Source organism: Thermobia domestica, chromosome 18 (assembly GCF_964235325.1).
Source record: "Thermobia domestica chromosome 18, izTheDome1.hap1.1, whole genome shotgun sequence".
Taxonomy (NCBI): Eukaryota; Metazoa; Arthropoda; class Insecta; order Zygentoma; family Lepismatidae; genus Thermobia; species Thermobia domestica.
This window is the reverse complement of record NC_137471.1, coordinates 106,054,525-106,126,613: the sequence shown is the minus strand read 5'-3', so window position 1 is coordinate 106,126,613 and position 72,089 is coordinate 106,054,525.

Below are 72,089 nucleotides of genomic sequence, written 5' to 3'. Positions count from 1 at the left end.
TGATTATCATGGAATTGCTATACTTCCTGTTTATATGCAACTACAATACTATTTGAGAGTGCGCCCTGCTGAAGAAAACTACCTAGCACGCATAACGCTCTCACCTTCTTGATCGTTAGCCTAATTGAAACTAATTAATCCAAAGAGTTGTGTTCTTACGGATACAATATTTATAGAAATTCTCCTGTGTGTTAAAACTCGAGGCTATCAAGTATCCATTTAATTAGCGTCCTTGCTGCTTACTAGGGCTTACATACAGAGCTGTGTAGTATTCACTAGGCTTTGGTCTATCATTAATTATATTTTCACGATTGCATAATGATAAAAACTTGAATGGAACCCATTATATTCTAAATTCCGAAGCAGCCTTACTTTGGGAGTGAGACAGGTGATCTGATCGATGAGACAAATATAGAATCGATTTTAGCTTTTTTGAGATATTCCCTTAGACGGTTAGGTGGAAAATATTAACGGTAGTCCTGTGTTCGCTACCAAATTAGTAACACTGGTCATCACAAAGCAACCAAACTGTGGGCTAATCAAATAATCTTTTCATATAATCTCATTGTCTGCTTTGATAAGTACTCTCATTGTATGCTTTGATTAGTAATCTCATTGTATGCTTTGATTAGTACAACCAGGTGAGACAGTTATGTGTGCTAAGTAGATTTCTTCAGCAGGTATATCTCTCAAATAATATTGTAGTTGTATATAAACGGGAAGTATCGGAATTGATTGATTATCATTGATAAATTAATACTTGTTTTTTATATTTGGTATCCCAACACTTTTCAATTGCAAGGGCCCAACTAAAAAAAAACCGCTGTTAGTTCCCAAAGCTATACGTGTGTGATACCAAAGGGTGAAGTAAATCAACGATTTTTTTTACAAAGTACGCCATTGTATAATGTGAGTTAAAGAGGTCTAAAAGCACTATTGCATCGTCTTAGGACCTAGGTACACAACAGAAGATTTTACGGCTTCGGATTCATTGTTGAGTTCCTTTACTAGCTTTAAGCCCTTAGGAATTCAGGAATAGAAGCCGATGTCCACTCCTGACTTCTAATTTCACACCTTTGTAATAAGAACATAGTCCGGCCAAATCCGTTTACCCTTGCGCTAACCTCCATATGAAACCCTCGAATTATTGGCGTTCTTTTTGCGCTCTAAACCGCTAATAAAATGTCGAACTTTTCCTTGCATCCTAAAATTATATCTTTAATCACCGCATCAGTTAGAGATGGATATAATCTTTTATTAATATCTCTATTCAGACAATGTAGAATACTATTAGAATGAAGTCAACTGACGTATCTGCTAATGTTCTTATTTTAAGACGATTTCTGACTTGGTGTATGCATATTACAAAAGGCTTCACAAGCTCGGGGATTATTATCCTATCGCAAGTTACCCATCAACTTATAAATCATTTAACGCGCTTTTTCTTTACTATACCATATGCACACCATGATATTCAATCCTTCTTAGCTAAAGATTTGCTGTTCCGCTCGTCACTGGTTTTAAACTCGAATATTTTGAATTAGGAAGTCCCAAGGACAATATGTTCTGCTGTACTTTTCCCATTTCAACCCAGGCTCTCTGGTCGGTTGTACTGCATGCAAACTGATATCTTCATGTAGTAATACCATAATTTCTGCAGAAAGCCACATTCGGCAGCATTGTAGATATGCCATATGAAAGTAATTTTCAAGATTTTTTACTTTATTACAGGGTGTAAGTTGTAATTCAAAAATCCTAATCTTACTACGCTTCTTAAAAAATATTACAATGTCTGGTTAGTTGTAGTTAATGCTATTTGCTTGAATTCGTTTTGAAAGGAGAACAACACGTATTTCGACTTATCCTCAGTAAAATATCAGAATGTTTCTGTAACTTGGTAATACAATGCTCTTTGCAAACAGTCTAAGATCTAAGATCTAAGCTCATATCTGTGTGTTTCGACTTTCTTCGGCCAATGTTAACGGCTTATAGCTGGACTGTGCAAGGAATGTACTTTAGGCAGTTTGCCATGATATTCCGCTTTTTGCAACGATGATGTATGCAGAATACTACAGACGATATGGTGCCTCTATTTTTGTAAAGGAATATACTTGGTTTTCTAGGATGTTTCTGGTCAACGACCATACATATGCTCGCATACATACCAGACAAATGTACAGTCTGCTTCAGTGTTAGAGACGAGTAAACTTCGTAAGCCTCAACTGCTGTCGATTAATCGGTTACGTTTTGTACAGTTCCTTTCTGCTCTTGAGAAGGAATTTTTGAGTATGTGGAAAGACACGCAAGCTCTATTCACGTCAACGATATAAGGTAGTGTTGAATTTAATAAATAAGATTACAGAAATACTTCTTGTTGATCGTTCCGTCTCTGATATGAAACGTGTGAAAAAGCCAATACAGTTAGTGCACTCATATGCTACAGAGGGGATGCTTACCAGAACTTTACTCACCGGTGAGAAAACGTTTAGAAGATCGAGAAATTGAAATCCTCCAGTAAGCTTAATAAGAGTGTGCGATATGGCAGTCTGTAGTGCAAGTTGAACCGTGCGAGTCAAAGGGACTTTAGTTTGTATAGCCAGAAGATCAGTGTGATAGAAATGTAGCGTTATCAATATAGCATTTTAATGAATTGAGTCAAAGTTGCAAAAGACGCATCTGAATTTTTTTATAGACGCAAGTTTAACTCTCAGGCTCTTCGAAAGTTAATAGCTGTATCTATTTCTTTGTTTGGCCATCGGGACGAGCAAGTACTCGAACACTATTACTAAGGAAGAAAATTCAGAGCTTCTACTCCAAGATGTGCGAAGACAGCCTAGGAAGTATAATATCTTTCAGGTGTACTAAGTGAACATCTCCAAATGTTACTTGACTACAAAAAAAATTCTGCCAATTGATAAATTTGTTGATGTATGTGTTCTGCACCTGTTCTACCAGGCCTGTATAACTTTTGTATCGCGAATCACTGCTTTAAACCGCTAGCTTTATAAATTTATCGTCCGTCCGGGCCTGTGTCTACAAGGTAATCACGTTCCTAATAACCTAAAAATCTCCTAATCGAGTTTCAGGCCAATAATCTGCCTGTGAATCCTAATAAGCTTACGACCTAATAAGTGTAAAAACTTTTAGGGAAAATTGTTAAGCTTTCTAGGCCTTCTGTTTGAAAAGTAGCTTCTAATAGTCGCAAATGAACAAGGTGCTGTGCAGTAAGTATTGATTATCCTTGTGTCGTATTAAACCTAGGTCAATAAGTATAAACCAACTGGAATCGACGTGTCGTAGAACTTTCATTCTTACGCCCTCTAGGTTAAAAATGTACACGGAGTCTTTGCATGTATGGAATATCCAAACCTTCTTTATTAAGAGTGTTAAACTACTTCCTTGTAGGAGAGTCGAAAACTAAACGGCAGTTACACAATTTTAAGTGTCCTTGCAGATGGCAGAATCCTCGGAGTCAATCATCTGCTGTTGAACATCTTAACATATAAACAATCAAACAATAAACAATTGTTATTAACGTACAATTGAATGATAGTTTGGTACGCGAATGTGATATCTCAATGAATTGGTTTTTGGTCAATATCTTAAACGTGTGCTGCTACGGTTTCGTTTTCTCTTCGGGTACCAAAGCAGCTCGTGTTAAAGGATTTCAATAGGCTTAACAATAGGACACTAGAAGCAAAAAAACATCCCCCCAGAAAGCACTAACAATCAAACCTAGTGCAAGTCATAGTACATTTTTGCTGGTCCTACAAAACACTAATAGTTTCGTTAGTGCTTCATTATTAGTGACGAATGTTACGTAAGAAAAACATTGGGAATATTTCGTTGAGTTAAACTTCCGCCAAATTAAAAAGCACTAATGATCACTTCCTGTGCAATCGTTAACTACTTCTTAGAGCACCAAATCCGAACACTAATGCTTCATTAGTTTGGGTGCTATGGAAAAAAGGGAAAAAACGAGCTAACTTCACGTTAGTTCCCCAGAAAGCACTAACAACAAAATCTAGTGCAATCCATAGTGCATTGTTAGGATTTGTAGCAAACCGTAATTATTTCCTTTGTTTCCCTATTAGTTCTGTTTCGGGAGATGAATTTCATTATGTTTCTTATTTTTTCGTATCAAAATGTAATCTTTTTTCTTTGGTTCATATATAAACTTTCATTTTATTATTTTTTCTTCTGCATTGTTTTACTATACGATAAAAATTAACTACAATCTTTTGCTAACTTTAGTATGTTTAATTCTGTTTGTTGAGTATGTAAAATGGTGTTTACGGGTTTTGGAACAAGGTTAATTGACCTTTTACAATAGTATTATTTATTTGTGAACTTTAGGCTTCATGATTCAAAGTTGTATACGAAGATGAAAATGCTAAGAAGACTGTAATTAAAACAATGTAAGTGTCTTTACAGTTAACTAATGGGGAGTAATTAATTTATGTGAAGTGAAGTAACTGTTGCTGATTAACCTTTACCTTGAATCATTCTTCTATAGAGATTCCTTTTGTCCTCTAACCTAGCAGACATCTCCTACGTTAAATACAATTTGTTAACAGGGTTACCAGCAACATACGAAATTTAATACCATACGGTGTTCTACTAATTATTCAATATACACAAACCAAATAAAAACGAAGAAGGCATACTTCAATAATTATAAATGTATCAACTCAACGGTGATATGTATACACGACTCCAAAAGTGTATTACCACCCGCAATTCTCCTTTTCCTAAAAAATCAGGCAACCCAACAATTTGGCGGTTGTGTTGGTTGCAACTTCGAAAGGCGTTGAACTAAACCTCAATTTTGTCAGAAATTTATCAGTGTGGCAAACTGCAAATAAGAGAAAAATAAAAAAACTTTCTTATGATAAATTCTAGTTCAAAGTTAGTAACACTTGCTTTTGGACGTGGTGCTTTGTTTCTTATTTTCAGTGTACAGAAACGTTCTGGCGTCTAAGATATTATATCATATAATATTGCAAATTTGCAAGTGGATGTATTTACATTGCAATTTGTGGTAATCAAGATATAATGATTGTAAAAAATAACTTTAATTTCTTTATCCTGGGGGCTCCTTCATCAAGTCTTAGGGGCTCCTTATATCTCGTCGTCCCCCCGAATATAAATATAAAAAAAGGTAGAATGATATATCCATGTCTATATATTTGCGATATCGAATGTTAGTATATGACAATATAGATATCGACGATAGCGTTATCGACATAACACAGGCCTATGTCCGAGAAGTGATGCTTGAAATATATTGGAAACAACAATCAAGTTGTCCATTTCCGTATTCAATGTTAAGGGGGAAGAACGTGAACCCGAATAGAAATTTTAAGAAAGAAAATGTTAAGATAAAAGTAGGTTTTCCGTTTCCCCTTCAATACAAAACTATTAAGGGAAAACTATTACGGTAATTTACCTTTTACTTCTGTTTATGATTGTTATCACAAATCAGCGACAGTACACATACTTTACACAGTATACAAATACACTCTATAACTTTTCACAACCAAGCAAGCCGGAAGATGAATTTCCTGCGATATTAAAGTAGAATGCTCTACAAAATAGTCATAATTCATTGGCCATATTTCTATTAGTACTTTCATACGAACTAAGAGCTACAAGACTAAAAAACTTATGCGTTTACCTGATAATTTCATTTTCTTAATATAAGTCCCCTACCCTGGGCTAATTCTGGCTACCGCGGTTTCAGGTAATCAACCCTCGACAGTTTGTTGAAATATATTCCACAGTTCATGTTTTTTCTTCGTTACAAAAACACCTCTAGTTGATTCTATTCATGGTGAATTATTGAAAAATGAATAGTTATTTTTTAACATAAAAAGGCGTTAAAGTTTAGTATGATGCAGTAGTAGATGGAAATGAATGAAAATAATGTTTGTTTGTAGAGATGTGCAAACTGAATGGGAATAATGTGTTTATTCACGCATTCTCTTCTCGAGAGGCGGATCTACGATGGTTCTGGGGGCTCGGTGGTTATTAATACTCCTACTTAGAGCTAATTTTAAGAGCTCCAAACTCTGGAATGGGTTTTGGAGAAGAGTGGAAGAGAGAGTATGTGTGAATAAAAACTAATTGTTCACATTCTCTTCCACTCTTAGTGTTATCTAGGACCACCAACAATGTACTATCAATTGCACTAGGTTTGATTGTTAGTGCTTCCTGGGAACCAAACTTCACGTTTGTCCTTCAAAATTTTTATTTGCTTCTAGTATCCTAACTATTGCAACACTAGTGTTAAGTGTCACTGCTCTAGGAAGCACTAACGAAGCACTAACGATTGTATTAAAGATATGATTAGCTGTTTTGAATTTGACTCCTCCACTTAAAACCAACCGCTGTTCGCTCCCAAAGGTACAGGTATGTGTCTTATTAAAGGCAGAAGTAAATCCATGATTTTTTATATTATACGCCATTGTATAATCTGACTTAAGAAGCTCTAAAAGCACTACTGCTTCGTTTTTAGTACCTTGGTACACATCACAATATCCTACGGCTTCTGATTCATTGTTGAATTTTTTTACTAGCTGTAAGCCAATATGAATACAGTAATAGATGCCGTTGTCCACTGCTTACTTCTACATTACTGCATTGTAAGAAGAACAATAGCCGGCCTAAGCCGTTTAGAAATACCGGACAACGCAAAATGGAACTCTCGAATTATTTACGCGCCTGTTGCACTCTAAACCACTAATTAAAAATCAAACTTCCCCGTCCATCCTCAAAATTACTTCTTTAATCACCGCATCACTTAGAAATCAATTTAATCTCCTATTAATATCTTTTTTCAGAAATTGTAGAACACTATTACAATGAAGTCAAGAGCTCTGGTAATGTTCTCATTTTAAGGCAATTTCTGACGTAGTGGATGCATATTAAAAGAGGTCCACAAGCTCGGGGATGCTTGTCTTATCGTAAGTGACCCATCAACTAGTCCATCTTTATAAAACGTGTTCTCTTTACTATACCTTATGAGCTCACCGTGATATTCATTTTTTCTCATTCTTGTTTCCCACGTCACTGGGTTTAACTCGAATATTTCGATTTTGCAAGTCCTAAGAACAATACGATCTGCCGTACTTTTCCCATTTCAATCCGCCCGCTCTCGTCGGTTGTACTGCATGCAAGCTAAATTCGAAACATTGTAATGAAATTATTATGACCAATCTCTACATTTACTGTTATTATCTTTTTCTCTAAATGCATCATGATATCTACAATTAGTAATACCATTGTTTCTGCTGAAAATCACAGCAAGCAGGCTTGTAGATAAATCTTAAATCTTTTGCCATATGAAATCAATTTTACAACAAATTTTAGATTATTACACCGTGTAAGATGAAAATGACAAATTATGATCTCACTACTCTTTTATCAAATATTACTATGTCTGGTTGGTTGTAGTGCATGCTAACTGCTTGCATTCGTTTTGATAAAACAACAACACGAATCTCGATATCTTCTTATAGCTAAATATCTGAATGTTTCTGCAGCTTCGTAAAACAATGCTCTCTGAAAACTGTCTGAAGTATAGATCTAAGAACACGTCTGTGTGTTTCATATTACTTCTTGCCAATGTTAATGGCTCTTAACTGGACTGTGCTAGGAATGTACGTCTCTTGAAAATTCTCCATATCTAAGTTCTTGAATGAGTTCACTGTAGCTTTGTCTTCATAAGAATATCGTATCACATTTCGTCATTCTGACATCCTCCTTGCCTCTAACGATATACAGTCATGTTCTTGGTGTGTCAATGCTGTCTTACTCGGAAGATTTAATCAAATCTTCACTCGCGTCTCGTGTCTCGATTTTCTATTCTTAAACAACCCTTGGATAGCTATTCATCTTGTGAAAGTTTCGCCTAAACGATTGTGTAATGGTGAGGTACACGCCTCTCCTTTTCATATAAGCAGTGTAGTGCCTCTTTATTTTTTCAATATTTGAACATCAAGTATAATACTATATATTCTACTCTTTCGCATGCAGTAAATATGTGCAAGAAAAGTGAACAAACAACTTGTGTAATCACATTAGATAAGCCATTATAGTGCAAAGGTGTCAGATCGTACCTGCAGCTAAAGAAATTTTTGAAGTGTCCAAAGTTGTACCGCCCTTAGGAGGTTTCCACTTCAGTAATTTCTAGGCATGATTGGATACATTACGTCAGGATATGGTATAGAACTTTCTGGTATGCTGCACGCAATGACAACATTAGTGAAAATTCTGTATGTCCATGCCTACTCAACATCTTTGAGAACTCACTTCTAGACTTAGCTTGGCTACGCTTACATGTGTTTATGGAAAAATTTACAATCCTCGGAGGAGATGCCTAAATCTACGATCTTGGATCTTATTAAACAATGTCTGGATGAGGAAATCAATATTTGACATTTACAAGAAAATGAAACTGCATGACAAAAACCATACTAGGGAACCTAAAAATTAAGACGGTGACTATCCGAACCGGCAAACTTTGGCAGGTGTATATAGAGAAGGTCATAATCGTATTGCAATTCATCCAAAGGGACTAGATTGAACAGGAAACTGAAACTTTATATGAATGCTATTAAATTAATGGTTCCGTTTTCTCAAGCAGCTTGTCATCTTTTCTATGAAAAATTTGCACATCACTATACTCAACAGATAAAAGCCCTGGAGGCAATTACGGTGTCAGATGATTGCTAGAAATTAACAACTCAAGGAACCTTCATAATTCGCTGAACAAGATGTCTTTTTGAGCGAAGTTCCAATTGATATGACAATCGATCAGTGCTTAATGAAGGCCACGAAATTTTCTGAAGGATTAACTCAACGTCAGATATAACGTTAGCAAGATAAATAAATCATTCCGAACTACTGTCACGATAACAAAAGTTCTAAAGTACTTTTGAGGAGACACTTTGTTCTCTCAGCGGCACGTTGAGCTAGTGCCACCTTCCATGTGTGATAATATCTCATTGCACAAGAATGTCAGTTCGACTGCGCTCAATGTAAACGAGTCTTTGTTGTACTGAGAATTAAAACTCACACGTAGAAAGAAGAGTTCTTCTACACGCAGTGGTGTAGACGAAAAATGTCAAGTAAAATCTGCTTTAACTACAGTACGTATATAAATAATGTTAAGGGCTATTTTCAACTTATATCTTAAGGATATATATTACAATTAGACACGGAAAGTGACGAAAGATTAAAAAAGACATTCGGGAAGTATTCCAACGATCAAATTTAAGTCTGTCATTGAAGAACGACAATTAAATCACGGTTCTTGAGAAACTTGGAGATTAATATTATAGGTCTTCAAATAATGCAAGAAGTTTTCGAAGGATAAAGGTAGCAGTATATGGACAGGAATAATGGAAGAAATTTCAGACGGGATATAGATCATTAGTATGATATGGAAAGATTATTTGATTAGCCCACAGTTTGGTTGCCTTGTGATGATTAGTGTTATTAAGTTGGTAGCGAACACAGGATCTCAAAAGAACCTAAAATCGATTCTTTATTTGTCTCATCGATCAGATCACCGGTCTCAGATCCAAAGTGAGTTTGCTTCGGAGGTTAGAATATAAATGAGTTTCATAGCAAGTTTTTTCATTATAGTCTTGGGGCCATACATTCATCCTGTTGGAAAAGTTGCGGATACGGCATTTCTCTTTTGGAATAGTTTGTATGGTAGTAGTGGACTATTTATGGGTTGGTCACGAGATCGGGATAGTGCGCAATTGCTTCCAATATGGCCGCCAATATGGCCGACCAGCCAAAGTACAACGTTTGTAAAAAAAAAAGCACATATCTCCTAAACTAATAGTCCAATCTTCATGAGTTAAAAACCAAATGACGTAGAAGGTAACAGATTATAACAAAGTATCTAAATTGCTTGACTAATCATTGAAGTAAACACCTATAAAAATAATTGTATATTATAATTTTCATTTTTTATAATGGGTATAACTCATATTTATTAAACATGACAAGTAAATAGCTGGAATGGTCGAGGAACACGTTTTGTAACCTAAAACGGTGTAAAAATATCTTTCATTTGACATATAAATCATTAAGATCGGTTAAGAAACAAAGAAGATACCACGAATAACTTGTGAGCATACATGGGATCTGTTGGAGAAAGTTGCGTATACGGCTTTTCTATTTTCGGATAATTTGTGTGGTGTTGATATACTAATTATGGGTTTGTCACGTGATCGAGATGATATGCGTTCTCTTTTGGTGTTGGCTCAAATTTTAACCTTTTGCGGATAGATTTTGTTTGGAGTTACGTCACTTGCTTGCATATGTATTATTGAATTATAGTGAATTGGTTGTTTATAATACCTTTTTTCTGTTTTGTATCATTTCAGATATTTCTTTTCTACATCATTTGGAATGGAGGGAAGTGTGTGTTCCTTCTTGCAGTGCTTTCAATTCGCTGCTCAGCGTTAAAGTACTTCATATGACTAAGGCAGCCCCGGTGGCTCTATTACTTTATTCATCGACAGATGTATTAGCTGTGTATACTACCATGGTTAATTTCCAGGATGTTCTTTCTCAAGTTGGTCAAACTTCAGGCTCACTTTGGTGTGATGAGGGAGTATATCGATTGGCAAAGGAAATTCAATTGTGGTCCAGAACGGTTTTAAAATATATTTCTAGGTCTAGGATCTTTTCATATTTCCAAAGTCATCATGTCATGTTTTGAAAACTATTTGCGTGGAAGTGGGATCAAGGAGACTCTCATTGAGGTTGATATATTTGGTCCAAATGTTGCAGAAATTGCTCTTAGTGGTTCTCATTATGCTCGGGGAGTGCATGACTAGACCTGTGACTAGACCTGTGACTCCAGGAAATACACAGACTTGATTGATCGTTTTCACGTATTGCAGAAAGTGTTGAAAGAAGGAAAGGTTGATACAATTCAGTTTGAAGTTGGGCAACTTCACTTTCTCATTCAACAACTTAATACAGACTTTAATTTATTTCTTAACGAAGGATGTGGGAGATCAAAAATGTTCAAGTATTGGAACGAATTCGTTCAAAACTTGTTTCCTATTTTACGAGACTTGATTCGTAGCGACAGGAAAGCTAATTGGGAACTGCATGTGTCCGCTTTCCGCAGAGCGCTACCATTATTATTATTATTATTATTATTATTATTATTATTATTATTATTATTATAATATTATTTTTTGCTTTGGAAAGATGAATTATATGAGGTGGGGAAGTACTCACTTTGAACACAGTCTTAAATTTGCTGAAGAGCATCCAAACTTGTATGAAGACTTTTTACGAGGGTATTTCGTTGTTCAGCAAACTAAAAGACATTTCTGTAGTGTCGCTATGGATCAGGCATTAGAGCAGGTGTAGAACAAAGCTGCAAAAGGCCCCAGTGGAATCATTGGAATAACCCGCAGAAAAGAATCTGTAGCGCAAAGAAATCTCATTCAACATGAAAAGATTGCAATGAAACATCTTTTTCTTACTTTATGTCGGATGCAATTCTATGATGAATGCGTGACTCACCATGGGTATTCAAAAACACAAACAGTTCATAATGAAAAACAGGTGACAAGACTTGTGAAATTCATCGCTGAAAGGGGCAACCAATTTGCCTTATCCGATGATGGAATTCAGAACATCATTACAGGTCCTCGTTTCACTGAAGAAGAAAAGAAATTTAAGCTAGAATGTGCTGATATAGTAGAGAAAAATACCAGGAATTTAGGAAAGATGTTTTCGTTGAGAAAACAAAGAAACTGCTTTCACCCTTACACCGAATGAAGAACAATGTGTTTCATTCAGATCCAAAGAAATCAGTTGATGTTCAGAAGGAAACCATTGACGCCTTGCGACTTGTAGATATAGCACGTGAAAGAGGCTATTCAATCGATCGCCTGCTATGTTGGGAACTCACATCTAGTCCTTTTTACTTGATGAGAGATGAATTTCTCCGTAAATCTCATAGGTCAGATATGGTTTGTGAGCTTGAGAAAGATTTACCTGATGGAATGGTACTGAAGCAACTTCCCGGGTCGACTCTTCCAACCGCCACCATAATTGACTTCATGCTTCATGCTAGGACGGTAGCAGCAGCCGGTGGAAAGTTATTGCAAACCTTTGGAGATCTAGTAAAGAGCATGTTTCAAAGAATATTCCATTTATCAAAAGGATCTGTGAGGGTAGATATTGTTATGGATGTTTACTTGGAAGGAAGTATAAAGTCGTCAGAGAGAAGAAGAAGAATGGCTTGTGATCCTATTGAAATTACTATATCTAACATGGAAACACCTCTACCAAAAGACATGAATTCGTTTTGGGCGTCTACACACAACAGGTACAATTCTCAACAGTTCTTTGCTCAATAAATTATAAAACATGGTTCGCAGCACAATATTTCCATCTACATAAGCGGTCTTGGAATCAAGGGGAAAAAGAGTGTACGCATTTTGAATGGCGAGTCTACTGATATAGCGGATTTAACATCACATCTTGAAGAAGCAGATGAAAGACTTGTTTTACATGTGCATCACGCCATCAGGACATCGGAAATGACACGCGTTGTACTTGCGTCATCCGATGCTGATTCATTTGTATGTGCAACGCACTTTTATTCCTTGGAATTTAAGACGAGAGATAATCTTGAAATGTGGGTTCTGTGTGGCACAGGGTCAACAACCAGATATCTACCAGTTCACACACTTATTGACTAATTTCCAGAACCTTTTATCAACGTTTGGCCAGCTGTTCATGCGTTGTCTGGATGCGATAGCACAAGCAAATTTTCGACAAAACACGTTGCTGCTAAACGCCCGAAGGAGTCACCTCAACTTTTGGAACATTTAGGGAAGAATGAGTTAAACAATGTAAAGGTTCAACAAGCTGACTCATACCTTGCAAGCACCATAAAAGCAAACTATACCACACTGGATGAACTCAGAGTTACGCAATATCACAGAATGAAACGTATTGATTTCACAAAGCTCCCACCATCATCATCAACACACTTACACATAAAAAGAGCGTATCTTCAAAGTCATCGTTGGTACAATATACTTCAGAATTACACACCACTTAATCCAGCGAACTATGGTTTCGTAGAAGAAGGCGGTGATTGGTTATCATCTGTAGTAGAAGAAAAACTTCCGCCGGATTTTCCTGTACCCTGCACATGCAAGAAATGTGCCAAAAGCACTGTCTGCAAGTGTCGTTTAGTAGTGATTTCATGCTAGAAATTCTGTGAATGCGATCTGAATGGTTGTGATAATTCATATAACTAGCATGCAATCTGTAGTACCAAATGAGGAAGTTCGTATAATAACATTGTATTATGTAATTCTTTTGTAACATCCAAAATTATATTTATTTTTTTGTTTTTTTTTTTGTTGATTATGTTACTGTAATATTATTATTGGTACTATGTACACTACGTATTATTTCTGAAACTATAACAGTAGTTACTACATAATTAAAAACTATAAGTTTCAGACAAAAGATTGTCATTAGAACTTTGAACTTATGAAATTCTTCAAAAACCTACGGAGTCTATTTATTCCTTAATACAAATCGTGCACTATCCCGTCCATGTGGAGAACCCATAATTAGTCCATCAATAGCACATAAATTATCCGAAAAGAGAAATGCCGTATACTCAACTTTCTCCAACAAATCCCATGTATGCTCACAAGTTATTCGTTGTATCTTCTTTGTTTCTTAACCGATCTTAATGATTTATGTGTCAAATGAAAGATATTTTAATACCCAGTTATGTTAAAAAACGTGTTCTTCAATCATTCCAGTTATTTACTTGCCATGTTTAAAACTATGAGTTATGCCCATCATAAAAAATGCAAATTTTAATATACAATTATTTTTTATATGTGTTTATTTCAATGATTAGTCAAACACTTTAGATAATTTATTATAGTCTGCTACCTTCTACGTCATTTGGTTTTTAAATCATGAAAACTGGACTATTAGTATAGGAGATATGTGCTTTTATTCACAAACGTTGCACTTTGGCTGGTCGGCCATATTGGAATCAATTGCGCACTATTCCGATCACGTAACCAACCCATAAATAGTCCACTACTACCATACAAACTATTCCAAAAGAGAAATGCCGTATACGCAACTTCTCCAACAGGAATGGTCTGGCCCCAAGACTATTATGCAATCGTGAAAATATTATTAATGATAGACCGGAACCTAGTGAATCCTTCACAACTCTGTATGTAAGACCTAGTGAGCAGCAAGAATAATAATTAAATTGATATTTGATAGCCTTGAGTGTTAACACAAGGAGAATTTCTTTAAATAATATATCCATAAGAACACAACTCCTTGTATTAAAAAGCTTCTATCAGGCTAACGATCAAGAACAAAGTGAGAGCGTTATGACTACTAAGTAGATTTCTTTAAAAGAAAGCGCACTCAAATATTATTGTATTTGCATTTAAACAGGATGTATAGCAGGTGCTTGATTATCATTGATAAATTTATTCTTATGTTTTTTACATTTGGTACCACAACCGCTGTTCATTGCCATTACTATATGACTGTGATACCCTCGTCTTATTAAAGGGAGAAGTAATTCCACGGTTTTTTAAAAAGGTACACATTTGTAAAATGAGTTAAGTAGCTTTAAAAGCACTACTGCTTCGTTTTTATAACCTACATACAGAACAGAAGATTCTGCGGCCGATTCATTATTGAATTTCTTTACTAGCTCTAAGCCATTAAGAATTAATGAATACATGCTAATGTCCCCTGCTGATTTCTAAATTTCACAGCATTCTAATAATGACATAAGCCAGCAGAAGACATTTAGCCTTACCGGGCACCTCAAATAGGATCCTCGAATTATTGGCACGCCTGTTGCACCCTAAACCACTAATTAAAAATCGAAGATTCCCGTCCATCCTCAAAATTATTCGCTAGTTACCCATCAGTTGACCATCATTTTAACGCTCTTTCTCTTTACTATACCTTATCAGCTTACCGTGATATTCATTCTTTCTCAGCTAAAGACTTCTTGTTCCGCACGTCACAGGGTTTAAACTAGAATATTTCGAATTTGCAAGTCCAAAGAACAATATGAGTTCCTGTACTTTTCCCATTTCAACCCGCATGCTCACTTATTGTTGTACTTCCGGCAAACTTATTCCAGTCGTTCTAATGCAAGTATCATGGCGAATCTCGAAATCTGCTGTTATTATCTTTTTATCTAAATGCATCCTGATATCTACAATTAGTAATACCATTATTTCTGCAGAAAGCCACAGTCGGCAGCCTTGTAGATAAACCTTAAATCTTTTAACATATGAAAAGATTTTCTCAACAGATTTTAGTCAATTACTGCGTGTAAGTTGCAATTGAGAAATCCTAATCTCACTACGCTTCTATATCTGGTTCATTGTAGTGCATGCTAACTGATTACATTCCTTTTGATAACAGAACAACACGTATCTTGACATCTTATCTTAACAGAATATTTGAATGTTTCTGTAACTTGGTAATACATTGTTCTCTGAAAAAAGTCTGAAGTAACGATCTATGCACATATCAGTGTGCTTCGACTTTCTTCTTACCAATGTTAACGGCTCTTAGCTGGACTGTGCAACGAATGTACAGTAGGCAGTTTGCCATGAAATTCCGCTATATGCAGCGATCATCTATGCAGAATTCTACAGACGATTTGATGCTTCAATTTTTGTGAAGGAATTTACTTGGTGATCAAGGATGGCTCTGGTCACCACAGATGGATATGCTGCTATACATACCAGGCAAAACGACAGTCTGGTTCAGTGTTAGAGATGAGTACACTTCGTAAGCCTCAACTGCTGGAGATTAATCGGGTGCATTTTGCGGTGTAGCTTTCTGCTCTTAAAAAGACACTTTTGAGTCGATGGACAGGACACGCAAAGTCTATTCAAGGCAGCTAAATGAGGTAGTGTTGAATTTAATAAATAAGATTACAGAAATTCTTCTTCTTAATCATTCCGTCTCATATATGAAAGGTGTCAAAAAGCTAATACAATTGGTGAACTAATCTGCTACAGAGAGAAAGGTTAGCACAATTTTACTCACCGGTGAGAAAACGTTTAGAAGATCGAGAAATTCAAATCCTGCAATAAGCGTAATAAGAGTGTGCGTATGGCAATCTGTAGTGCAAAATGATCCGTGCGAGTCAGAAAGACTTTATGGTTCTATAGCCTGAAGATTAGTGTGATCGATAAGTTGCGTTCTCATTTTTGCAGCTTGATGAAGTGAGTCAAGGTTGCAAAAGACGCCTTGAAACATTTTATACACCCTAGTTTAACTTTAATCGAAAGTTAATAACAGTATCTATTGCTTTCTTTAGGCACCGAGAAGAGGAAGTACTCGAACACTATTACTAAAAAAGAAAATTCATTGATTCTGCTCCAAGATGTAGAAAGTGAGCCTAGGAAGTTTTATATCTTTCAGGTTTAACTGCAGCCAAAGTTAACAGTTCGGAAAATGTAACCGTCTCTTGTACAATCAGAAGGCCACAAAGCTTAACAACTTTCCGTAAAAGTTAGATTACACTCATGGTCGTAAGCTTGTAAAAGAATCAAATGCAGGTTATTGGTATTAAACTCTAATAGCAGATTTCTAGGTAATGAGGTAGGTGATTACCTTGTAAACCCAGGCACGCTCCTCTTGGCTTGTGAGAAAATCCGGAAAATGAATTTATAAAGTTAGAAGTTTAAAGCACTGATTCGCGATACAAAGTAGCTATACAGGCCAGGTAGAACAGGTGTAGAACACAAACATCAACAAAATTATCAATTGACATAATTTTATTTTGTACTTAGGTTTCATTAGGAGAGTTTGAAATAAGAACACCTGAAACATATAAAACTTCCTAGGCTCCCTTAGTAATAGTGTTCGAGTACTTTCTCGTCCCGGTGCCCAAAGGAAGGTATAGATACTGCTAGTTATATAGCCTGAAAGATAAACTTCCGTATATAAAAAATTCCGAGGCGTCTTTTGCGAACTTGACTCACTTCATCAAGCTGCAATATAGAGAACGCTACGTTTCTATCACACTAATCTTCAGGCTATATAACCTTAAAGCCTTTCTGACTCGCGCGGTTCATCTTGCACTACAGACTGCCAAATCGCACACTCTTATTAAGCTTATTGGAGCATTTGAATTTCTCGACCTTCTAAGCGTTTTCTCACGGGTGTGTAAAATTCTGGTAAAATTCCCCTCTGTAACAAATTAATGCACAAACTATATTAGTTTTTGACACCTTTCATATCTGAGACGGAATGGTCAACAAGAAGAATTTCTGTAACCTTATTTATTAAATTCAACACTACCTCATTTCACTGACGTGAGTAGAGTTTGCATGTCCTATCCATCGACTCAAAGGTATCTTCTCAAGAGCAGAAAGCTATTCCACAAAATGTACCCATTTAAACACCAGCAGTTCAGGTTTACGAAGTGTACTCATCTCTAACACTGAACCAGAGTATCATTAGCCCTGGTAGGTATGCGAGCATATCCATGACAGTAAACGAGAGCCATCCTAGATCACCAAGTAAATCCTTTACAAAAATAGAATCACCAAAATTCCGTAGAATTCTGCATAGGTGATCGCTTCATATAGTGGAATATTATGGCAATCTGCCTAGAGTACATTCCTTGTACAGTGCAGCTAAGAGCCATTAATATTAGCAAGAAGTACGATGAAACACACAGATATGTTCTTAGATCTATACTTCAGACATTTTTCAGAGAGCACTGTTTTACGAAGCTGCAGAAACATTCAGATATTTAGCTAAAAGAAGATATCGAGATACGTGTTGTTGTTTTATCAAAACGAAAGCAAGCAGTTATGCACTACAACCAACCACACATAGTAATATCTGATAAACGCGTAGTGAGATCATAATTTGTCAATTTCATCTTGCACGGTGTAATATTCTAAAATTTGTTGAAAAACTAATTTCATATGGAAAAAGATTTAAGGTTTTTCTACAAGCCTGCTTGCTGTGATTTTCAGCAGAAACAATGGTATTACTAATTGTAGATATCAGGATTCATTTAGATAAAAAGATAATAACAGTAGATGTAGAGATCGGCCATAATACTTTCATTAGAATCTTTCGAATCAGTTTGCTTGCAGTACACCGACGAGAGCGGGCGGATTGAAATGGGAAAAGTACGGCAGATCATATTTTTGTTAGGACTTGCAAATTCAAAATATTCGACTTTAAACCCAGTGACATGCGGAACTTGAATGAGAAAAAATGAATATCACGGTGAGCTCATAAGGTATAGTAAAGAGACAGCGCTTTAAGAAGATGGACCACTTACGATAAGACAAGCATCTCCGAGCTTGTGGACCTTTTTGTAATATGCATTCACTACGTCAGAAATCGCCTTAAAATGAGAACATTAGCAGAGATGTCTCTTGACTTCATTGTAATAGTGTTCTACAATTTCTGAAAATAGATACTAATAGGAGATTAAATCGATCTCTAAGTGATGCGGTGATTAAAGAAATAATTATGAGGATGGACGGGGATGTTTGATTTTTAATTAGTGGTTTAGAGTGCAACAGGTGCGTAAATAATTTGAGAGTTTCATTTTGCGTTCTCGGGTATCGCTAAAACGGCTTATGTTCTCCTTACAATCCAGTAATGTAGAAGTCAGCAGTGGACATCGGCATCTATTACTTAATTCATATTGGCTTACAGCTAGTAAAAAAATTCAACAATGAATCAGAAGCCGTAGGATATTGTGATGTGTACCAAGGAACTGAAAACGAAGCAGTAGTGCTGTTAGAGCTCCTTAAGTCAGATTATACAATGGCGTATAATTTAAAAAACCATCAATTTACTTCTGCCTTTATAAAACGAGAGTATCACAGACCTGTACGTTTGGGAACGAACAGCGGTTGGATTTACGTAGGTATTACCGTACACTTCGTAAACCTGAACTGCTGGTGTTTAATTGGGTACATTTTGTGGAATAGCTTTCTGCTCTTGAGAAGATACCTTTGAGTCGATGGACAGGAAACACAAGCACTATTCACGTCAGCTAAATGAGGTAGTGTTGAATTTAATAAATATGATTACAGAAATTCTTGATTAGTGTGATAGTTACGTAGAGTTATCGATATAGCATCTTGTGAGTCAACGATAAAGCGACGTAACGCTTCTTGTGATAACGAAGTGAGTCAAAGTTGCAAAAGACGCATCTAAATTTTTTTATAGACGCAAGTTTAACTCTCAGGCTAATCGAAAGTTAATAGCAGTATCTATTACTTTCTTTGGCCACCGGGACGAGCAGGTACTCGAACACTATTACTAAGGGAAAAATTCAGGGCTTCTACTCCAAGATGTGGAAAGTGAGCCTAGAAAGTTTTATATCTTTCAGGTGTACTAAGTAAAAATCTCCTAATGTTAACTGACTACAAAAAAAATTCTATCAATTGATAAATTTGTTGATGTCTGTGTTCTACACCTGTTCAACCAGGCCTGTATAACTTTTTTGTATCGCGAATCACTGATTTAAACCGCTAGCTATATAAATTCATCGTCCGGTCTTGTCTCACAGACCAAGGGAAGCGGGCCTGTGTCTACAGGGTAATCACGTACCTAATAACCTAAAAATCTTCTAATCGTGTTTCAGGCCAATAATCTGCCAGTGAATCCTAATAAGCTTACGACCATAAGTGTAATAACTGTTACGGAAAATTGTTAAGCTTTCTAGGCCTTCTGTCTGAAAAGCAGCTTGGAATAGTCGCAAATGAACAAGATGCTGTGCAATAAGGATAGGTTGTATCGTATAAAACCTAGGTCAATAAGTATAAACCAACTGGAATCGACGTGTAGTAGAGCTTTCATTCTTACGCCCTTTTGGATAAAAATGTACACGGAGACTTTGCATGTATGGAATATCCAAACATTGTTCTTTATTAAGAGTGTTAAACTTTACTTCCTTGTAGTAGAGTCGAAAACTAAACGGCAGTTACACAATCTTTAGTGTCCTTGCAGATGGCAGAATCCTCGGAGTCAATCATCTGCTGTTGAACATCTTAACATATAAACAATCATACAATAAAAAATTGTTATTAACTTACAATTGAATGATAGTTTACTACTCGAATGTGATATCTAAATGAATTAGTTTTTGGTCGATATCTTAAACGTGTGCTGCTACGCTTTCGTTTTCTCTTCGGGTACCAAAGCAGCTCGTGTTAAAAGAATCCAAATTACTAACAGAAGAATACACTACCTTCATGTTTTATAGCTTTTCCTTACACCTTCATTTAATGTTTAATCAAGATCGTCATCATGTCCATTTTTTTTTAGGTCTATAAGGCAGGGACGATATTACAAAATAATAATCATACCTGATTGGATCAACAATTAATCCATTGTAAATGACATATTGGTTTTTTTACAGCTGTTGTTCGTTAACATCTATATCATATTATCTTCCGATCTGCCATTTCTACATGAATTCACTTGGCAGAATGCACAAAACCTTGAATACTTCATATCGGCTCTTTTACATGAACATGTGGCTCGTTCACAATCCTATCTTGCAGTCACTCGTATCTACAGGTAAGTAAGATTATCCGGCTGGAGCTGATGGTAGGTGTGTGGGTCAACAGACCAACGTCTTTCGATTGGGTTTAGGCTTAGACCATTTTGCTCCTGAAGTTGGAGGTACTTCCGAATAGAATGCTGCACAGCTGCTGTGTTATTAATGAGACAAGTGGCCATATTGCAGCTTTCTAACTACTTCCTGATATATGTGATATGGCTTATGCCAGGGAGACATTTTTCCGTGTCCATACAGGTGAATAAAGAAATGTCTAACCTAATCATTTGTCAGGATTCACATTTAATTGATTGAAGACACTGACTATCTGTAGTATTTTTTTATCTTTTTGATGGAACTTGAAGGCAGCCAATTATTCACTCCTGAGTATAGCTGAGGTCGTGTCAAAGCCTGCTGTATCATAAAAAAAGTGAAAGCAATCTTTTAATGACGCTAAAGTTTCAATAAATTTAATAATTTCGTAGAATTTCCTTGCAGTTCTGCTTGTATGTGGCTATAAGAGAATAAGAAACTGCTCATGAAGTCTTCTACCAAGATTCTTAAAAGATCTGAATCACACCAATCAGCAGAATCCGGATTTCCCGTCTCTAGTTTCTTCTATTACTCTTGTCCATATAAGACACCCTTTGCTCCTTCGAAAACCGTGTAGTATTGATCTCCAGGTTTCTCAAGAACTGTGATTCAATTGTCGTCGCTTCAATGGAAAATTATGTACAATCGCATTTTAATTTATATCCACAATTGTAATTTATATCCATCAAATATAAGGTGGAAATAGAGTTTAGGATAAATTATATACTTACTTAACGCAGATTAGAGTTGCCATTTTTAGTCCACACCATTGCGTGTAGAAGGACTCTTCTTTCTACGTGTGGGTTTTAAAACACAAGACAATAGAGACTCTACAATATTCACCGCAGTTGAATTAACATTCTGCTCATTGAGACATTATCACACAAGGAAAGTGGCATTAGTTCAACGTGTCGTTCTGATGATAAACTGATGCCCACAAAAGTCCTGTAGAACTTATCGTAACAATATTTGGGATTGAAGGAATAATCTAGCTAACGTTGGATCTCACGTTGAGTTAATCCCAAAGAAAATTTCGTGCCCTTCCTTAAGCACTGTTCGATAATCATATCACTTGGACTTTCGCTCAAGAAGGCCACTTATTCTGCGAATTGTGAATGTTCCTTAAACTGTTATTTTCATGTAATGCACTGATACCATAGGTGTTTCCAAGGTTTCCAACTGCTGAGTATAGTGATGTGCAAATTTAGCATAGAAACGATAACTAGCTGCGTGAGAAAACGGAAGCATTAATTTAATTACGTACAAATCAAATTTCTAGTCCCGTGTTCGCTCTAGTCCCTTTGGAAGAATATCAAAACGATTCTGACCTTCTGTACTTTAACCAAAGTTTACCAGTTCGGAAAAGGTCACCGTCTTAATTTTTAGATTTCCTCCATGTGGTTTTTTTCATGCAGTTTCATTTTCTTGTAAATGTTGCATATTGATTTCATCATCCAGACATTGTCGATTAAGATCGCAGATCTTAGATTTTGTCATCCCTTCGGACGTTTGTAAATGTCTTTATAACCACATGGAAAGGTCGCCGACCAATGTCTAGAAATGAGTTCTCAATGACCTTAAGTTGACATGGCCATACTGCTATTAACTTTCGATTAGCCTGAAAGTTAAACTTGTGTGTATAAAAATTTTCGGGGCGTCTTTTGGAACCTTGACTCACTTCATCAAGCTGCTATATTGATAACGCTACACTAGATTGATATCACACTAATCTTAAGGCTATATAACCTTAAAATCTTTCTGACTCGCACGGTTCATCTTGCACTACAGAGTGCCATATCGCACACTCTTATTAAGCTTATTGGAGGATTTGAGTTTCTCGATCTTCTAAACGTAGTTTTGATAGCTGATATCTATACATTTTTCATTCAGGGGACTTTTGATGTATTTTTCGTTCAACAATGATATGTGTGGATTTTGTATTTATTTACTGCCTTGCAATCAGTCATAAGCTCTATTATTTACTTGTTACGAACCGTTCCAGGAACATTTCATCGATCCTGGGGTCCGGGTGATTTATTTCATCATTTTTTTTTGTTATTATTATTGTAGCATTGAATTATAAAGAATACAGGAACATGTAATATGATTTGGAATCTGCCGTGCTAATTGAACATTACTACAAATTGCGCTAATCTTATGAACACGCCAGTTCATGGTTTCGGCCTCCGTGGTCTAATGGTAGCGGAACAAATTCTAAATAGTAGGTCAAGGACATGACTTTCTCATGTGTTCTATAGGCAATTACAGCTCAAAAAGTATGGATGATGATTGATGAATTGGTAGAATGAAGACAGTGGACAAAATCGGGCTAATCCAAAAACTCCCACGCTCACGATGTTTCTCCATCACAAAGCTCACATAACACGAGGAGGGATCGATCGGACGACCTCCAGCACCAGATGTGAATGCTTTACATACTGAGCCACCATTGCCCCTCGTCAAACATCTGCACGCATTGTACGGAGACTGGCCATAATAACTAGTCGATTTTTTCTGAAGTTGGGTTGTAAAGTATGTACCATCAGACATGTCAACTCTGACGCGAAGTCGTAGCAGTTATAGTAGTAGAAGTAGGAATAATAATAATAATAATAATAATAATAATAATAATAATAATAAATAATAATAATAATAATAATAATAATAATAATAATAATAATAATAATAATAATAATAATAATAATAGTAAAAGTAGTAATAATAATAATAGTAGTAGAAGTACAGATCTTTAGAGTCTTCAATAAAGACTTTCTCAAACCCATTACGATTAACACAGGCTGCCAACATTAGTTTCCGATCCGTCTTTTACAGTGCTGAGCCCGGATTGTGCCCGGCCCGGTAAGAGCCCGGCTCGAGATTCGGGCCGGGCCGGGTCAAGCCGGGCACAGAATTCAGAAATATTCGGGTCGGGCCGGGCCGTCTTTGGGTCTGGGTTTGCAGGGCTCTGATGGTTGTCTGTAGTGCAAGATAAACCGTGCCAGTCTGAAAAGTTTAAGGTTCTATAGCCTGAAGATTAGTGGTATAGATACGTAACGTTATCCGTATAGCATCTTGATGAAGTGGGTCAAGGTTATAAAAGACGCCTCGAAATTTTTAGAGACGCAAGTTTAACTTTCAGGGTAATGGAAAGTTAATAGGAGTATCTGTTACTTTCTTTAGGCATCGAGACGAGCAAGAACTCGAACACCATTACTAAAGGAAAATATTCAGGGCTTCTGCTCCAATCTTGCAGCACAGAGTGCCTTATCGAATACTCTTATTAAGCTTATTGGAGGGTTTGAATTTCAAAACTTCTCAACGTTTTCTCACCGGTAAGTAAATTCTGGTAAGCTGAATTTCTTTACTAGATCTAGGCCAATAGGAATTAAGGAAGTGAAATTTAGAAATCAGCAGTGGTCATCAACATGTATTCCTTAATTCGTATTGGCTTAGAGCTCATAAAAATATTTAAAATGAATCTTAAAAATGAAGCAGTCGTGCTTTCAGAGCTACTTAACCGACATTATACAATGGCGTACCATTTAAAAAACCGTGGATTTATTTCTCCCTTTAATAAGACAAGGGTATCACAATCATATAGTATTGGGAAGGTACAGTGGTTTGTTTCAGGTGGGCCCATGGGATTGTAAAATTTTGTGATACCAATTGTAAAAAACATAAGTATAAATTTATCAATGATTATCAAGCAATTGCTATACTTCCTCTTTATATGCAACTATAATAATATTTGAGAGTGCTTCCTGCTGAAGAAAACTACTTAGCAGTCATAACGCTCTCACCTTGATCTTGATCGTTAGCCTGATAGAAACTGTTTAATCCAAAGAGTTGTGTTCTTACAGAGTTGTGTAGTATTCACTAGGTTCAGTTCTATCATTAATAATATTTTCACGATTGCATAATAAAAATCTTGCTATCGAACCCATTATATTCTAACCCCGAAGCGACCTTACTTTGGGTCTGAGACAAGTGATCTGACTGATGAGACAAATAAAGATTCGAATTTAGTTTCCTTTGAGATCTTCCCTTAGACGGTTACGTTTAAAATATTTACGGTATAGTCAGGCCTGTATTGTATTCCATTAAACTAATGCATACATTTTCTCTAGCAGCAGGTCATCCTTTCTATGAAAAATTTGCGCATCACTATACTCAACCCTGAAGAAAATACGGTGTCAGAGGATTACAAGAAATTAACAACTCAAGGAACATTAACAATTCGCAGAAAAAGACGCCTTCTTGAGCGAAAATGCAAGTGATATAATTAACTAACAATGCTTAATGAAGGCCAAGAAATTTTCTCGGGGTTTAACTGAACGTCACACACAATGTTACAAAGATTAATTTTTCATTCCCAAATACTGTTACAGAAGTCTTAAAGGGCTTTTTGTGGGCATCAGTTTATCATCAGATCGACATGATAAGCTAATGCCACCTTCTTTGTGTGATAATATCTCAATGCGCAAAAATGTGAATTCGACTGCGGTGAATATTGCAGAGTTTCTATCGACCTCTGTTTTAAAACCCACACGTAGAAGGAAGATTCATTCTACGCGCAATGGTGTGGACAAAAATGGCTACTCAAATCTGCGTTAAGTACATATACAATTTATCTTAAACTGTATTTTCACCTTATACTTTATGGATACATTTATGGATAGAAATTAAATAACGATCGTATTTCAATCTGCCATTGAAGCCACGACAAGTCCATCACAGTTCTTGAGAAACTTGGATATTAATACTAAATGGCTTCCAATGATGCAAATAATTTTCGAAGGAGCAAAGCCATCTGTAGCTTTTCTTACATGGTCAGGTGGAAAATATTTACGGTATTGTCAGTCCTGTGTTCGCCACCAACTTAGTAACACTGGTCATCAGAAAGCAACGAAACTGTGAGTTAATTAAATAAGCCTTTCATATAAACTCACTGTATGCTTTGATTAGTATCTGAGACCCATTTCACAGAGCAGAAAAAGTCATTTCAGGCATCTCTTGTTGAAAATTCTCCATATCCAAGTTCCAGAATGATATCACAATAGAATTGTGTTAATAAGAATATTGTATCACATTTCGTCATTCTGACATCTTCTTCACCTCTAATGCTATACACTCATGTTCTTGGTGTGTCAATGGCTTTATATGGACAAGAATAGTGGAAGAAACTACAAACGGGAAATCTGTAGCTGTTGATGAATCTGATTCAGAGTTTCTAAGACTCTTACTAGAAGACTTCATGAGCAGCTACTGATTCTTTTAAGGTTTCGTACAAGCAGAGCTGAAATGAAATGCTACGAAATTAATTCTACAGTTACTAATCAAAGCATACAATGAGATTATATGTAGAGATTATTTGATTAGCCCACAGTTTGGTTCCTTTGTGATGACCAGTGTTACTACTTTATTAGTGAAAACAGGACTACCGTAAATATTTTTTACCTAACCGTCTAAAAGAACATCTCAAAAGAACCTAAAATCGATTCTATATTTGTCTCATCGATCAGATCACCGGTGTCAGTCCCAAAGTAAGGCTGCTTCGGAAGTTAGAATATAATGGGTTCCATATCAAGTTTTTATCATTATGCATTTGTGAAAATATTATTACTGATAGACCGGACCTAGTGAATGCTACACAGCTCTGTATGTAAGCCCTAGTAAGCAGAAGGATGTTAATTAAGTGGATACTTGATAGCCTCGAGTATTAACACAGGAGATCTATATATATAAAAGAGAACGTACAAAATTTTGTCCGCTCATCACGCTAATACGGCTGAACCAATTTCTTTCATTTTTGGGGGGTTATTAGGATTTGGACCCTAGATGGTTTTTATCATATCACTTTAATTTTTAATTACCAGTGTCTTGAGATAATTGACCATTCAGGTGTCCATAACGTACAAATCCTTTGTTATTAGTTCATCATAGGTAAAAATAAACGTATTTATATGCAACCCGCATGACCGTGAGGATCGGCGGGTTAACATAAATGACAGGCGATATACAGCGGAAAATAGCTTGAATCTTCTGTTTAAAATTTTTTAATTGATTTGCTTATTTTTACAGACACTTTTACAATATGCCAGCACCGGGATGACCGCAGCGAAGCGGGGCGGGTTAACATAAATGACAGGCGATATAATGTTAAGATTTACTGCAATCTTCTATGGTTTTTATCATATCACTTGAAAGCGAAAAAGTAAAAATTATCTAAGTAACAAAGTTTATTGCGTTCCGGGGTGACCGCAGCGAAGCGGGTTGAACGCTGCTAGTTTCCTATAAATATATTATCCGTAAGAACACAAATCTGTGGATTAAACAGTTTTTATTATGTTAACGACCAAGAACAACGTGAGAGCGTTTTGCGTCCTTGGTAGATTTCTTCAGCCGGAAGCTCTCTCAAATAGTATTGTAGTTGCATATAAACGAGAAGTACAGCAATTGCTTCATTATCATTCATAAACTAATACTCATGTTTTTTATATTTGGTTTCACAACATGTGATCATGTGTAAGAGAACTAGGTATACTGCAGTGGTTGAAGCAACAAGAACAAGCATTCTCATTTGTGTAAATTAGCACGTAAGTATTTCGTCATCCCTGCTTCTAGTGTGTCTACTGAAAGAGCTTTTAGTACTACAAGCTATTTAGCTCAGGGACGGAGAAATTGGTTTACTGCTTTATTGACATCAAGCACAGGCCTAATTACAGTATTACTTAGTATATACGTTATTAAGATTATTTAGCGTAATAAAGCTATTAATAATAATTAATTCGGCTTACATAAATAATAGAATTCTTAAAACTACTTACACCCATTGGCAGTACATCAAGGTTGGGATCTTCTTTAACTAATTTATAGGTTGTACTAATTCTCCATATGGGAGATCTGCTTAAGACGTTTGTTTTAGCTGTCAAAAAAAGTGTATTTTTCGAAGTAGTGCGCAATTTAGTGGATGGTACGTGGATACATATTTGGTAGTTAAGTTCGGAATAGTCTATTTTGCCATGAAACAGTTTGTGTAAAAGTAATAAATCAATATTTCTTTCCTTAGTTCTAATGTTTCAAATTTTCTACGAATTTAATGTAGCTTTCAAATTTCGTGTAAAAGTTTGTTTTCTTAAGTGTAAGTAGCCATAAAAAATTATTTTGAGTACGCTCATTCAAGAATCAGTATTTCTGTATATTAGGGTTCCATATATTACTACAATTTTCTAATTTCGATCTGATGTATGCTTAATACAGTACAATTAAAGTTTGGTCATTTTTGAAATCTTTACTAACAATAAATAGTATATCCAAAATTTTTGTAGCCTTATTAGGAAATAGTTTTAATATGTTGAATAAAGGATAGTTTTGAAGGAAAAAAAAATTCCAAGTCCCTACTTTCTCGTATGTACTTTAGGAAATTACGGCTCAAGAATTGGTAGAATGAGGACAGTGAACTTAAACGGGCTAATCCGAAAACTCCCACTCTTACGGTGTTTGTTTACCACAAAGCTCACATAACACGAGGAGGGATCGATCCGACGACCTCTAGCACCAGATGTGACTGCTTTACCTACTGAGCCACCGTTGCCCGTCATCAAGCATCTGCTCACATTCTACGTAGACTGATATAATAACTAGTATTTCTTTGAATTTTCTGTACTTAGATTGTAAAGTATGTACCACCAGACATGTCAACTCTGAAGCGAAGTCGTTGCAGTTATATTAACAGAAGTAGTAGTAGTAGTAATAATAGTAGTAATTAGTAGTAGAAGTCGAAGCACACAAGTCTACTTAGTTAGTTACTTCACCTTTTTTTTTGAGAACATTGTATTACTAAGTTGCAGAAACATTAAAATATTCTATTAAGAGTAAATGTCGAGATACGTTTTTTTCTGTTATCAAAAAGAATGTAATCAGTTAGCATGCAGTACAATCAACCAGACATAGAAGCGTAGTGAGATTACGATTTTTTAATTGCAAGTTACACGCTGTAATTGACTAAAATCTGTTGAAAAATTACTTTCATATGGCAAAAGATTTAAGGGTTTTCTACAAGGCTGCCGACTAAGGCTACCTGCAGAAATAATGGTATTACTAATTGCAAATAACATAATGCCTTTAGATAAAAAGACAATAAAAGTAGATGTCGAGATCCGCCATGATACTTGCATTAGAACGAGTTGAATCACTTTGCATGCAGTTTAACCTACGAGACAACTTGCGTTAAAATTGGAAAAGTACGACAGCTGATATTATCCTAGAACTTGAAAATTCGAAAAATTCGAGACTAAGTCCTCTGACGTGTGGAACAAGAAATCTTTAGCTGAGAAAGAGTGAATATCACGGTGAGCATAAGGTATAGTAAAGAGAAAGCGTGTTAAATGATGGACAAGTTGATGGGCACTTGTGATAGAATAAGCATTCGCGAGCTTGTGAAGCTTTTTGTAATATGCATCCACTACGTCAGAAATCGTCTTAAAATGAGAACGATAGCAGAGATGTAACTTGACTTCATTCTAATAGTATTATACAAAGTCTAAAAAGAGATATTGATAAGAGATTATATCGATCTCTAAGTAATGTGGTGATTAGAGAAATAATTTTGAGGATGCAAGCAGATGTTCGATTTTAATTAGTGGTTTCGAGTGCAACAAGCGCGCCAATAATACGAGGGTTTCCTATGGAGGTTACCGGTAAGGCTAAACGGATTATGCCGGGTTATGTCCTTCTTACAACGCTGTGAAATTTAGAAGTCAGCAGTGGATATCCTTAATTCCCAATGGCTTAAAGCTTATAAAGGAAGTCAACAATGAATCCGAAACCATAAGATCTTGTGTTGTGTACCAAGGTCGTAAAACGATGCAATAGTGCTTTTATAGCTACTTAACTCACATTATACAATGGCGTACCATTTGAAAAAATGTGGATTTAAGTTTCCCTTTAATAAGACGAGGGTGTCACAGTCATATAGAATTGAGAATATACAGCGGTTTTAGGTGGGCCCGTGGGGATCAAAAATGTTGTTATACCAAACGTAAAATACATAAGTATTAATTTATCAATGATAATCAAGCAATTGCTATACTTTCCATTTTTAAACCTTAATTTACCATTTGAGAGTGCTTCCTCCTGAAGAAATCTACTTAACATCCTATCGCTCTCACCCTGTTCTTGATCGTTAGCCTGATAGAAACGGTTTAATCCAAAAAGTTGTGTTCTTACGGATTTATTAAAAAAAGTTTCCTGTGTGTTAACACACGAGACTATGAAATAAGCATTTAATTAGCGTCATTGCTGCTCACTAGAACTTACATAGAATTGTGTAGGATTCACTAGTTTCCGGCCTATCATTATTTATATTTTCCCGATTGTATATTGAAAAAACCTGCTATGAAACCCATTATATCTAACCTCCGAATGAACCGTACTTTGGGTCTGAGACCAGTGATCTGATCGATGAAACAAATAAAAAATCAATTTTAGGTTATTTTGAGGTCTTCCCTTAGACGGTTAGGTGGAAGATATTAAAGGTATAGTCTGTTCACTGTTCGCTAACAACTTAGTAACACTCCACATCACAAAACAACCAAACAGTGGGCTAATCAAATAATCTTTCCATATAAGCTCACTGTATGCTTTGATTAGTAATTAAGTGCCACAAATTTCATAGAGAAGGATAAGTCTTTTATTTCACATGTCTCTTTTTTAAAATTCTCCACATCCAAGTCCTTGAATGAAAAAGTAATTATATTTCACGGTAGCTTTTTCTCGAAAAAATATAGTATCTCGGTTCTACATTCTGACACCGACTTTCACTCTAATGCTATACACTCATTTTTTTGGTGTGTCAATGTTGTCTTCATCCTCACTCACATCTCGCGTCTCGATTTCCTGTTCTCAAACACTTTTTGGATAGCTTTTCATCTTGTGAGAGCTTCGCCAGAAGGATTGTGTAATGCTGAGATACACACCTATCCTTTTCATATAAGCAGTGTATTGCCTCTATTTCTTCAATATTTCAAAATCATGTACTAATACTTGATATTCTACTCTTCCGCATACAGTAAATAAGTACAAGAAAAGTGAACAAAGCACATTAGATCAGCCATCATAATGAAAAGATCTCAAATCGTACCTACAGCTCATGAAATTTCTGAACTGTCCAAAGGTTACCCTTTGGAGGAGTAATTTCTAAGCATGATTGGATACATTACATCAGGAAATGGTATAGAAGAGCTTTCAGTATCCTGTACACTATTTCAACATTATGCCTACTCAACATCATTGAAATCTAACTTCTAGACTTTGCTCGCGACTCTTACATGTGTTTAAGAAAACATTTACAACCCTCGGAGGAGATGACTAAATCTAGGATCTTGGATGTTATTGAACATTTTCTGGATGAGGAAATGAATATGCAACATTTACAAGAAAATGTAATTGCATGTAAAAACCATATTAGAAAACCTCAAAATTAAGGCGCTGACCTTATCCAAACGGTAAACTTTGGCTGCAGCATATAGAGAAGGTCCTAATTGTATTGCAATTCATCCGAAAGGACTAGATTGAACAGGGTGCTAGAAACCTTATTTGAAGGCTATTAAATTAAAGCTTCCGTTTTCCCACGCTGCTGGTCATCTTTTCTATGAAAAATTTGCACATCACTATACTCAGATGGAAGCTCTGGAGGCAAATACGGTATCATAAGATGGAAGCCCTGGAGGCAAATACGGTATCAGAAGATGGAAGCCCTGGACGCAAATACGGCATCAGAAGATTAAAGAAATCAACAACTCAAGAAACCTTCACCTTACGGACACGAAATTTGCTGGAGGATTAACTCAACGTCAGACACAACGTTAGCAAGATTAATAAATCATTCCAAAAAACTGTTACGATAACAGAAGTTTTAAAGTAATTTTGACGAGACACTTTGTCATCTCAGGGGCACGTTCAGCTAATGCCATCTTCCTTGTGTGATAATATCTCATCGCACAAGAATTCCAATTCGATTGCGCTTATATAGCAGTTCTTTGTTGTACTGAGATTTAAAACCCACACGTAGAACTAAGAGTTCTTCTACCCGCAATGGTGTAGACGAAAAATGGAAAGTAAAATCTGCGTTAAGTACAGTACGTATATCAATTATGTTAAACGATAGTAAGCAGCGAGAACGCTAATTAAATGGATACTTGATAGCCTCGAGTTTTAACAGACAGGAGAATTTCTATAAATATTGTATCCGTAAGAACACAACTCTTTGGATTAAATAGTTTCTATTAGGCTAACGATCAAGAACAAGGTGAGAGCGTTATGCGTGCTAGGTAGATTTCTTCAGCAGGAAGCACTCTCAAATAGTATTGTAGTTGCATATGAACAGGAAGTATAGCAATTCTTTGATAATCATTGATAAATTAATACTTATGATTTTTACATTTGGTAACAAAACTTTATTCAATCCCAAGGGCCCACCTAAAACCGTTGTATTATCTCAATGCTATATGACTTTGATACCTTCGTCTTATTATAGGGAGAAGTAAATCCACGGTTTATAAATGGTACGCCATTGCAAAATTTTTGTTAACACAGCTTTAAAAGTTTTACTAGTTTTTCTTTAAACCTTGGTACACAACACAAAATACTGCTTCCCCCGATTAATTGTTGTATTTTTTTACTAGCTCTAAGCCGATAAGAATTAAGGAATACATGCCAAAGTCCACTGATAATTTCTTATTTACACAGCATTGTATTAAGGAGTTAATCACGCATAAGAATTTTAGACATACCAAGCACCTCGAAATAGAACCCTCGAATTATTGGCACACCTGTTGCACTCTTAACCATTAATAAAACTCCGTCCATCTCAAAAATTAGTTCTTTAATCACCGCATCACTTAAAAATCGAATAATATTTGTCTTCAGACATTGTAAAATAATATTATAAAGAAGTCAAGTATCATCTCTGCTTAAATTAGCATCCCTGCTAATGTTGTTATTTTAAGGCGATTTCTATTGTTGTGGATGCAGATTACAATAAGGTTCACAATCTCGGGGATGCCTGTCCTTTCGCAAGTAACCTATCAACTTGTCAATCAAATAATTCGCTTTCTCTTTACTATACCTTATGAGCTCACCACGACATTCATTCTTTCTCAGCTAAATACTTGTTGTTCCGCACGTCACTAAGTTTAAACTCGAATATTTCGAATTTGCAAGTCCTAACAATATGACCTCCCGAACTTTTCCCATTTCATCCCGCCCGCTCTCGTCGGTTGTACTGCATGCAAACTGATTCGACCTTTGCACCGATTAGAAATTTCACCTTTCAAGTATAATTTAAAATCCTTTCAAGTATAATCTTCCATCTTAAAAAAAAATTAAATGCGTCTTTTGCAACCTTGACTCATTTCATCAAGTTGTATTATTGATAACGTATCTATCACACTAATCTTCAAGCTGCAAAACCTTAAAGACTTTTTCACTCGCACGGTTTCTCTTGTACTACAAACTGCCATATCGCACAGTCATATTAAACTTATTGGAGGATTAGAATTTCTCAATATTATCAACGTTTTCTCACCGGTAAGTAAAGTTCTACTAAGCTTCCCCTCTGTAGCAGATTAGTGCACCAACTGTATTAGCTTTTAGACACATTTCATATCTGAGACGGATTGATCAACAAGAAGAAGATCTCTAAACTTATTTATCAAATTTTACACTACCTTATCTCGCTGACGTGAATAGAGATTGCGTGTCTTTCCACATACTCAAAGGTATCTTCTAAAGAGCAGAAAGCTAATCCACAAAATGTACCCGATTAATCAACAGTGTTCAGTCTTACGAAGTGTACTCATATCTAACACTAAACTTCACTGTCATTTGGCCTGGTATGTATGCGAGCATATCCATGGCCGTTGACCAGAGCCGCTCTAGATCACCAAGTAAATTTATTTACGAAAATATAAGCACCAAATCGTCTGTAGAATTCTGCATAGATGAACGCTGCATATAGCGGAATATCACTGCAAACTGCCTAGAGTACTTGCCTTGCACACTCCAGCTGAGCTGTTAACATTGGCAAGAAGAAAGTCGAAAAACACATATATGTGCTTAGATAACTTTAGACTGTTATCAGAGAATATTTCATTACCAAGTTACATACACATTCAGATATATTATTAAGAGGAGATGTCGAGATAAGTGTTGTTCTCTTATTAGAACGAATTCAAGCAGTAAGCATCACATAAACTTCGAAAGATTACCTTCACTCTGTTGAATGAGATTTCATTTATTAGTAAATACCAGACAATTTGAAACAGTTCCATTCTCTCATTTTTAAATATGTCGGTAGCTAACGAATTTACAGCTTCCCACATAGTTCAAACCCTCGTTCCCTCCTACTGAATCAACTCTACATTCAGTTATAATTTTATACATTTTAAAAAACGTATGTGGTATCATTATATTATCAAATATGTCTGCAAGTGTCGATTTTACATTCCCACGTTCTTCAAGCCTTTCAATGCCCTCAAACCTCAACACCTTTTAGTTGTAAATATCACAATTCACAATAATTCCGATCTTCCATTTTATTCTTAAAGATGTCAGTAACTAACGAACGTGACAAACTCGCGTTTCGCTTTATCGGATATTCTCTATTTACATTTGCAAATACGTTAAAAACAATACAATTCCATTCTTAAATGTGTCTGTAGATATCGATCACTAGTAATTTGCTTCATCTTCCAACATTCCTTTCGCCCTACTGAGTAGAGTCCGTTTTCAATTCTAGTTATCAGACAATTTCATTCAAATCCGTTCCATCACATTATTCTTACATCCGTGAGTACATCATGATCACAAAAGTCTCCCTCATCTTCCTCTCTCTACGCCTTATTGTTATTTTCTGACAAATTATGCCGATTCGTTTTTTCATTTAAGCTTCAATATGTCAGCAATTAACGATCTGCGAAAGTCTGAGTGAGGTTTTAAAGTCGTTTCGAGATGTTCAGTGAACTCAACTTTCAGTTGTAATTATCTCACAATTTACCCTATTCCGTTGGTTTTCTTGTACGTATATAAGTCAGTAAAACGACAATGAGAGTCACTTTCATATCCGCAGATGTATTGTTCCTTTTCCCAAAAGAAATGGAAAAAGTTTTCTATTCTAACGCTAACAATGAACGACAATAAACGAAAATAACGTTATATTTTTTTCTTTTTGTATATTTCAGTGATTAACCATCAGGAAGAGTCTGCTACATGTTGCAAGCTGAACGTTCGCCCAACTCAACGGACTCAATTTCATTAATTATATCTCACAATTAAGCACAGTTAACTCTTTTAACAATTGTAAATATCTGACAATGTCCGACAATCCCGCTCTTTCGTTTTATATTTAAATATGTGGATAACCGTCAGCAAAAGTTTACTTCTACTTCCAACCACTAGTTTCTACCTATTGAATGGAAAAATTTCATATTTAAAATCTCTGAAAATTTAAGACGCTTCCTCTCTTTTATTTTATATTTAATTATTTCACTAACTAATGGTTAGCAAGAGTCTGGTTCACTTTTGATATAGTCTCTTCGCAATAATAAATCACCTCACTTTTCAATTATAAATATCTAACATTTTAAGACAATTCTCTTTTCAATTTAAGACAATACCGATCTCCCATTTTGTTCACAAATATGTTAACGAACGATCAGCAAGAATGTGCTTCGTTTTCTAAACTCTTATTACGCTCTAGTAAAAGGAGTCCACTTACAATATTACATATCTGTGAAATAACGACAATACCGTTTTTTTCTCACTTTTTAATTGTACCTGGCATTTCACGATAACTCCATTCTTTCATTTTATTCTAAAATATTTCAGTAACTAACGATCAGCAAGAGTTAATTCGGCTTGGAAACAATACTTTTATCCTACAGAATGGAATCACTTTTCACTTGAAAATGTCTTGGTATTTACGACTGTTCCGATCTTTCATTTTCTACTATATATGTCAGTAACTAACGATTAGCAGGAGTCTACCTCTACACTTCTTTACTATACTACATAGAATCGGCTTTAATATTAAATATCTGAGAATCTACGACAGTTATATTATTTCATTTAACTTTAAAAGGTTTCAGTGACTATCATGAAAAGTTTTTTTTACATACCAAAACACAGCTCACGCCCTATTAGTAAAGAACCTTTTTAATCTTAAATATTCGTTAATTTACCTTATCCTTTCTCTCATGTTATTTTTAAATATGTCAGTAACTAAACGATCAGCAAGAAAATACTTCAGCTTCTAAATACTCGTTTGGAGGTATTGAATAAACTCATATTTCAATTTTAAAAATCTGAGTATTGTGTTATTTTTACTTTATTCTTAATTATGCCTTCAGATAGCGATCGCCAAATTTCTGTATCAGAATTCAAACACACCATTCACTTTAGAGAATGACTAATTTTTAATACTATATCTCCGATAATTTACGTTAATTCTATAATTTATTTTATTCTAAAACAGTTGATTTAAAAAAAAAAATCATCAAGAGTCTGCTTTATACACAAAAAAAAAAAAACACACATATTTCCCATACGCAAACGACTCCCTTTTCTAATGTAAATATATGACAATTTATGAGTGCTTCGTTGTTTCGTTTTATTTTTAAGTATCCCAGCAACTAGCGATCAGCAAAATTCTATTTCATATTCTGATCACTTGTTTCGCACTACTGAATTATCTAGTTTTTCAGTTATAAATACATGACAGTTTACGACAATTGCGATCTATCGTTTTATCTAAAATTTGTTACAAACTAACGATAAGCAAGATTTGGTGTAATATAACATACACACCTTTTGCAGTACTCGCCCCTCTTCATTTATAACTATTTGATAATTTACGAGTATTTGATTCTTTTATTTTATTCTAACATACATGATTAAGTAATGATCCTCAGAAGTGTGCTTCATCTTCCAAACAGCTCTCCTGGCTAAGCTAAGTAAACAGCTAAGTAGACCTACTTTCTATTGTAAATATGAAAAGAGAATGAACGACAATTCCGTTCTTTTAACTAACTCTCATTCATCTCGGTAAGTAACCATCACATCAGCAAGGTTCTACCCAAGTTTCAAAACACTCCATTCTCTTTAGTGAATGCACTCACTTTTAAATACCAGAATTTTTAAGAATAAAATGAATTAACTGAGTTGACATAAATTGTTGGATATTTACGGTTGAAAAGCTGCTCTATTTAATAGGGCGAAACAAGAGTTGGAAACTGGAAATAGACTAAAATCAACATTACCTTCTCACGCATTTAAATACAAGTGAGAAAACGCAATTATCGTAATGTTTCTATCATTTACCACTCATAAGAGCTCATTAAGTAGTACCAAAAAAGGATTTAGAACATGAAAAAGCATCTTGTTAGTCATCGCTTAGTATAAAATGTAAGAACGGAATTGTATCAAAAAATCAGATAATAACAATTGAAAAGTGAGGCTATTCAATAAGTCCAACAGAGTCTTTGGAAGATGTACCACATTCTTCCCAATCGTTAGTTACTGACATACTTAAAATTGAAAGAAAGGAGCGTTTGTAAATTACATATCGACTAGCTGAACTCGTTCATTGCTCAAAACACACCAAAAAGAACTAATGTCATAACGCATGTGCTTTGTACACTTTTCTTGCATTTATTTACTGTATGCAGAAGTGTAGAATGTATAGTATTAGTATTAGTATAAATCTTCCGAGTAAGACAGCATTCACACACCAAGAACATTAGTGTATAGCATAAGAGTGGAAGAGGATGTCAGAATGACGAAAAGTGATACGATATTCTTATCAAGACAATTCTACCTGATATGAGAGCTTGGATATGGAGAATTTTCACCAAGAGACTTCTGAATAAATGACTTTTTCTGCTTTTTGAAATTTGTTTCAGTTACTTATCAATCAAATCAATCACTTAGAAATCAAAGCATACAGCGAGTTTATATGAGAAGCTTATTTCATTAGCCCACAGTTTCGTTGCTTTCTGATGACCAGTGTTACTAAGTGGGTAGAGAACACAGGACTGACTATACCGTAAATGATTTCCTCCTGACCGTGTACGAAAATATCTTAAAAGAACTTAAAATCGATTCTTTATTTGGCTTATCAATCAGTTCACCGGTCTCAGACCCAAAGTAAGGCTGCTTTAGAGGTTTGAAATTAATTTCTTCCATAGCAAGTTTTACAGAATACAATCAAGAAAATATTATTAACGATAGACCGGAACCTAGTGAATCCTACACAACTGTGTATGTAAACCCTAGTGAGGAGCAGGACGCTAATTAAATGCATATTTGATAACCTCGAGTGTTAACTCACAGGAGACTATCTTTAAATAATATATCCTTAAGAACAAAATTCTTTGGATTAAACAGTTACTATGAGGCTATCGATCAAAAACCAGATGAGAGAGTTATGGGTGCTAAATAGATTTCTTCAGCAGGTAGCACTGTAGAATAGTTGCACTTTAACGGGAAGTATTGCAATTACTTGATTATAATTGTTAAATTAGTATTATTTTTTTTTTTACATTTGGTATCCCAACATTCTTCAATCCGAAGGGCACACTTAAAAAAACCGCTGATTGTTCCCAAAGCTCTCGTCTCCATTTTTTTAGGTCTATAAGGCGGGGACGATATCTCAAAATAATAATCATATCTCATTGGATCAACAATTACCCGTTGTCAATGACATATTTATTTTTTACAGCTGTTGTACGTTTTCATCTATATCAGATTGAGTTCCGATTTGGCATTCGTATACGAGCTCCCTTGGCAGAATGCAGAGTTCGCTTGAATACTTCATTTCGGCTCTATTACACTAACGTGTGGCTCGTTCACAATCCTATCTTGCAGTTACTTTTTATCTACATGTAAGTAAGATTATCCGGCTGGAGCTGATTCTAGCTGTGTAAGTCCTTGGAATTTGCATATCCTCTTTCACAAACCACCTCTTTCGATTGGGTTCATATTAAGAGAATTTCGTTCATGGAATTGGAGGTACTTCCGAATTGAATGCTGCACAGCTGCTGTGTTAGTTATGTGAAAAGTGGCCATAGTGAAGCTTTGTACTACTTTCTTGTTATATCTGATATGGCTTACACCAGGGAGGAGTTTTTTCTATCTTCATACAGGCGAATAAATAATTTCTAACGGCACCACTTTGTCAGGATTCACATTTGGTTGGTTGAAGACTCTGTCTAACTTTCAGCACTCTTCTTTGTGAAGGAACTTTTAGGCTGCAAACTATTCAGTCCTCTGTATAGCTGAATTCGTGTCACAGCCTGTTGTATCATGAAAAGAATGAAAGCAATCTTTTAATGATGCTAAAATTTCTTTAAATTTATTAATTTTGTCGCATTTCCTTTCAGTTCTACTTGTATGTGGCTACAAGAGAATCAGCAACTGCTCAAGTATTCTAGGATGTTGCTTAAAAGATCTGAATCACACCGAACAACAGCTATAGATTTCCAGTTCTTAGTTTCTTGTACTACTGTTGTCCATATACAGATACCTTTATTCCTTCGAAATCTGTTTGTAAGTTTTGGTCCCTCTAGTTTGTTCTCCAAGTTCTTCAAGGACTGTGATTGAATTGTCGTGGCTTCATTGGCAGAATTAAATTTGATCGTTGCAGATATTACCCCAAGAATGATTTTTTTCGGCTCTCTCCATGGCCACTTAGCGTCCTTGCTGCGCACTAGGGCTTACACACAGAGTTGTGTAGGATTCACTAGGTTCCGGTCTATCATTAACATTATTTTCACGATTGCATAATGACAAACTTTCTATGAAACCCATTATATTTTAACCATCGAGGCAGCCTTACTTTAGGTCTGAGACCGGTGATGTGATCGATGAGACAAATAAAAGATCGATTTTAGGTTCTTTTGAGATCTTCCCTTAGACCGTTAGGTGGAAAATATTTACGGTATAGTCAGTCCGGTGTTCGTTACCAACTTAGTAACACTGACCATCACGAAGCAACTAAACAGTGGGCTAACCAATAATCCTTCCATATAAGCTCACTGTATGCTTTGATTAGTAACTTAGTGCCACACATCTGATAGATCAGAATAAGGCATTTGTTTCAGAAGTCTCTTGAAAACTTTCATATCCTAGTTCTCGATTGAAAAAGTAATCTATCACGGTAGCATTGTCTTGATAAGAATATTGTATCACATTTCGTCATTTTGAATTCCTCTTCCCTTTAATGGAATTCACTCATTTTCTTGATGAGTCAATGTCTTAATCGGAAGATTTAATCAAATCGTCACTCGCATCTCGCGTCTCGATTTCCTATTCTCAAACAATTCGACTGCTCTGAATATTTCAAACTCTATCGTCTTGAGTTTTAAAAGACACACCTAGAAGGAAGAGTCCTTCTACACGCAATGATGTGGAGAAAATGCCAACACAAATCTGCTTTAAGTACGTATAAAATTATGTTAAGCGCTATTTTCACTGCCATATCGCAAACTCTTATTAAGCTTACTGGAGGATTAGAATTTCTAGATTTTCTAAACGTTATCTCACCGGTGAGGAAAATTCTGATAAGCATCCCTCTTTTGCAGATTAGTGCACCAACTGTATTAGCTTTTTGACACCTATCCTATCTAAGACGGAATGATCAACAACAAGTATTTCTGTAATCTTATTTATTAAATTCAACACTACATTATCTCGCTGACGTGAATAGAGATTGCGTGTCCTGTCCATCGACTCTAACTTATGTTCTCAAGAGCAGAAAGCTACTCCACAAAGTGTACCCGACTAATCGCCAGCAGTTGAGGCTTACGAAGTTTACTGATATCTATCACTAACACTGAACATTTGACCTTGTATGTATACGAGCATATCCATAACCATTGACCAGAGCAATCCTAGATCACCAAGTAAATTACTTTACAAAAATAGAAGCACTAAATCGTCTGTAGGCTAATCAAATAACCTTTCCATATCATACTAATGATCTATATCCCGTCTGTAATTTCTTCCATTATTCCTGTCCATATACAGCTACCTTTATCCTTCGAAAACTTCTTGCATCATTTGAAGCCGTATAGTATTAATCTCCAAGTATCTCAAGAACCGTGATTTAATTGTCGTTGCTTCTTTGGCAGATTTAAATTCGATCGTTGAAATACTTTGCAAATGTCTTTTTTAATCTTTTATCACTTTCCGTGTCTAATTGTAATATATATTCTTAAGATATAAGTTGAAAATAGCCTTTAACATTATTTATATACGTACTGTACTTAAAGCAGATTTTACTTGACATTTTTCGTCTACACCACTGCGTGTAGAAGAAGTCTTCCTTCTACGTGTGAGTTTTAATTATCATAACCGCATGTAGAGTCCCCCGTGCAAGGTCTAGAACTGCGTTCTCAATGATCTTGAGTAGGCATGGCCATTCAGGTTTTTCACTAAAGTTGTCATACTGTACAGGATACACCAACGTTCTTCTATAGAGCACAAAATTCCCACATCGCGACGTTCATAAATACACTTGGACATCACCAGACGGAAAAACACATAATCAAATTGATCACGTTTTAGTAGATAGAAGAAGACAATCTAGCATAATTGACGTCCGGTCGTTTAGAAGGGCTGATTGTGACACTGATCACTACCTGGTAGTAGCGATAATACGGGAAAGATTATCGTTGAATAAAGGTAATATTGAATGTGCGAAAACGAAGAGATTTAATTTAAAGAAATTAGAAGAGAGCCAGGTAAGAGAGGAATACCAGATTGAAGTTTCGAATACATCCTCGGCTTTAGAAAGCTGCAATATGGCCACTTTTCCCATTAGTAACACAGCAGCTGTGCAGCATTTTATTCGGAGGTACCTCGAACTTCAGGAGCGAAATGGTCTAAGCCTAAACCCAATCGAAAGACGTTCGTCTGTTGACCCACACACCTACCATCAGCTCCAGCCGAATAATCATACTTACCTGTAGATAAAAAGTGACTGCAAGATAGGATTGTGAACTAGCCACATGTTTGTGTAAAAGAGCCGATATGAAGTATCCAAGGTTTTGTGCATTCTGCCAAAAGAATTCATGTAGAAATGGCAGATCGGAAGATAATCTGTTATAGATGTTAACGAACAACAGCTGTAAAAAAGCAATATGTCATTGACAATGGATTTATTGTTGATCCAATCAGTTATGATTATTATTTTGTGATATCGTCCCCGCCTTATAGACCTAAAAAAATGGACATGAAGACGATCTTGATGAAACTTTAAATGAAGGTGTAAAGAAAAGCTATAAAACATTCTGGTGTATTCTTCTGTTCAGTTATTTTGGAATCCTTTAACACGAGCTGCTTGGTACCCGAAGAGAAAACGAAACCGTAGCAGCACACGTTTAAGATATTGACCAAAAACCAATTCATTGAGATATCACATTCGCATACCAAACTATCATCAATTGTACGTTAATAACAATTGTTTATTGTTTGATTGTTTATATGTTAAGATGTTCAACAGCAGATGATTGACTCCGAGGATTCAGCCATCTGCAAGGACATTTAAAATTGTGTAACTGCCGTTTAGTTTTCGACTCTCCTACAAGTAAGTAAAGTTTAACACTCTTAATAAAGAAGAATGTTTGGATATTCCATACATGCAAAGACTCCTTGTACATTTTTATCCTAGAGGGCGTAAGAATGAAAGTTCTACGACACGTCGATTCCAGTTGGTTTATACTTATTGACCTAGGTTTAATACGACACAAGGATAATCAATCCTTACTGCACAGCACCTTGTTCATTTGCGACTATTCCAAGCTGCTTTTCAGACAGAAGGCCTAGAAAGCTTAACAATTTTCCCTAACAGTTTTTACACTTATTAGGTCGTAAGCTTATTACGATTCACAGGCAGATTATTGGCCTGAAACTCGATTAGGAGATTTTTAGGTTATTAGGTACGTGATTACCTTGTAGACACAGGCCCGCTTGTCTTGGCCTGTGAGACAAGACCGGACGATAAATTTATAAAGCTAGCGGTTTAAAGCAGTGATTCGCGGTACAAAAGTTATACAGGCATGGTAGAACAGGTGCAGAACACATACATCAACAAATTTATCAATTGGCAGAATTTTTTTGTAGTCAGGTAACATTTCGAGATTTTCACTTAGCACACCTGAGAGATATTAAACTTCCTAGGCTCTCTTTGCACATCTTGGAGTAGAAGCTCTGAATTTTCTCCCTTAGTAATAGTGTTCGAGTACTTGCTCGTCCCGGTGACCAAAGAAAGTAATAGATACTGCTATTAACTTTCGATTAGCCTGAGAGTTAAACTTGGGTCTATAAAAAAATTCAGATGCGTCTTTTGCAACTTTGACTCACTTCGTTAAAATGCTATATTGATAACGCTACATGTCTATCACACTAATCTTCAGGCTATACAAACTAAAGTCCCTTTGACTCGCACGGTTCAACTTGCACTACAGACTGCCATATCGCACACTCTTATTAAGCTTACTGGAGAATTTCAATTTCTCGATCTTCTAAACGTTTTCTCACCGGTGAGTAAAGTTCTGGTAAGCATCCCCTCTGTACCAGATTAGTGCACTAACTGTATTAGCTTTTTCACACGTTTCATATCTGAGACGGAACGATCAACCAGAAGTATTTCTGTAATCTTATTTATTAAATTCAACACTACCTTATATCGTTGACGTAAATTTTCTCAAGAGCAGAAAGGAACTCTACAAAACGTAACCGATTAATCGACAGCAATGAGGCTTACGAAGTTTACTCGTCTCTAACACTGAAGCAGACTGTACATTGGCCTGGTATGTATGCGAGCATATGTATGGTCGTTGACCAGAAACATCCTAGAAAACAAAGTATATTCCTTTACAAAAATAGGCACCAAATCGTCTGTAGTATTCTGCATACATCATCGCTGCAAAAAGCGGAATATCATGGAAAACTGCCTAAAGTACATTCCTTGCACAGTCCGTTAACATTGGTCGAAGAAAGTCGAAACACACAGATATGAGCTTAGATCTATACATCAGACTGTTTTCAAAGAGCATTGTATTACCAAGTTACAGAAACATTCTGATATTTTACTGAGGATAAGTCGAAATACGTGTTGTTCTCTTTTCAAAACAAATGCAAGCAGTTAGCATTCACTACAACTAACCAGCCATTGTGATATTTTTTAATTAGCGTTGTAAGATTAGGATTTTTCAATTACAACTTACACCCTGTAATAAACTAAAAAATCTTGAAAATTACTTTCATATGGCATATCTACAATGCTGCCGAATGTGGCTTTCTGCAGAAATTATGGTATTACTACATGAAGATATCAGTTTGCATGAAGCACAACCGACGAAAGAGCGTGGGTTGAAATGGGAAAAGTACGGCAGAACATATGTCCTTAGGACTTCCTCATTCGAAATATTCGAGTTTGAAACCAGTGACGTGCGGAACAGGAAGTCTTTAGCTAAGAAAGAATGAATATCACATTGAGCATAAGGTATAGTAAAGAAAAATCGCGTTAAATGATCGATGGGTAACTTGCGATAGGATAAGCATCCCCGAGCTTGTGAAGCTTTTTGTAATATGCATCCACTATGTCAGAAATCGTCTTAAAATGGGAACATTAGCAGAGACGTCAGTTGACTTCATTCTAATAGTATTCTACATTGTCTGAATAGAGATATTAATAAAAGATCATATCCATCTCTGTCATGCGGTGATTAAAGAAATAATTTTAAGGATGCAAGGAAGAGTTCGATATATTATTAGCGGTTTAGAGTGCAACAAGAACGCCAATAATTCGAGGGTTTCATATGGAGGTTAGCAGAAGGGTAAACGGATTTGGCCGGGCTATGTTCTTATTACAATGGTGTGAAATTCGAAGTCAGGAGTGGACATCGGCATCTATTCCTTAATTCCTAATGGCTTAAAGCTAGTAAAGGAAGTCAACAATGAATCCGAAGCCGTAAGGTTTTCTGTTGTGTACCTAGGTCCTAAGACGATGCAACAGTGCTTTTAGAGCTCTATAACTCACATTATACAATGGCGTACTTTGTAAAAAAAAATCGTGGATTTACTTCACCCTTTAATAAGACGGGGGTATCACACACGTATAGCTTTGGGAACTAACAGCGTTTTTTTTTTAGGTGGGCCCTTGCAATTGAAAAGTGTTGGGATACCAAATGTAGAAAACAAGCATTAATTTATCAATGATAATCAATCAATTCCTATACTTCCCGTTTATACACAACTACAATATTATTTGAGATTGATACCTGCTGAAGAAATCTACTTAGCACCCATAACTGTCACACCTGGTTGTACTAATCAAAGCATACAATGAGATTATTAATCAAAGCATACAATGAGAGTACTTAACAAAGCAGACAATGAGATTATATGAAAAGATTATTTGATTAGCCCACAGTTTGGTTGCTTTGTGATGACCAGTGTTACTAATTTGGTAGCGAACACAGGACTACCGTTAATATTTTCCAACTAACCGTCTAAGGGAAGATCTCAAAAAAAACTAAAATCGATTCTATATTTGTCTCATCGATCAGATCACCTGTTTCAGAACCAAAGTAAGGCTGCTTCGGAAGTTAGAATATAATGGGTTCCATATCAAGTTTTTATCATTATGCAATCGTGAAAATTTAATTAATGATAGACCAAAGCCTAGTGAATACTACACAGCTCTGTATGTAAGCCCTAGTAAGCAGCGAGAACGCTAATTAAATGGATATTTGATAGCCTCGAGTTTTAACAGACAGGAGAATTTCTATAAATATTGTATCCGTAAGAACACAACTCTTTGGATTAAATAGTTTCTATTAGGCTAACGATCAAGAACAAGGTGAGAGCGTTATGCGTGCTAGGTAGATTTCTTCAGCAGGAAGCACTCTCAAATAGTATTGTAGTTGCATATGAACAGGAAGTATAGCAATTCTTTGATAATCATTGATAAATTAATACTTATGATTTTTACATTTGGTAACAAAACTTTATTCAATCCCAAGGGCCCACCTAAAACCGTTGTATTATCTCAATGCTATATGACTTTGATACCTTCGTCTTATTATAGGGAGAAGTAAATCCACGGTTTATAAATGGTACGCCATTGCACAATTTTTGTTAAAACAGCTTTAAGAGCATTACTACTTTGCCTTTAAACCTAGGTACACAACACAAAATACTGCTTCCCCCGATTAATTGTTGTATTTTTTTACTAGCTCTAAGCCGATAAGAATTAAGGAATACATGCCAAAGTACACTGATAATTTCTTATTTACACAGCTTTGTATTAAGGAGTTAATCACGCATAAGAATTTTAGCCTTATCAAGCACCTCGAAATAGAACCCTCGAATTATTGGCACACCTGTTGCACTCTTAACCATTAATAAAACTCCGTCCATCTCAAAAATTAGTTCTTTAATCACCGCATCACTTAAAAATCGATTAATATTTGTCTTCAGACATTGTAAAATAATATTATAAAGAAGTCAAGTATCATCTCTGCTTAAATTAGCATCCCTGCTAATGTTGTTATTTTAAGGCGATTTCTATTGTTGTGGATGCAGATTACAATAAGGTTCACAATCTCGGGGATGTCTGTCCTATCGCAAGTAACCTATCAACTTGTCAATCAAATAATTCGCTTTCTCTTTACTATACCTTATGAGCTCACCACGACATTCATTCTTTCTCAGCTAAATACTTCTTGTTCCGCACGTCACTAAGTTTAAACTCGAATATTTCGAATTTGCAAGTCCTAACAATATGACCTCCCGAACTTTTCCCATTTCATCCCGCCCGCTCTCGTCGGTTGTACTGCATGCAAACTGATTCGACCTTTGCACCGATTAGAAATTTCACCTTTCAAGTATAATTAAAAATCCTTCAAGTATAATCTTTCATCTTAAAAAAAAATTCCATGCGTGTTTTGCAACCTTGACTCATTTCATCAAGTTGTATTATTGATAACGTATCTATCACACTAATCTTCAAGCTGCAAAACCTTAAAGTCTTTTTCACTCGCACGGTTCCTCTTGTACTACAGACTGCCATATCGCACAGTCATATTAAACTTATTGGAAGATTTGAATTTCTCAATATTATCAACGTTTTCTCACCGGTAAGTAAAGTTCTACTAAGCTTCCCCTCTGTACCAGATTAGTGCACCAACTGTATTAGCTTTTAGACACATTTCATATCTGAGACGGATTGATCAACAAGAAGAAGATCTCTAATCTTATTTATCAAATTTTACACTACCTTATATCGCTGACGTGAATAGAGATTGCGTATCTTTCCACATACTCAAAGGTATCTTCTAAAGAGCAGAAAGCTAATCCACAAAATGTACCCGATTAATCAACAGTGTTCAGTCTTGCGAAGTGTACTCATATCTAACACTAAACTTCACTGTCATTTGGCCTGGTATGTATGCGAGCATATCCATGGCCGTTGACTAGAGCCGCTCTAGATCACCAAGTAAAGGAGGAGTGGCGAAAAGGGCCAAAATCGGCCCCCTTGATTTTTCAATTCATTTATGCTATAATGGTAGTACTAGAGCAGATAAGTATGAAAAACATAATGTTAACCAAATATATTTTGCAATTAAGGTTTTACACAGCACCATTTGTTAAGAAAAAAAATGCACAATCGTATTATATTGTAGGTAACATGGACAAGAAACTAACATTACTGATGAAAACGAAACAAAATCAATATTAAAAAGACAAAACGTTTCCTTTTTTTATGTTGTCAAAACACTATTTGTGGTATCCCCTATTAGAACTTCGTGATATAGGCCTACTACAGAATGACAATATCATAATAGTCATTTTATTAGTTTGTTCTTCACAGACCACTCAGTGCCGTAACACAACATGTAGAGAGACACATGGCTCTATTTTCGCTTTCCTGTCAATCTAAGTCTCCTGCTTTGTCATCATCAGACCAGTCAACTGCAGCATCTTGTATAAAATCTTGATAATGTGCGGAGTGTCTTTCTTGTTGGTAATGAAGGTGTCGATAGTAACCAAGAAACCACAACACAGAAGCAATGTGAGCACAGCATCCAACAACACGTGCACCAACTTTACACTGGCAATACCAAGATCCAACTGTAGCTATATTATACTGTATCCATAGAGTGTGTATCTTGGACGATGTGTGTCGGCTCTGAATTTAAACTCTTATTCATCTGAACATTCTCTGTGTGAGAACTACTTGTAAAGGCCTAGTTCATCTGTATGTTAAGCTGTATAAGAGGTCGCCAGTTTCAGCTGATATATGCCCAAGGTCAGTTGTTTAAGTTCTTCAAGTGTTAAACGAGGGAAGTCTGTCAAAGTGTCAGCAGTCATTTCTTGCCAAATAACCCTTTTTCTTAACCACTTCTCTGCAGTCACCCGCTGTTGCAACTCATTGGGATGGAAGTGCAATGCTAACATTCTTTCTCCAATTATTTTTGCACTTCCATCATCTTCCATTATTCGAGGAGGCCTAAATGCATTGCAGATGCTACTTACAATTTTGACATAGTCTCCTATGTATGGCACTTGAGAATTGGGCATGACGTGGCCTAGTGCTAGAAAAGTTTTTAGTAAACCATTTGAGGCTTCTACTACCCATATCACTGATGTAACTAATCTCGACTCATTAGCCTCTTGTGTAGTATATTGACTTTATTTCTGTAGGAAATGTGGCATCTTTACAATTAGATTCAAGTCTTCCAAATGATTCACACTGTCTCTGAATCCTCTATCTACGGTGATGACATCATCCTCATTAAGCCAACGTCTTAAACCCTATGCATGTTGTCACATATGCGCTGTGATAATAGAGGCATCGTTGTTCTTCCCAAGGGGATGGGTTTCATTTTCACTATGAGCGCTGTGGAGTACTGTGGCCATTTTTGCAAATGTTAACGCTTATCCACTCCTACACAACATACTTAAAAATCATTTTCGTACTCCGTTGCGCTATATGCGTAATAACTTAGTAAATGTCGAAAAACAACCCCTTTTCAAGGATTTTCTTGCAACAAGTCTCCTTCCACAAATATTTTCCTATAAACCACTCTGCACTGTATGAAAATGCTTATTATTTTTTGACGTTTTATATCTTATAGATTGCTCATATAGGCCAAATTCAGTCCGAACAGCTACTTTAAAAACGTCCTCCCGCGGGGGCCGATTTTGGCCCTTTTCGCCACCCCTCCTTTATTTACGAAAATATAAGCACCAAATCGTCTGTAGAATTCTGCATAGATAAACGCTGCATATAGCGGAATACCACTGCAAACTGCCTAGAGTACTTGCCTTGCACACTCCAGCTGAGCTGTTAACATTGGCAAGAGGAAAGTCGAAAAACACATATATGTGCTTAGATAACTTTAGACTGTTATCAGAGAATATTTCATTACCAAGTTACATACACATTCAGATATATTATTAAGATAGATGTCGAGATAAGTGTTGTTCTCTTATTAGAACGAATTCAAGCAGTAAGCATCACATAAACTTCGAAAGATTACCTTCACTCTGCTGAATGAGATTTCATTTATTAGTAAATACCAGACAATTTGAAACAGTTCCATTCTCTCATTTTTAAATATGTCGGTAGCTAACGAATTTACAGCTTCCCACATAGTTCAAACCCTCGTTCCCTCCTACTGAATCAACTCTACATTCAGTTATAATTTTATACATTTTAAAAAACGTATGTGGTATCATTATATTATCAAATATGTCTGCAAGTGTCGATTTTACATTCCCACGTTCTTCAAGCCTTTCAATGCCCTCAAACCTCAACACCTATTAGTTGTAAATATCACAATTCACAATAATTCCGATCTTCCATTTTATTCGTAAAGATGTCAGTAACTAACGAACGTGACAAACTCGCGTTTCGCTTTATCGGATATTCTCTATTTACATTTGCAAATACGTTAAAAACAATACAATTCCATTCTTAAATGTGTCTGTAGATATCGATCACTAGTAATTTGCTTCATCTTCCAACATTCCTTTCGCCCTACTGAGTAGAGTCCGTTTTCAATTCTAGTTATCAGACAATTTCATTCAAATCCGTTCCATCACATTATTCTTACATCCGTGAGTACATCATGATCACAAAAGTCTCCCTCATCTTCCACTCTCTACGCCTTATTGTTATTTTCTGACAAATTATGCAGATTCGTTTTTTCATTTATGCTTCAATATGTCAGCAATTAACGATCTGCGAAAGTCTGAGTGAGGTTTTAAAGTCTTTTCGAGATGTTCAGTGAACTCAATTTTCAGTTGTAATTATCTCACAATTTACCCTATTCCGTTGTTTTTCTTGTACGTATATAAGTCAGTAAAACGACAATGAGAGTCACTTTCATATCCGCAGATGTATTGTTCCTTTTGCCCAAAAGAAATGGAAAAAGTTTTCTATTCTAACACGCTAACAATGAACGACAATAAACGAAAATAACGTTATATTTTTTTCTTTTTGTATATTTCAGCGATTAACCATCAGGAAGAGTCTGCTACATGTTCCAAGCTGAACGTTCGCCCAACTCAACGGACTCAATTTCATTAATTATATCTCACAATTTAGCACAGTTAACTCTTTTAACAATTGTAAATATCTGACAATGTCCGACAATCCCGCTCTTTCGTTTTATATTTAAATATGTAATAACCGTCAGCAAGAGTTTACTTCTACTTCCAACCACTAGTTTCTACCTATTGAATGGAAAAATATTCATATTTAAAATCTCTGAAAATTTACGACGCTTCCTCTCTTTTATTTTATATTTAATTATTTCACTAACTAATGGATAGCAAGAGTCTGGTTCACTTTTGATATAGTCTCTTCGCAATAATAAATCACCTCACTTTTCAATTATAAATATCTAACATTTTAAGACAATTCTCTTTTCAATTTAAGACAATACCGATCTCCGATTTTGTTCACAAATATGTTAACGAACGATCAGCAAGAATGTGCTTCGTCTTTTAAACTCTTATTACTCTCTAGTAAAAGGAGTCCACTTACAATATTACATATCTGTGAAATAACGACAATACCGTTTTTTTCTCACTTTTTAATTGTACCTGGCATTTCACGATAACTCCATTCTTTCATTTTATTCTAAAATATTTCAGTAACTAACGATCAGCAAGAGTTAATTCGGCTTGGAAACAATACTTTTATCCTACAGAATGGAATCACTTTTCACTTGAAAATGTCTTGGTATTTACGACTGTTCCGATCTTTCATTTTCTACTATATATGTTAGTAAGTAACGATTAGCAGGAGTCTACCTCTACACTTCTTTACTATACTACATAGAATCGCCTTTAATAGTAAATATCAGAGAATCTACGACAGTTGTATTATTTCATTTAACTTTAAAAGGTTTCAGTGACTATCATGAAAAGTTTTTTTTACATACCAAAACACAGCTCACGCCCTATGAGTAAAGAACCTTTTTAATCTTAAATATTCGTTAATTTACCTTATCCTTTCTCTCATGTTAATTTTAGATATGTCAGTAACTAAACGATCAGCAAGAAAATACTTCAGCTTCTAAATACTCTTTTGGAGGTATTGAATAAACTCACATTTCAATTTTAAAAATCTGAGTATTGTGTTATTTTTACTTTATTCTTAATTATGCCTTCAGATAGCGATCGCCAAATTTCTGTATCAGAATTCAAACACACCATTCACTTTAGAGAATGACTAATTTTTAATACTATATCTCCGATAATTTACGTTAATTCTATAATTTATTTTATTCTAAAACGATTTAAAAAAGGATCATCAAGAGTCTGCTTTATACACACAAAAAAACATTTTTCCCATACGCAAACGACTCCCTTTTCTAATGTAAATATATGACAATTTATGAGTGCTTCGTTGTTTCGTTTTATTTTTAAGTATCCCAGCAACTAGCGATCAGCAAAATTCTATTTCATATTCTGATCACTTGTTTCGCACTACTGAATTATCTAGTTTTTCAATTATAAATACATGACAGTTTACGACAATTGCTATCTATCGTTTTATCTAAAATTTGTTACAAACTAACGATAAGTATGATTTGGTGTAATATAACATACACACCTTTTGCAGTACTCGCCCCTCTTCATTTATAACTATTTGATAATTTACGAGTATTTGATTCTTTTATTTTATTCTAACATACATGATTAAGTAATGATCCTCAGAAGTGTGCTTCATCTTTCAAACAGCTCTCCTGGCTAAGCTAAGCAAACAGCTAAGTAGACCTACTTTCTATTAAAATATGAAAAGACAATGAACGACAATTCCGTTCTTTTAACTAACTCTCATTCATCTCGGTAAGTAATCATCACATCAGCAAGGTTCTACCCAAGTTTCAAAACACTCCATTCTCTTTAGTGAATGCACTCACTTTTAAATACCAGAATTTTTAAGAATAAAATGAATTAACTGAGTTGACATAAATTGTTGGATATTTACGGTTGAAAAGCTGCTCTATTTAATAGGGCGAAACAAGAGTTGGAAACTGGAAATAGACTAAAATCAACATTACCTTCTCACGCATTTAAATACAAGTGAGAAAACGCAATTATCGTAATGTTTCTATCATTTACCACTCATAAGAGCTCATTAAGTAGTACCAAAAAAGGATTTAGAACATGAAAAAGCATCTTGTTAGTCATCGCTTAGTATAAAATGTAAGAACGGAATTGTATCAAAAAATCAGATAATAACAATTGAAAAGTGAGGCTATTCAATAAGTCCAACAGAGTCTTTGGAAGATGTATTGCATTCTTCCCAATCGTTAGTTACTGACATACTTAAAATTGAAAGAAAGGAGCGTTTGTAAATTACATATCGACTAGCTGAACTCGTTCATTCCTCAAAACACACCAAAAAGAACTAATGTCATAACGCATGTGCTTTGTACACTTTTCTTGCATTTATTTACTGTATGCAGAAGTGTAGAATGTATAGTATTAGTATTAGTATAAATCTTCCGAGTAAGACAGCATTCACACACCAAGAACATTAGTGTATAGCATAAGAGTGGAAGAGGAAGTCAGAATGACGAAAAGTGATACGATATTCTTATCAAGACAATTCTACCGTGATATCATTCTAGAGCTTGGATATGGAGAATTTTCACCAAGAGACTTCAGAATAAATGACTTTTTCTGCTTTCTGAAATTTGTCTCAGTTACTTATCAATCAAATCAATCACTTAAGAAATCAAAGCATACAGCGAGTTTATATGAGAAGCTTATTTCATTAGCCCACAGTTTCGTTGCTTTCTGATGACCAGTGTTACTAAGTGGGTAGAGAACACAGGACTGACTATACCGAAAATGATTTCCTCCTGACCGTGTACGAAAAGATCTTAAAAGAACTTAAAATCGATTCTTTATTTGGCTTATCAATCAGTTCACCGGTCTCAGACCCAAAATAAGGCTGCTTTAGAGGTTTGAAATTAATTTCTTCCATAGCAAGTTTTACAGAATACAATCAAGAAAATATTATTAACGATAGACCGGAACCTAGTGAATCCTACACAACTGTGTATGTAAACCCTAGTGAGGAGCAGGACGCTAATTAAATGCATATTTGATAACCTCGAGTGTTAACTCACAGGAGACTTTCTTTAAATAATATATCCTTAAGAACAAAATTCTTTGGATTAAACAGTTACTATGAGGCTATCGATCAAAAACCAGGTGAGAGAGTTATGGGTGCTAGGTAGATTTCTTCAGCAGGTAGCACTGTAGAATAGTTGCATTTTAACGGGAAGTATTGCAATTACTTGATTATAATTGTTAAATTAATATTAATTTTTTTTACATTTGGTATCCCAACATTCTTCAATCCCAAGGGCACACTTAAAAAAACCGCTCTCGTCTTATTAAAGGGAGAAGTAAATCCACGATTTTTTCAATGCTACGCCATTGTATAATGATAGTTAAGGAGCTCTAAAAGCACTACTGCTTCGTTTTTAAGACCTAGGTACACAACACAGGATCTTACGGCTTGGGACTCATTTTTGGATTCCTTTACTAGCTGTAAGCCAATAGGAATCAATTAATAGATGCCGATGTCAACTGCTGACTACTAAATTTCACAGCATTGTAAGAAGAACATAAGCCGGCATAAGCCGTTTAGCCTTACCGGACCCCTCGAAATAGACCCCTCGATTTATTAGCGCGCCTGTTGCACTAATTAAAAATAGAACATTCCCGTCCATCCTCAAAATTATATCTTTAATCGCCTCATCACTTAGAGATCGATATAATGTCTTATTAATACCTCTTTTAAGAAATTGTAGAATACTATTACACTGAAGTCAAGTTACATCTCTGCTAATGTTCGGATTTTAAGACTATTACTGACGTAGTGGATGCATTTTATAAAAAGCTTTACAAGCTCGGCGATGCTTGTCCTATCGCAAGAGACCTACCAAATTGTCTATCATTTTAACGCGCTTTCTCTTTACTACACCTTATGAGGTCACCGTAATATTCATTCCTTCTCAGCCAAAGGCTTCTTGTTCCGTATGTCACTGGGTTTAAACTCGAATATTTTGAATTTGAAAGTCCTTAGAACAATATGCGCTGCTGCACTTATCCCATCTCAATCTGCTTGCTCTCGTAGGTTGTACTGCATGCAAACAGATTCCACTCGTTCTAATGCAAGTATCATGGCGGATATCGACATCTACTTTTATTTTTATTTTATCTACCAATAGTAATACATTATTTCTACAGAAAACCACAGTCGGCAGCCCTGTAGATAAATCTTAAATCTTTTGGCAAATGAAAATAATTTTCCAACAAATTTTATAATTAGCGTGTAAGTAGCAATTGAAAAATCCTAATCTCACTACGCTCTTAGCAAAATAACTGACTGTTTCTGTACCTTCGTCACACAATGTTCTCTGAAAACAGTCTGATCTATCTCAGTCTTTCATCTAACTTCTTGCCTATGTTAACGGCTCTTAGCAGGACTGTGCGAGGAATGTACTCTATCCCGTTTGTCATAATATTCCGCTGTATGCAGCGATCATCTATGCAGAATTCTACAGACGATTTGTGGGCGCTGGCTTGCTCTCTATGCTTCTTATCAAATATTACTATGTATGGTTAGTAGTTGTGCATGCTAACTGCTTGCATTCGTTGTGATAAGACAACCAGAAGTATCTCGGCATCTGTTCTTAGTAAAATGTTATCTGAACGTTTCGGTATCTTAATAATACTATGTTTTCTGAAAACAGTGAAATATAGATCTAGGCATTATCTGTGTATTTCTACTTTCTTGTCAATGTTAACGGCTCTACTAAAAATGCACACTAGGCTAGCAATGATATACCGCTATATGCAGCGAACACCTAAGCAGAATTCTACAGACGATTTGGTGCATCTATTTTTGTGGAGGAATTTACTTGGTGATATAGGATGGCTCTGTTCAACGGCTTTGGATTTGCTCGTGTTAAATAATTCCAAAGCAGCTCGTGTTAAATGATTCCAAAATTAGTAAACAAAGCAATAAACCTCCTTCATCATTTTTTACCTTGTCCTTACACCTTCATTTAAAGTTTCATCAAGATCGACTTCATCTCCATTTTTTTAGGTCTATAAGGCGGGGACGATATCACAAAATAATAATCATATCTCATTGGATCAACAATTACCCGTTGTCAATGATATATTTATTTTTTACAGCTGTTGTACGTTATCATCTATATCAGATTGTGTTCCGATTTGCTATTCGTATACGAGCTCCCTTGGCAGAATGCAGAGTTCGCTTGAATACTTCATTTCGGCTCTTTTACACTAACGTGTGGCTCGTTCACAATCCTATCTTGCAGTTACTTTTTATCTACATGTAAGTAAGATTATCCGGCTGGAGCTGATGCTAGCTGTGTAAGTCCTTGGAATTTGCATATCCTCTTTCACAAACCACCTCTTTCGATTGGGTTCATATTAAGAGAATTTCGCTCATGGAATTGGAGGTACTTCCGAATTGAATGCTGCACAGCTGCTGTGTTAGTAATGGGAAAAGTGGCCATACTGAAGCTTTGTACTACTTTCTTGTTATATCTGATATGGCTTACACCAGGGAGGCGTTTCTTCTATCTTCATACAGGCGAATAAGTAATTTCTAACGGCACCACTTTGTCAGGATTCACATTTGGTTGGTTGAAGACTCTGTCTAACTTTCAGCACTCCTCTTTATGAAGGAACTTTTAGCCTGCAAACTATTCAGTCCTCAGTATAGCTGAATTCGTGTCACAGCCTGTTGCATCATGAAAAGAATGAAAGCAATCTTTTAATGATGCTAAAATTTCTTTAAATTTATTAATTTTGTCGCATTTCCTTTCAGTTCTACTTGTATGTGGCTACAAGAGAATCAGCAACTGCTCAAGTATTCTAGGATGTTGCTTAAAAGATCTGAATCACACCGAACAACAGCTATAGATTTCCAGTTCCTAGTTTCTTGTACTACTGTTGTCCATATACAGATACCTTTATTCCTTCGAAATCTGTTTGTAAGTTTTGGTCCCTCTAGTTTGTTCTCCAAGCTCTTCATGGACTGTGATTGAATTGTCGTGGCTTCATTGGCAGAATTAAATTTGATCGTTGCAGATATTACCCCAAAAATGATTTTTTTTCGGCTCTCTCCATGGCCACTTAGCGTCCTTGCTGCGCACTAGGGCTTACACACAGAGTTGTGTAGGATTCACTAGGTTCCGGTCTATCATTAACATTATTTTCACGATTGCATAATGACAAACTTTCTATGAAACCCATTATATTTTAACCATCGAGGCAGCCTTACTTTAGGTCTGAGACCGGTGATGTGATCGATGAGACAAATAAAAGATCGATTTTAGGTTCTTTTGAGATCTTCCCTTAGACCGTTAGGTGGAAAATATTTACGGTATAGTCAGTCCGGTGTTCGTCACCAACTTAGTAACACTGACCATCACGAAGCAACTAAACAGTGGGCTAACCAATAATCCTTCCATATAAGCTCACTGTATGCTTTGATTAGTAACTTAGTGCCACACATCTGATAGATCAGAATAAGGCATTTGATTCAGAAGTCTCTTGAAAACTTTCATATCCTAGTTCTCGATTGAAAAAGTAATCTATCACGGTAGCATTGTCTTGATAAGAATATTGTATCACATTTCGTCATTTTGAATTCCTCTTCCCTTTAATGGAATTCACTCATTTTCTTGATGAGTCAATGTCTTAATCGGAAGATTTAATCAAATCGTCACTCGCATCTCGCGTCTCGATTTCCTATTCTCAAACAATTCGACTGCTCTGAATATTTCAAACTCTATCGTCTTGAGTTTTAAAACACACACCTAGAAGGAAGAGTCCTTCTACACGCAATGATGTGGAGAAAATGCCAACACAAATCTGCTTTAAGTACGTATAAAATTATGTTAAGCGCTATTTTCACTGCCATATCGCACACTCTTATTAAGCTTACTGGAGGATTAGAATTTCTAGATTTTCTAAACGTTATCTCACCGGTGAGGAGAATTCTGATAAGCATCCCTTTTTTGAAGATTAGTGCACCAACTGTATTAGCTTTTTGACACCTATCCTATCTAAGACGGAATGATCAACAACAAGTATTTCTGTAATCTTATTTATTAAATTCAACACTATCTCGCTGACGTGAATAGAGATTGCGTGTCCTGTCCATCGACTCTAACTTATGTTCTCAAGAGCAGAAAGCTACTCCACAAAGTGTACCCGACTAATCGCCAGCAGTTGAGGCTTACGATGTTTACTGATATCTATCACTAACACTGAACATTTGACCTTGTATGTATACGAGCATATCCATAACCATTGACCAGAGCAATCCTAGATCACCAAGTAAATTACTTTACAAAAATAGAAGCACTAAATCGTCTGTAGGCTTTAGGTTCTTTTGAGACCTTCCCGTAGACGGTTAGGTGGAAAACATTTACGGTACAGTTAGTCTGTGTTAGGTACCAACTTAATAACACTGGTCATCACAAAGCAACCAAACTGTGGGCTATTCAAACAATCTTTTTATATAAACTCACTCTATGCATTGATTAGTAACTAAATGCCACAACTTTATACAGCAGAAAATCATTGATTTCTGATATCCCTAGGTGAAACTTCTTCATATTCAAGTTTTTGAATGAAAAAGTAATCTTATATCACAGTAGCATTGTCTTGATAAGAATATCGTATTACATTTCCTCATTCTGACATCCACATTCCCTCTAATGCAATACACTCATGTTCTTGGTGTGTCATTGCAGTCTTACTCGGAAGATTTAATCCAATCTTCAATCGTTTCTCGCGTCTCGATATCCTATTCTCAAACAACCTTTGGATAGCTATTCATCTTGTGAAAGTTTCACCTCAACGATTGTGTAATGGTGAGGTACACACCTCTCCTTATCATATAAGAAGTGTAGTGCCTCTATTTCTTCAATATTTGAACATCATGTACTAATACTATATATTCTGCTTTCTCGCAAACGGTAAATACGTGCATGAAAAGTAAACAAAGCACTTGTGTAATCACATTAGATCAGCCATTATACTGGAAAGGTCTCAAGCCCTAGTAAGCGCTAGTAAGCAGCGAGAACGCTAATTAAATGGATACTTGATAGCCTCGAGTTTTAACAGACAGGAGAATTTCTATAAATATTGTATCCGTAAGAACACAACTCTTTGGATTAAATAGTTTCTATTAGGCTAACGATCAAGAACAAGGTGAGAGCGTTATGCGTGCTAGGTAGATTTCTTCGGCAGGAAGCACTCTCAAATAGTATTGTAGTTGCATATGAACAGGAAGTATAGCAATTCTTTGATAATCATTGATAAATTAATACTTATGATTTTTACATTTGGTAACAAAACTTTATTCAATCCCAAGGACCCACCTAAAACCGTTGTATTATCTCAATGCTATATGACTTTGATACCTTCGTCTTATTATAGGGAGAAGTAAATCCACGGTTTATAAATGGTACGCCATGGCAAAATTTTTGTTAACACAGCTTTAAAAGTTTTACTAGTTTTTCTTTAAACCTTGGTACACAACACAAAATACTGCTTCCCCCGATTAATTGTTGTATTTTTTTACTAGCTCTAAGCCGATAAGAATTAAGGAATACATGCCAAAGTACACTGATAATTTCTTATTTACACAGCATTGTATTAAGGAGTTAATCACGCATAAGAATTTTAGCCTTATCAAGCACCTCAGTAGAGTTATACCCATCCATGGACCATTTTTGACCTTGAAAGTACTTACACTTTTGGTACATACTGTCGTTGAAGTAATGAATATTTTGATTACTCTAAGTACTCTCATTGAAGTACAAAGGTTCAATTGTAATTGAATTATTACTGCTTTTTTACCGGTACTTTAGGAACAATTACTGACATGTAATTACGCATGCTGTACCGGACTGTAGTTTCATTATTTTGCGTACGTAATAACGACCTACATATTTTTTGTCCACTTTTTTATATGCGTTCCTTTGTAGAGCATGTTAAAGTGACAGGATGAATTATTTTTTTTTGATAAAGGTTTAAATATAAAATTAAAGGAAACGGTCGGCTGTGTTTGTACTTCATGTTGATTAATTATTTCTTGTGTATTTTGTAACATTTTGAATGTCTAAACGGAGTTCGCCCATATATAATGATTTTTGCATTTGGTCTTTATAAAGTGATAAGTAAATACATTTGTAATGAGGGTGTGACATTAGATGGATTGAATGGGCAGACTTTGTAGTGCTTTGAATTATAGCGACAAATTTAAATAAAACAACGTTAGTTACTGAAAATAAATTGTTTTGAGTTTAAGTGAGAAAATAATGTTAATTTAGTTTTGGGTATAGTGGACATTTTAGTTGAGTATAATTAATGTCAACCGTTTGATTTTAAAAGACTTTTTGAAACGGAAACGGAATCCTTTAAAGATTAATTGTTTGGGTAAACAGGTAAACACTGCAACGTGACAGGAAAATTAATTCAGAACGAAACATGGAACGCGGCAAGGGTTCTTTAAGAAAAGAGACCGCCATCTGTTTTAACATAAGTGCCCGCAGGGGGAGGTTGGGCGACACAGAGGATGTAATATATGAGTTAAGGAGAGTGAGAAGGTTTTAGAATTTGGTAGAACTTTCTGGATTTATTTTGGTTGGTATACAAACTTTGATGCAAATCAAGTGGTTACATTTGAAGAAATAAAAGTGCACGATGCGTTTGAGTTGGTGAATTGTATTTTATAGAAGTTAACAGAGAAGAAGAATTTATCTGTAAGCACTGGCTTTGTTTTTTTCTTGTTTTATGTTTGTTTTCTTTTTTTTCATATGAGAAGGGACATTGGAAATGAAATACACGTAAACACTTGTAATTGTTGGGAGTATAAGGGGGACGGAAGTGTTTGTTTTTATCGGGAATTGATTGCGGATTTTCCGGCATCGAAAACCATATGACTCGGTGTATTTTTATGGAATTATAAATTAACTAATGTATAGTGTAATGTAATATGGAGGCTACAGGGATTTAATATTGGTCATTGCACTTGGATTTGAACCAGGGCTCTCCCACGTGGAAAACCGTACGCTAAATCTTTTGTTCGATGGAGTTTTTACTTATATGGCACTAAAATTGAACACAACCTGTGACGTTGCCGGGAATCGAATCAGGATCTACCGCGCCGAAAGCAAAACACAATAAACAAATAGCAAGGAATTTTGGATTGTTTGGACCTCTCCGTCAGGACGAGGCGTAGTTATTATTTTACATATTAAAAGAATAGATGCATAGACACACAGACAGATAAATTTCATAATAAATATGCGATTATTTTCTTGCTCATAGAATTTTAGCATATCTTCAGAATATAAGAAGTTAGTGTTACATGAAAAGACCATTAAATGATGGGTGAAACTGATTACTTATGTAATATAGTATTAATTTGTATTATTTTTTGTGTCTGGTATTAACATTTACAGTAGGGGAAAGGAACTGGGTAGCCTACACCTGCTTTGAATTTTGCTTGTTTTTATCTTTAGTAATATTGAACTGAACATAAGTTTGAATTTTGATGACGAATAATATTTTTATATTTGTTAGCATATGTCAGTGGTTCCCAACTTTTTTCATTTTGAGGCGCACCTGGAAAAAAAGTTAACTTTGTGAAATGCAGGAGCTGAATAAAGCTTGGTATGTGATACTTTTGTAATCATTTTATGAGAAAATTTAGATTTTTTCTTATTGTTCCTTGAAGGTACAAATAATCGTATTTGATTTGGAGTTTAGTGTCCCTTTTTAGCACCATAGTTATGTGAGACATGGACCTACTGATTAACGTGGAATCAGAATCCTTGAGCTTCAGCAGGAAATTTATTCCCCACGCCAAAGGCGCGTACGCTAACCACTTACCCACAAAGAAGATTTATTCGTGTTTAAAACTGTTACGTAAACTAAAATACGGTATATTCACCTCGTGATTTACAGCGGTCGTAAATTAATAGATAGGAGTTTTGTGTTGTAAATGGGAGGAGAGTACTTGAAAATGTTATTTTGCTCAAAGTCACGTTTCAGTTTCATTAATTGAATACCGGACAAGCGCCTTTTGTAGGTATAGAGCATATGTTATTTTACTTTAACGCCTTAGGTTTGCACTTCTTGGCTATGAAAGATGGGAAACTAGTTTAAAAAGTAAAACGATTACTATGGTTTATATGAAAGAAGCACAGAGAATTGAACTTGGGCCTACGTGTACGAAAAGCGCCCAAGCTAGCCATTAATTTATCGGAATATATTAGACAGTATGGAGAATAAGAATTAGCACCAAGAATGTAATTTTACGTGCGTATGAGACATACAGGCTGGGACGTTTTTATTCTAACATTATCAGTGAGATAATTTTGTTTTGCTAGTATTATATATCTAGGGTTTAGGGTAAAGTAGACGGATGAAAGCGAATACTTATAAGTAATTTATGAAGGGAAGAAATAATAGTGGTAGAGGGAAACAGACATAATGTTTCTTCGAATGAAAGAAAGACATTTCGTATGAGACATAACCATACTATTTTATTGAGGCATTAGGTCATAGATTTTTAGATCAAGAATTTTTAGATGGGGATAATGTAAAAGTAATTAGAACATGATACGGTATTAGTTAACGAAGAATTCTCTTTATTGAAATTCTGTGTATGAAATTAGTACACAGTACACTAATACTGCGTACTGCAGTGTGCTAAAATGATCCGAGAATAATAAGTTGTCTAATATTAATCACGATGATTGCATGGTTTAAAGGCACTTTTTAAATATAGAAATCATATTTGTTTCTCGCCGAGCGACTTTGTATGAGAAGTGACTAGTAAGAGGAGATATATATGTAATAACAGGAAGTGTACGTCAGAGACAACTTGTAGTCATCTAATCAAGGTAGGTAGCGACACTTTTTTGTTACGGAATATAAGAGATAAACGTTTATTCGGCAGTGCACGCAACGACATCTAATAGTGTGATTAATGTACTTATTATTGGAACTAGCCTTATATATTGATTATAGTATTTAAGTTTATGACAAGATTTACTAGCTTTGAAATTCTGTAGGTCGTCCGCAAATTTCCTGTACACTAGTGCCGTGTTTGCCGTCAGATACGAGGCAGCTCAGGTAATAACAACTATTGGCTTAACCGACCTATTAGGAATTACCGTGACTGAGTTACTGAGACGCCTTGTTGTTACAATAAGGATAATAGTTTTAATTCGGTAACAATATCTACTGTATAAAAACAAGTAAATGAGAAATGGCTTGTTTTAAGATAGCACTGGATAAAGCATACCCTTTAATTGGCCTACACACAGTCTATTAAGAGTTAGGATGGGTTGCATTTTAGATATAACGAAAGCTTTACGCAGTATACTTGACATTTATGCTACGTAAAAATAACGTATTTTTAAGTAATGTTTCATAAGTTTCTTTTTGGAAGTTTGTGATTTTTGTGACAAAAAATTGCATTAGGAAGTGTGCTGCAATCTATTTTGTATTTATATAATTATTACTATAATTATATTTGCTATACTTCAAACAAAATCGAGACTTAGCCCTAATAAATGACTGCTTAATATTTTTAACAAAACATATTGCATTTAAGTTGTTTTGTTTGAAATATAATTGTGTTTTTAAATTTGATATTGAGGAATTTCCGGCTATACTATGATCGATCGTAAGACTTCTAAGAAGGAAGTGAAGAATAGCAAGCGAAACGAAAATGGCCCCAACTGTGTGTAAATCAGCAATTCACAACTTTTAATGCAAGTTGGCTACTAGTATGTAACTGACAGATTGTTAGAATCTTGCAGATGCTCGCTTGCTGCTAACTTAGAGATCAGAAAACTTTTTAAAGTTCCGCAAGTCTAGTGCAAGTGAAGCGCAAACTTATGCTATGTAGGATGTGACATACTCTGCAATAAAGCAGAAACGGAACTGGTGGGTCACATACCTAGAACAGATAGAAGATGGACGAGAAATAACATACATTGGATTTTCTAGAGATAAGAAGCGATGTACATAGAAGACAATCGAATACAAAATGTATAGATATAACCTGCCGTTTAGCAGAAACTGTACAAATGAATGGAGATCAGCTGATGGAAACATGTAGAAGAAAATGATGGAGACCTTCGTTCAGGAGATGATTGATATCATTTGAATACATATGAAAGTTACACTTTTATATTTAAGCTGAACGTTACAATTTTTTTTTCTACAGCGATAGGAAAATGATCTATCAGTTGGCAACACTGAAAAACGTTAGAAGCACAGACGGTGGATGATTTAAATTATTTACTTTTACGTCCTAATAGTTTTTTAGTCTCACATACATTAATTGTATTTTCGTTTTTTTTATTATAAACATGAACATGCAAAGCATTTTGTTTATACAGTTAGTTTTAATTATTTGATATTGTACTGATTGGTATATTATTTTAATTACTAGAAGATAGTTGAAAAGTTTTGTGTAGCTAGACGACTATGGAAACCTTACAGTATTGTGATATGAGCATGTTTTAAGTTACAGAGGAAGGGTGAAACAGAATCATGATGAAAATTTGTAGAAGGAGAATGTGTAAGGAAATAAGAGATTCGTGAATTTAGAGAGACAATTGAAATCATATTTAGTTATTAAACTAAAATATTTGATAAAGATTTTTAAAATTTTCTATAATTTTATTTGACATATCCAGTTAAAAATTTGCACGCTATTCACAAGTAATGTAGTTAGACACGTATTTGAAGACATTTAGTGGTATTTTGATACATTTTTTAAAGATATGCCTGAATATTATTTTAACGATATATAATTGTTTTGACTATATAGCTGAAAAGTAATCATACTGATATGTATTTTGGCTATATGTTTTGTTTTCCAAGGTCCTAATACGTGATATAAGCTATTCAGCATTTTATGAACTTATTTTGTTTATCCACTACTAAATTACATCCATCAGTTGCACATTTAAATCAGTAAATTTTTAGCTTATGAACCAACTAGTTATTACTGTGAAGACTACGTTACATCATATAAATTATAATTGAGCAAATCAATTATTTCTAAGTCTTTAGCAGTGGAGGTTTAGATGTTAACTATCTCAATTGTTCAAAATTGGATTCCAATTGTAAGTGCAATTGTTATGATTACTTTTTGATATTTTAGTTTCATATTTAAGTATAAAGTTTGTTTTTTTATTATCTATATAAGTAAATGTTTGTATTCATACTATTTAAAAGTTCCTATAATACATTTTCAATGAAAGGAAATTTTTTTTGCATCTTAGTTTATCCGAAGAAACAATATGTAATGTATTCCCCTGCAAGAGAAATGTTTCTGAAATTCAGTTTAACAGAAAAAGTTGGTAAAAAAAAATATGTTAATAAAATTTTTAGTGCAAAAGTTAATGTATATTGTAACCAAAACGTTTTTACATTTTAGTTTCTCAGAAGTTAGAAAAAAAATAATGTCAATTTTCTGCAAGAAAAGTTTCTGGAATTTAGTTTAACAACACAAAATAAAGGTTTGTAACGAAATGTTAGTAAAACATTTTTAGTGCAAAATTTATTTGTATAGTGTTGTAACAAAAAAGTTACCGATAAGTTTATTTATTTTTAGTTTATCAGAAAAGTTAAAAAATATATAGTGTAATTTTCTCAAGAAAAGTTTCTGGAATTTAGTTTAACAGAAAACAAGATATGTTAATAAAAATTTTTAGTGCAAAAAGTTAATGTTAACGTTGTAACAATAAACATTCTACATTCTAGTTTATCAGAATCGTTAGAAACAAAATGTGGTGTAATTGTCTGCAAGAAAAGTTTCTGAAATACATTTTAACAAAAAGTTTGTAACAAAATATGTTAGTAAAATATTTAGTGCAAAATTTTATCTGTATAGTGTTGTAACAATAAACATTTTGCATTTTAGTTTATCCGAAGAAACAATATGTAGCATAATTTTCTCAAGAAAAGTTTCTGAAATACAGTTTAACAAAAGAGTTAGTAACATAATGTTAATAAAAAATTTTTTAGTGCAAAAGTTAATGTTTAATGTTCTAACTATAGACATTCTGCATTCTAGTTTATCAGAATCGTTAGAAACAATATGTGGTGTAATTGTCTGCAAGAAAAGTTTTCTGGAACTTCGTTTAACAGAAGAGTTAGTAACAATGTTAGTAAAACACTTTTAGTGCAAAAGTTAATGTTTAATGTTCTAACAATAAACATTCTGCATTCTAGTTTATCAGTAACGTTAGAAACAATATGTGGTGTAATTGTCTGCAAGAAAAGTTTTCTGGAACTACGTTTAACAAAACAGTTAGTAACATAATGTTAGTAAAAGAAAATTTTTAGTGCAAAATTTTATCTGTATAGTGTTGTAGCAATAAACATTCTTCATTTTAGTTTATCCGAAGAAACAATATGTAGTGTACTTTTCTGCAAGAAAAAGTTTTCTGGAACTTCGTTTAACAAAACAGTTAGTAACATAATGTTGGTAAAACACTTTAATGCAAAAGTTAATGTTTAATGTTGTAACAATAAAAATTCTGTATTCTAGTATATAAGACTCATGCCAGAATAAGTGTTTTTGCTTTGCTCTCATGCCAGAAAAAGAAGAAACTCGTATCCACGAAACTTGTGAAATTTGGCGAGTAGCAACTCGAGTAATTTCACTTCGTGGATACGAGTTTCTTCTTTTTCTGGCATGAGAGCAAAGCAAAAACACTTATTCTGGCATGAGTCTTATATACTAGAATACAGAATTTTTATTGTTACAACATTAAACATTAACTTTTGCATTAAAGAGTTTTACTAACATTATGTTACTAACTGTTTTGTTAAACGAAGTTCCAGAAAACTTTTTCTTGCAGAAAAGTACACTACATATTGTTTCTTCGGATAAACTAAAATGCAAAATGTTTATTGTTACAACACTATACAGATAAAATTTTGCACTAAAAATTTTACTAACATATTTTGTTACAAACTTTTTGTTAAAATGTATTTCAGAAACTTTTCTTGCAGACAATTACACCACATTTTGTTTCTAACGATTCTGATAAACTAGAATGTAGAATGTTTATTGTTACAACGTTAACATTAACTTTTTGCACTAAAAATTTTTATTAACATATCTTGTTTTCTGTTAAACTAAATTCCAGAAACTTTTCTTGAGAAAATTACACTATATATTTTTTAACTTTTCTGATAAACTAAAAATAAATAAACTTATCGGTAACTTTTTTGTTACAACACTATACAAATAAATTTTGCACTAAAAATGTTTTACTAACATTTCGTTACAAACCTTTATTTTGTGTTGTTAAACTAAATTCCAGAAACTTTTCTTGCAGAAAATTGACATTATTTTTTTTCTAACTTCTGAGAAACTAAAATGTAAAAACGTTTTGGTTACAATATACATTAACTTTTGCACTAAAAATTTTATTAACATATTTTTTTTACCAACTTTTTCTGTTAAACTGAATTTCAGAAACATTTCTCTTGCAGGGGAATACATTACATATTGTTTCTTCGGATAAACTAAGATGCAAAAAAAATTTCCTTTCATTGAAAATGTATTATAGGAACTTTTAAATAGTATGAATACAAACATTTACTTATATAGATAATAAAAAAACAAACTTTATACTTAAATATGAAACTAAAATATCAAAAAGTAATCATAACAATTGCACTTACAATTGGAATCCAATTTTGAACAATTGAGATAGTTAACATCTAAACCTCCACTGCTAAAGACTTAGAAATAATTGATTTGCTCAATTATAATTTATTATGATGTAACGTAGTCTTCACAGTAATAACTAGTTGGTTCATAAGTTAAAAATTTACTGATTTAAATGTGCAACTGATGGATGTAATTTAGTAGTGGATAAACAAAATAAGTTCATAAAATGCTGAATAGCTTATATCACGTATTAGGACCTTGGAAAACAAAACATATAGCCAAAATACATATCAGTATGATTACTTTTCAGCTATATAGTCAAAACAATTATATATCGTTAAAATAATATTCAGGCATATCTTTAAAAAATGTATCAAAATACCACTAAATGTCTTCAAATACGTGTCTAACTACATTACTTGTGAATAGCGTGCAAATTTTTAACTGGATATGTCAAATAAAATTATAGAAAATTTTAAAAATCTTTATCAAATATTTTAGTTTAATAACTAAATATGATTTCAATTGTCTCTCTAAATTCACGAATCTCTTATTTCCTTACACATTCTCCTTCTACAAATTTTCATCATGATTCTGTTTCACCCTTCCTCTGTAACTTAAAACATGCTCATATCACAATACTGTAAGGTTTCCATAGTCGTCTAGCTACACAAAACTTTTCAACTATCTTCTAGTAATTAAAATAATATACCAATCAGTACAATATCAAATAATTAAAACTAACTGTATAAACAAAATGCTTTGCATGTTCATGTTTATAATAAAAAAAAACGAAAATACAATTAATGTATGTGAGACTAAAAAACTATTAGGACGTAAAAGTAAATAATTTAAATCATCCACCGTCTGTGCTTCTAACGTTTTTCAGTGTTGCCAACTGATAGATCATTTTCCTATCGCTGTAGAAAAAAAATTGTAACGTTCAGCTTAAATATAAAAGTGTAACTTTCATATGTATTCAAATGATATCAATCATCTCCTGAACGAAGGTCTCCATCATTTTCTTCTATATGATTCCATCAGCTGATCTCCATCCATTTGTACAGTTTCTGCTAAACGGCAGGTTATATCTATACATTTTGTATTCGATTGTCTTCTATGTACATCGCTTCTTATCTCTAGAAAATCCAATGTATGTTATTTCTCGTCCATCTTCTATCTGTTCTAGGTATGTGACCCACCAGTTCCGTTTCTGCTTTATTGCAGAGTATGTCACATCCTACATAGCATAAGTTTGCGCTTCACTTGCACTAGACTTGCGGAACTTTAAAAAGTTTTCTGATCTCTAAGTTAGCAGCAAGCGAGCATCTGCAAGATTCTAACAATCTGTCAGTTACATACTAGTAGCCAACTTGCATTAAAAGTTGTGAATTGCTGATTTACACACAGTTGGGGCCATTTTCGTTTCGCTTGCTATTCTTCACTTCCTTCTTAGAAGTCTTACGATCATAGTATAGCCGGAAATTCCTCAATATCAAATTTAAAAACACAATTATATTTCAAACAAAACAACTTAAATGCAATATGTTTTGTTAAAAATATTAAGCAGTCATTTATTAGGGCTAAGTCTCGATTTTGTTTGAAGTATAGCAAATATAATTATAGTAATAATTATATAAATACAAAATAGATTGCAGCACACTTCCTAATGCAATTTTTTGTCACAAAAATCACAAACTTCCAAAAAGAAACTTATGAAACATTACTTAAAAATACGTTATTTTTACGTAGCATAAATGTCAAGTATACTGCGTAAAGCTTTCGTTATATCTAAAATGCAACCCATCCTAACTCTTAATAGAGCTAGTTACATCATGCAGACTGTGTGTAGGCCAATTAAAGGGTATGCTTTATCCAGTGCTATCTTAAAACAAGCCATTTCTCATTTACTTGTTTTTATACAGTAGATATTGTTACCGAATTAAAACTATTATCCTTATTGTAACAACAAGGCGTCTCAGTAACTCAGTCACGGTAATTCCTAATAGGTCGGTTAAGCCAATAGTTGTTATTACCTGAGCTGCCTCGTATCTGACGGCAAACACGGCACTAGTGTACAGGAAATTTGCGGACGACCTACAGAATTTCAAAGCTAGTAAATCTTGTCATAAACTTAAATACTATAATCAATATATAAGGCTAGTTCCAATAATAAGTACATTAATCACACTATTAGATGTCGTTGCGTGCACTGCCGAATAAACGTTTATCTCTTATATTCCGTAACAAAAAAGTGTCGCTACCTACCTTGATTAGATGACTACAAGTTGTCTCTGACGTACACTACCTGTTATTACATATATATCTCCTCTTACTAGTCACTTCTCATACAAAGTCGCTCGGCGAGAAACAAATATGATTTCTATATTTAAAAAGTGCCTTTAAACCATGCAATCATCGTGATTAATATTAGACAACTTATTATTCTCGGATCATTTTAGCACACTGCAGTACGCAGTATTAGTGTACTGTGTACTAATTTCATACACAGAATTTCAATAAAGAGAATTCTTCGTTAACTAATACCGTATCATGTTCTAATTACTTTTACATTATCCCCATCTAAAAATTCTTGATCTAAAAATCTATGACCTAATGCCTCAATAAAATAGTATGGTTATGTCTCATACGAAATGTCTTTCTTTCATTCGAAGAAACATTATGTCTGTTTCCCTCTACCACTATTATTTCTTCCCTTCATAAATTACTTATAAGTATTCGCTTTCATCCGTCTACTTTACCCTAAACCCTAGATATATAATACTAGCAAAACAAAATTATCTCACTGATAATGTTAGAATAAAAACGTCCCAGCCTGTATGTCACATACGCACGTAAAATTACATTCTTGGTGCTAATTCTTATTCTCCATACTGTCTAATATATTCCGATAAATTAATGGCTAGCTTGGGCGCTTTTCGTACACGTAGGCCCAAGTTCAATTCTCTGTGCTTCTTTCATATAAACCATAGTAATCGTTTTACTTTTTAAACTAGTTTCCCATCTTTCATAGCCAAGAAGTGCAAACCTAAGGCGTTAAAGTAAAATAACATATGCTCTATACCTACAAAAGGCGCTTGTCCGGTATTCAATTAATGAAACTGAAACGTGACTTTGAGCAAAATAACATTTTCAAGTACTCTCCTCCCATTTACAACACAAAACTCCTATCTATTAATTTACGACCGCTGTAAATCACGAGGTGAATATACCGTATTTTAGTTTACGTAACAGTTTTAAACACGAATAAATCTTCTTTGTGGGTAAGTGGTTAGCGTACGCGCCTTTGGCGTGGGGAGTAAATTTCCTGCTGAAGCTCAAGGATTCTGATTCCACGTTAATCAGTAGGTCCATGTCTCACATAACTATGGTGCTAAAAAGGGACACTAAACTCCAAATCAAATACGATTATTTGTACCTTCAAGGAACAATAAGAAAAAATCTAAATTTTCTCATAAAATGATTACAAAAGTATCACATACCAAGCTTTATTCAGCTCCTGCATTTCACAAAGTTAACTTTTTTTCCAGGTGCGCCTCAAAATGAAAAAAGTTGGGAACCACTGACATATGCTAACAAATATAAAAATATTATTCGTCATCAAAATTCAAACTTATGTTCAGTTCAATATTACTAAAGATAAAAACAAGCAAAATTCAAAGCAGGTGTAGGCTACCCAGTTACTTTCCCCTACTGTAAATGTTAATACCAGACACAAAAAATAATACAAATTAATACTATATTACATAAGTAATCAGTTTCACCCATCATTTAATGGTCTTTTCATGTAACACTAACTTCTTATATTCTGAAGATATGCTAAAATTCTATGAGCAAGAAAATAATCGCATATTTATTATGAAATTTATCTGTCTGTGTGTCTATGCATCTATTCTTTTAATATGTAAAATAATAACTACGCCTCGTCCTGACGGAGAGGTCCAAACAATCCAAAATTCCTTGCTATTTGTTTATTGTGTTTTGCTTTCGGCGCGGTAGATCCTGATTCGATTCCCGGCAACGTCACAGGTTGTGTTCAATTTTAGTGCCATATAAGTAAAAACTCCATCGAACAAAAGATTTAGCGTACGGTTTTTCACGTGGGAGAGCCCTGGTTCAAATCCAAGTGCAATGACCAATATTAAATCCCTGTAGCCTCCATATTACATTACACTATACATTAGTTAATTTATAATTCCATAAAAATACACCGAGTCATATGGTTTTCGATGCCGGAAAATCCGCAATCAATTCCCGATAAAAACAAACACTTCCGTCCCCCTTATACTCCCAACAATTACAAGTGTTTACGTGTATTTCATTTCCAATGTCCCTTCTCATATGAAAAAAAAGAAAACAAACATAAAACAAGAAAAAAACAAAGCCAGTGCTTACAGATAAATTCTTCTTCTCTGTTAACTTCTATAAAATACAATTCACCAACTCAAACGCATCGTGCACTTTTATTTCTTCAAATGTAACCACTTGATTTGCATCAAAGTTTGTATACCAACCAAAATAAATCCAGAAAGTTCTACCAAATTCTAAAACCTTCTCACTCTCCTTAACTCATATATTACATCCTCTGTGTCGCCCAACCTCCCCCTGCGGGCACTTATGTTAAAACAGATGGCGGTCTCTTTTCTTAAAGAACCCTTGCCGCGTTCCATGTTTCGTTCTGAATTAATTTTCCTGTCACGTTGCAGTGTTTACCTGTTTACCCAAACAATTAATCTTTAAAGGATTCCGTTTCCGTTTCAAAAAGTCTTTTAAAATCAAAAGGTTGACATTAATTATACTCAACTAAAATGTCCACTATACCCAAAACTAAATTAACATTATTTTCTCACTTAAACTCAAAACAATTTATTTTCAGTAACTAACGTTGTTTTATTTAAATTTGTCGCTATAATTCAAAGCACTACAAAGTCTGCCCATTCAATCCATCTAATGTCACACCCTCATTACAAATGGATTTAC